The sequence below is a fragment of the Nuphar pumila genome, chromosome 15, assembly GCF_984573655.1.
Source record: "Nuphar pumila chromosome 15, dmNupPumi1.hap1.1, whole genome shotgun sequence".
NCBI lineage: Eukaryota > Viridiplantae > Streptophyta > Magnoliopsida > Nymphaeales > Nymphaeaceae > Nuphar > Nuphar pumila.
The window spans coordinates 11,232,838-11,294,294 of record NC_143263.1 but is presented as its reverse complement, the minus strand read 5'-3'; the positions used below and the strand labels follow the sequence as shown (position 1 = coordinate 11,294,294).

At 36.2% G+C, this 61,457-nt stretch overlaps 1 protein-coding gene across 3 annotated transcripts; it reads left to right on the top strand.

Moving 5' to 3' along the window:
• The first annotated feature begins 1,459 nt into the window (after positions 1-1,459).
• Positions 1,460-30,154, top strand: LOC149814480 (uncharacterized). 3 transcript variants are annotated; one of them, XM_089988668.1, is made up of 3 exons: positions 1,460-1,518; positions 18,383-18,515; positions 29,263-30,154. In XM_089988668.1, exons 2-3 carry the CDS (start codon positions 18,470-18,472, stop codon positions 29,964-29,966), a joined length of 750 nt encoding a protein of 249 aa, XP_089844794.1. In that variant the 5' UTR covers positions 1,460-1,518; positions 18,383-18,469; the 3' UTR covers positions 29,967-30,154. The 3 variants fall into 3 exon arrangements, with proteins under 3 accessions (XP_089844794.1, XP_089844792.1, XP_089844793.1); XM_089988666.1 differs by having other exon boundaries at positions 1,464-1,518; positions 29,260-30,154; XM_089988667.1 differs by lacking the exon at positions 1,460-1,518 and adding an exon at positions 1,832-1,845 and having other exon boundaries at positions 29,260-30,154.
• Positions 30,155-61,457: the final 31,303 nt, after the last annotated feature.

The following is a 61,457-nucleotide window of genomic DNA, read 5'->3' as shown; positions in this document are numbered from 1 at the left end:
GAATGCCGGGAGATTGCCTCGTTCCATGTATTAAAGAACTAGAAATTAGTCAAGCCAAAAAGAATGCTTCTCCTATACAATATGCGTATCATCCTTTAAACGTTTGCAAAAAGAGAAGACAAATCAGGTTTCAGTTGGAAACAAAACAACGTTGCAGAAATTGATGGAGCGACAAACTTTTTTTTTTTTTTAGGCAAGCTGGGGTTAGGCAGACCCTCACCAGTTACAAGAGGTACCATGGGGTTTGAACTTGCAACATCCCAACACAAGGTGACGTCCACTAACAGCTCCTACCAAGCAAGATTGTGATGTCTACAAAAATATGCTCTAGCTAAGAGATCCATTAGTGACTGTTAGAAAAACCAAAAACTTCAGAAGTATTCTTATCCAAAGCCCTACCAACCGGGGCTCCGTGTGGTTGGTAGGAGCTGTCAGTGCACGTCTCATTGTGGCATGTTGCAGCTTCAAAACCCAGTGGTAAGTTGAATAGTAACTGGTGGAGTCTGCCTAACCCCGTCTTGCCTTTTTAAGAAAAAAAGTGCTAAGGACATAGAGTCAACTGTCAAGCGACCTTGCTTTGGGAATAGGAGGTCCAAGGATGATAGTAGAACACCAACTAATATTACTTATCCAGCATTAGAACATAAACCATAAGCTAAGCACATCTTGCTGAGTGTTGAAAAAGAGGCGATCTGAATATCTTTTAAACAGGGTGGAGGTTATTAAGGTAGAGATCTAGATCCAACATATCTAGATGACAGACTTCAACCTCTAGATTATTCTAACGATAATGATATGGTGCCTTTCAAGATAACAAAAGAAATGTGGTGCCTTCCAAAGATAACAAAGGAAATGCTAAATTCATATTAAGAAAAAACTTATCAATCAACTGAAGATAAATCTAATAATCGCGCAATGCATCTGGTAACCTCCTTTATAATCAAATCTTATATATCAGAAACTAAAAGAAACTAGTTGTGTTATGTACAAGGAAGGAAGACTTGGTGAATGAAATAAGTTCATCGTCGATGTAGGCATGGTAGCCGAACCACAGTCTTCTATTTCTTCTCTCTTTCTCTACTGTTTTGATTTAAAGGCATGGATCATTTACTGCCATAAAATTGTGACTTAGGCTACTTTATTTTTTTAAAAAGAACAAAAGGGCCTCACAAGCCTGAACACTGACAACTGTCGTGTTAGGGCTGCTAACACAATCAGACGTACTTTGGAATCAGGCATCTCATTGGTACAGGTATTGGATGCCGTCCATCTTGAGATCAACGGCATCCAAAAGTGCTCTGACAGAATACCGTGAGCACACTCTGACCTGATCCCCTCTCGTCGGTGGGTCAGGGTTGGGCCGTTGGGTGGCATGGGCTCTAATGAAAATTGCGTCGGATCGGTTCGATTCGGGTCGTCCCCATGTCCCACAGTATATGCGTGTGAAGAGGCAACTCGAACGTGCCAAACACCTCAAACGAAAGAGCAAAAACGAGGAGCTGCGTTCCAGCCTTCCAGGTTCTCTCTCTCTCTCTCTCTTTGAGATTACCAATATTCTTGCAAACAAATTAACATGAGCCCGTAAACCCCACTTCTGCTTTTTATCCGCTTCAATTTTGGCTATTCGTTTAGTGAGAGAAAGCAGTAATCCGTGTGCTGGTGCTGCTCCACTTGGGTTCTGATTGTTAAAAACAATGAGAGGATGAGAAAATTAACAAGTGGGTTTTGAGATTCAGCAATTCTATCACTAATAGCACATGAGATATAGCGTTGCTGAAATGTTGGGCAGTTTAGGTTGTTGGTTTTCTCTTCTTCTCTGGATTCTAACAATGGAATGCGTTTTGGGTAATACCTCAAATTCTTGTTTTGCTAAGACGCTCCGATTCACAGTCTTGTACTCTGGTAAAGCTATTGTCAGTATCCCCGTTTTATTTGTCGGCACTATCTTAGTCAAGTTGGTACATAGTTGTGAATGAATGTTTGTGGAGAAGGGTACTTGGGCGTCTTGTATTCTTTGTTGGATATTCGTCTCTCTCTGTTTTTTCTTTTTGTTTCAGCAGCATTGAGGTTTCACTTGTTTTCAGTTGCGGTAGTATGGATTTGCATAATTTGCCCTAATAATGGAACGTGAACATGTGTGTGGGTGTGACTTTTCTTTTTTTACTGTGGTTAACATTATGTTGATGGCATTTGTATCAAATGGATGTTGGAGTTTACTGCGGCATGTTGGTTTTTTTAGATTAGATCTTTGGCTCAGGAAAGGCTTTGGTGACTGAAGGACACATCTTGTGTCTGGTTTCAGAGATTCAAACCACCAGTTAGTTGGTTTTTGGTTTTCTTGCTGTTTTGGCCAACCATGTTTTTCTGAGAATTAGTGTTGTCAGTATCGATGGGAATTAACCTGAACCCACCAATACACATCCAATCGGCCCAAAATCAATTCTATAAGGGGGCCGATTTGGACCCCTTATAGAACTGGCCAATTCAACCCTGATTCACCTCGAATCAGGCAGAATCGGCCCTTATTTTAATATATGTATTTTAAAATTTTAATGATTTTTCTAAATAAAAAAAGTAAAAGTCACAGATTCATCTCGATTTGGTTCAAGACTGAATTGGCCAATTCTCTGAATTCAATGGATTCAGGTCTGAAACGGACATTGACAGCATTGTCTGAGATACCAACTTGGAGTTATTTTGACATGGCAGACTTAGGGTATAATAAGCTGTGTTTGATTACCTTTGGTCTCAGGATCTCATGTCTGACCATAGATCTGAACTATCCCAAGTTGAATTAGCACAGACAAAGTGCTCAGACCTCAAAGGCTGGACTGTATATGCAGTGGGTGGGTTCTGGAGCTAAAAGCCTTAGAATGGTCTTTTTGAGTCTTGGAAATCTGAGTTTTGGGCCTCATTTAAAGTTTTTCATTTGGTTGAGCCCTTAGATTTTGGGTAGGATTTAAAATATGGTATTTTCTGGAACCTCGGATTTTTAGCTCAATGTATGGCCAGATTCTGCCCATCTAATTTCTGGGTCAGGCTGGTCTGGTCCAGCCCATTTCCCAACCCTGTGTGTGCATTTGTGTGTGTGTGTGTGTGTATGCGTCCGCGGTCGCATGTGTCAATATATATATCTATTTATCTACTCCCAATAAAATAGTTTTGCTGTAGAAGAAAGTTGGTAGTCTAATGTAGTGATTCTTGCTTTTGATGAAGAGATAAAAGTAATAAAAGATTCATGTCCTCTAAAATAACTTAAAAAAATATTCAAACAAAGCATGTGAGTCAATAAACACTAAGACCACAATAGGACTATGGTGGTCATCATTGATGAAGCTTCTTGTATTTTAAGTGGGCCAGGTATCTTGGGATATTCATATTATGTATATCTTAAGAATATTCTATTTTTTGAGAAAAGGATATTCATATTATATATGTCTTAAGATATTCTTCTATTTTTCGAAAGGAATGCAATAATTTTATTTTAAGGATTAAAATGTAACTAGAAGTCACCAGATTACATCAAACCAAAGCACAATTTAGGATAAATCTATGTAGTTCAATCCAAGAAAGGCCTGTATTTGGCTATCTACTCGAAGCAAAAGTAACATATGGATATTAGTTTGATGGCAAAGCCACTCTTGTATATCATCTAAGGTTTTATGGCATTCTCCTTTGTCTTGTCTGTGAAGACCTACAACAGTGTAGCCAATGTTACACCAGTGGGTATAGCAGAGCCTACAACTCATAGTCCATACATAAGCTACATGTGCTATGTCAAAAGCAAAGGTTGCTTTCAAGCAGAGTAAACAAGCAAAATACAAAGAGGCTGGTGCTTAAAGAAGGCACAATGAAAAGCTAACTTGGAATGCTGTAGAGCTCGTATGCAAAAAAAGGGAAATTTTCAAAAACACAACTAACTTATTGGTGATAATGAAAAGCACACCTAAGTTTTGCAAATTGTTAAAAACACACCTAATCTTTTTCATGGTTGATGAAAAAGATCCAGAGTTTAATACATGCCAGAATTACCATTTTACTCTTGGAGAAGAGATTTCAAAAAACCACCTAACCTTTTGGTAAAATAATCTGGTACCACAGGTTAAAACTGAAATCCAACGCCTATCCGACCAGATTTGACGTTGTGTTGAATATTTAGCATGATAATATTCCAACTTGGCTGGGTAGTCCTTTGTCCATATCTTAACTAAGTTGCCTCATAACCCTTTTAGACTGAAATTTGCTTTTTTTTTTTCTTTTTTTGAAAGAAAGGTCCAAGTTTACATCTAAAATAACGTATTATGTTTCAGTTTATTTGCAATATTCAAATTTCTGAGTTTTTTTTTTCTGGTTTGGTTTCATGAATACCAAAAATAATCAGATCTGTAAGGAGGTCACAAGAAGATCATCCACACCCATCCTTGCTATTGCTGAAATCCCTTCAATACAAACACAAGAAGAAGAAACTCTTCATTTGGCCAACCTTGAAATAAAAAAAAATAAAAAAAAGTTGTTTATTACAATGAAAACAAGATGCCAAAGGAGGAAGGGGCCGACCATAAAAAATGGCCCATTTGGGGTTTAAAAAGAAAGTGACACAGTTAGGGCTTTGGCCGATTTCACAAGCTGTTGAACAACCAAGTGTAGTATCTAAAAAATGATTTAGTTTTTTTTAGGTTTTATACAAACATAAAAAAATTTAGAAGAAAATGAGAGAGAGAGAGTCCTCTTTGTGGTAGGTAGGAAATAAATACTAATGAGAAATACTGTGCTGAAAAATAGTGGGTTTGTGAGAAATACTAATGAATGTGAGAAAGATATGAGAAGCTACAAATTAAAAAGAGAAGGTAAATTAGTAAATCACCAAAACACAACTTGGGTTAGTGGTAACTCAAGTTAAATGTACAGAAAAATGGTTTTGATTAACGGTGCATAAGTTTAGGTGTACTTTTAACCAATTTAAAACTTAGGTGTGTTTTTGATTAATGAGAATGACTCAGGTGTGTTTTTGAAAAATTTTCAAAGAAAAAGGTGTAAAGCCTCTGCCCTCAAAAGAAAAAAGACAAAGACACATCGTGAGAGTTTCCCTTTATACAACTTAAATCATTCTTAGATGCCCCGAGAGGCATCCTTTCCTTGTTTATTGGGTTAGTTCACGTGCATGCAAACAAGAACTGGTGTCAACAGTTCGAGAAAAGGGTTGACGAGTGGAATGAGGGAGAGTACTTCCAAAAAATGAATAAACTATGAAACCCATAAGTAGGTTCTTAATCTCTACCACCAGCATTGAGTTGTCGACCACACTCATTAGCCCCCACATCTTCATCCAGAGCATAATGAGTCAATAGGATCATATTATATCCATGGCAAAAGAGCCTAATTTGGATGTATAACTATGATGACTTCTACTTATTTGGCTACTCCTGTCGGTGAATCCGTCCCTCGCTACCATGATTGGGAATTTTGTGAGAATTTGGAATATTGACATTAGACTCTAAGTCTTAAAAGAAAAGACACTCAAGTTATTTGTCAATGAGAGAACAAAGAGCTGGAACAAGGAGTGGTAAAGGGACCAAAGGGTACAAATATGCTCTTTTGAAGCTTCCTAAAACAGAATTTAAGGGCAAAAGAAAGGAGTATGATCTTTCATCGGCTAAGGGTGGAGGTTACGAAGTCGTTCAAGGCAATGAAAAGAAGAAAATAAAGAAGAAGAAATGGGCATTTCTATAAAAGCCTCTCAATCTGCTTGTTGAAAAATAACAATTATTTATCATGTTGTGGATCAGGTCATGATGGACCTGAGATCCAGTCTTGTATTGTTACATGTGTTATATTTTTTTGTATTAAGGGTATTTGAGTAAATTACCATACCATAATGTAATCATATTAAAAGACAATGAAAACAAGAGGAGCCACACAACAAAAATCATGGGCTGCTCCTCTATTCCACACGCCATCTTCTTCTTTCTCTTTCTCACCTTCTATTGCAGGTATCACAAGTTGCTTTTCTTACATGGTATCAGAGCACATTTCATCCAAGTAACCCTAATCAGATCTGTCTTATTATGATATTCTCATCTTCGTATCTCCCCTCCCTATTCTTGACTCGTGTTCTTTGTTCCTCTTTCTTCCCTTCTCCTTTAAGTCTTTCTTGATCATCTATTTAAAAAAAAAGGTAAAACTATTATTTCCGATTTCCTGTTCACACTTTTTAAAAAAAAAGAGGAAAATGTGATTTCCTCTATTTCTGATCCACTGTTCACATTTGTTTAAAAAAAAACGTGATTCCCTTTTTGTGCCCCAAAATCCCCTATTTCCTTTTGCTATTTAATCCTGTGCCTGCCTTCTTATCATATTTGTTTCTCCCTGCTGCAGCCCTAATAAAAACAAAAACAAAAGGTAGCTGCAACATCCTTATTTTTCCTCCCTAACATATATATATATATTTATTTATTTATGTTTTCCTATATTCGTTCTTTTATCTGAATCATCTTCATATATTCTCTTTTGGGTGCATTGGTATTATTCTGCGTGTCACTGTAATTTGATTGACCTAGTTGAGAAAAAAAAAGTACCGTACCAGATTAACCTGTTTTTTCCCCTGCACCCTATTTGATTCTCATGGCTCAGCTTCCTACTCCTATTCGTACGACTCCTCTTCTTTCTCAACTTGTTCCTGAAAAATTAACTTCCTCCAAAACACTCCTTTCATAGAAAGTCTGGATTTAATGGGATTAACACAATGTTTTTTTTCCTGCACTCTATCTGATTCTCATGGCTCAGCTTCCTACTCCTATTTCGCCGAGTCTTTTTCTTCTTAACTCGTTTCTGAAAAAGTAACTTCCTCCAACTATCTCATATTGGAATATCAAATCACTCCTTTCATAGAAAGTTTGGATTTGATGGGACACCTAGATGACTCTGATCCAAAGCCTACTGAATACCTAATGGAGAAAAAGGATGGAGAAGGGAATACTGAAAGCGGTCTCACACACAATCCCGCCTATCGTTAGTGGGTTAGACAGGATAAGATGTTAGTTGCATACTTGTGTCCACTCTTTCGCAGGATGTTCTCATCAACATTGACGATGGTATTAGTGCGAAAGAACTTTGGAATAAGCTTCGTGAAGTTTACTCTCAGGTTTTTGAATCCAGGGCAATGCATTTGAAGGCTCAATTTTTGAACATAATACGCAACTCGGCCTCAATTATGGAGTACATGCATAAAATGAAGGCCGTCACCGATGAGCTGGCCTTGATCGGGCAACCAGTTTCAGATAAAGATAAGGTACAACAGATTCTTGCAGGGCTTGGACCAAAGTACTCCATGCTGGCTGTATCACTTGACTGCCAGGAACATCTTCCTCCATATGAAAAACTGCGACCCATTCTGCTGCAATTTGAGGCTTCACATGTTAATAAAGGAAGTGATGATCAATGAGATAAGCCCATTGAAGTCCTTAATGTTAATGTGGGACAAGGTATAGGTCAATGGCGATAAAATAATTTTAGATCAAGAGGTCAGGGAAGGAATTATGGAAAAGGCGAAAGAGGATTGCTTCCTTTACCGCAACAACAGCAAACTTTACCAGAATCAAAATCGTGGACCCCTTGTTTGTCAATTGTGCAGGAAACACTGCTGATTGCTGGGATTTATCCAGTTATGGAGTAGCAGTTGGGGCAAAGAAGGTGAAAAATAACGCAAATTACGCACAATTACAGCAGGGTAATGATCTGTGAAATCATGAAGTTTTGGCTACCTCGTTTCAGCAAATGCAGATGGATTCAACAATGAAAGGGTCACATGAAAAGGCATGGATCTTGGATTCACGGGCTAGCAACCATGTTACAGGTGATGAGGGTAAGATTTCTGAACCTAAGGTTTATACTGGCCATGGCAAAATCATCACAGGCGATGGAACTATTTCACCCCATTACTCACATAGGAAATCTTCATGTTTATAGTGTCCCAAAACCTTTGATTTTATCTAATACTTTTCTTGTTCCTGTTCTCAAGCGTAATCTTGTCTATGTTTCCCAACTTTGTCAACACAATAATTCTTCTGTTGTCTTTACTTTGTCTGATTGTGTGAAGGGTCTGGATTCGAAAGAAGGGAGAAAGCACCAAAAATTTATGTTATCAAAGAAGCTCCAAAATTCCAGCTACTTCTTTTTGAATCCAATTTCTCTTTGAGCTCATCGATTAACCTTTGGCATCGTCGGCTGGCTCATTGCAGTCATCCTTTTTTGCAGTCATTAATTAGTTCTGGTTTAGTGTCTGGTCCCTTTTGTAATAAAGAGTTGATGACTAATAGTCTATGTTTTAGTTAAGTTTGTAAAAGCCATCAACTCCCATTTTTAGTTATGAATAAAAGAGCTTCTTATCCTTTTGAAATTGTCTATTCCGATGTTTGGGGCCCAACTCCCGTTGCTTTTTATTCTTCAAGCAAATATTATGTGACATTTATAGATGGGTACAATCGTTACACATGGATCTTTTTCATGAAACAAAAATTTGAAGTCTTTGACCTGTTTTATCGTTTTCACAAGTTTGTCGAAAACCATTTTGGTCAATCCATCACTTGGGTGAATAAAGTTCCAATATTTTCAAGGAATATCTGCAAAAACCATGACATATTGCATCAAAATCATGCCCGCATACACCCAAACAAAATGGTATAGTTGAGAGGAAGCATCAACACATCGTTGAAAGTGTGATGACGGTGATTCATGCGAGCCATGCTTGTTTGGGCTTATGGAGTGAGACTTTCCATACTGCTGTTCACATTATAAATAGATTGCCAATAAAGATTTTGGATAATCAAACACCTTATTCAGTTCTTTTTAACAAAGATCCCTATATGGCTGAACTTAAAGTTTGGGGTTGTGTTTGTTATTTGCATGTTGATCATTCTTAACAAGTTCCTTCCTAAGGCCTCAATATGCAGTTTCGTTGGGTGTGATGATGAGCATAAAGGATATCGTTGTTGGAATTTGGTAAAGCGTTGTATTGTTGTGTCCAAACATGTTGTCTTTAATGAACAAAATTTTGCCTTCAGAGAAAAGAGCCATGGTATGGAAAAATACTCCCATAATTATGATGTGCTGGATTAATATGCCTATGATGCAGGATGCTGCAATGGAATGTCAGGACAATCATATTGATCATTAAGGAGATAACAGTTGGTGCACAAAAAATGATCATGAAGAGGTTGAACCTACTGGTGAAGACAAAAGGTTTGGACAGGTTTATCATAGAAGAGCTAAAGCACTGGTGATCACTATTCACTACCACTCAACATGATACGGGACAGCAATAAGAGGAATCAGAAACAGCGATTGAAATGTGTAGATCTACTAGAAAGAAGCATCCGATTGATAGATGGGTGAGTTATAATACTTTCAATCATAAGTATCAGAACCCAAACATTACTCAGAGGCGGCAAAGGATCGCCATTGGATTGAGGCTGTGAACGATGAAATGTGTGCGCTGCACACATGACAAACATGAAAAATAGTTGACTGACCTGCTGGAAAAAATGTCGTTGGCAACAAGTGGATGTATAAAATAAAACAAAAGGCAGATGACAACATAGAGAGATTTAAAGCTCGCCTTGTAACAAAAAGGTACACACAAGAATACATATTAGATTATGATGAAACATTCAGTCCTGTGATAAAAATGAGGACCATCGATTAGTCTTCATTCCTTACCATGACGCACGATTGGGAAATGCATCAGATGGATGTAAAAAATGCTTTCCTACACGGAGAACTCAAAGAAGAAGTTTACATGGAGCAACCAACCTCCGGGCTTTACGGAAGGAGACCTAGAGAGTAAGGTATGCCTTTTACAGAGATCATTATATGGATTAAAGCAAGCTTCCTGAGCTTGGTTCCAAAGATTTTCTAATGATATTCAGAGATATGGGTTTCAACGAAGTCAGGTAGACTATTTCCTTTTTACTTGTATTGGAAAGCATGGCATTACCATTTTGTTGATATATATGGATGACATTGTGATTATTCGGAGTTCCAAACAGCATCTAGCTGAGCTGAAATAATATCTAAAGGGATGTTTTCAGATGAAGGATTTGGGTGGGCTTAAGTTTTTCTTAGGAGTTGATGTTGATCGAACAACATACCAAATGTTTCTCGCACAACAAAAGTATGCCATTGATTTATTTAACAGAACTGGGATGAGAGATAGTAAACCGATTTTCACTCCCATGCTGTTAATGAGAAACTAAGTATTAATGAAGGCCAGCCCATCCAAGATGAAACAATTTACAAAAGCATAGTGGGGGCCTTGCAGTATTTGAGCTTTACTCATCCAGATATTGCATATGCAGTTGGTCAAGTGTCACAATTTATGCATGACACAAGAGAAGGGCACATGAAGGCTGTGAAATGTATCCTAAGGTATATTAAAGGTACCCTCAATGATGGTCTACAATATGTTTCAAATAAGTGGGATCCTTTAATCATTTTTGGGTTTACTGATGCTGACTAGGATGGAGATTGTGATATGCGGAGGTCCATTTTAGGATATTGTGTATTTCTCGACAACTTAGTATCTTGGAGCAACAAGAAGCAACATATTGTGGCCTGGTCAAGTGCGAAAGTGAAATATCGTTCCATGGCTGCTCTTGCTGTCAAAATTGCTTGGATTAGTCACATTTTATTTGCCTTCAATCAGAGGATTGATTGTTTTGCTATATACTGTGATAATCAAAATGCGATCAAGATATCGTTAAATCCCTTACATCATGGTAGAACCAAACATATTCAAATAGATGAACACTTTATTCGAGAGAAAATTGAGGACAAGGAGATTGAAGCGAAGTATGTTAATTTCAATAACCAAATTGCTGATATCTTTACCAAAGGGCTTACAAGTGCAAGGTTTTGGTTCTTAAAAAGCAAATTGTCCAATCCTTATGTAAAACTTGAAGGGGGCTGTTGAAAATTAATAATTATTTGTAGTCTAAGTGACACGGACTCGGCTATAAGGTCGACACACCCGCGTCGACACTTCCCGACACCGGTGCGGACACGACTGCGGTTTCGGACACGGTCAACCAAGTGTCAGACTCGATCAACGCACCGGGGTCGAGCCCATCCACATTTTGGACTCGGTCAACTTTGACCGAGTCTATTTTTATCCATTTTTATGGCAAAAAAAATAAAATAAAAATCAATCTTTTTATATATATATTTAAAATATATATATATATATATATATATATATATATATATATATATATATATATATATATATATATATATATATATATATATATATATATAGCCGAGTCTTATTATTGTTATATATATATAGCTGTGTCCCCTAATGGACCTAACTTTGACTGAGTCTTATTATTGTTATATATATATATTTAAAAAAATATATATACATATATATAGCCGTGTTCCCGTGTCCAAAATTTTTGAAATTGCTCCGCACTTGTGTCGCACCCGTACCCGTACCCGTACCCGTACTCGCACCCATGTGACATAGCTTGTAGTGTTGTGGATCGGGTCATGATGGACTCGAGATCCAGTCATGTATTGTTACATGTGATGTATTTTTCTGTATCAAGTATTTGAGTAAATTACAATACCCTAATGTAATCATATTAAAAGGCAATGAAAACAAGAGGAGCCACATAACAAAAATCGTGGGCTGCTCCTCTATTCCACACCATCTTCTTCCTCTTTCTCACCTTCTATTGTAGGTATCACAAGTTGCTTTTCTTACACTGCTGCCAAACCATACTTGAACTACTTGTACAAGAATCTCTAGAGACAAACGAAAAAAGTAATAATAAAAAAACATCATTGTTTGTATTAAAGAACTTGTATTATCATAAAAACCTCCATTGGAGTCATATGAATATGGAGTCCTGGGCTTAGGGGTAGGGCATCCATATCTAACTACAGATGGAAAAAGCTATCATGGCTTGGGCTATAGGGCACAGGTTCAAACATGTCGAACAATAAAACAACCCATTTTTGCTCTTCTTTGTAAAAACCCTCCGTCATTGCTGCGCGGGCATAAAGTGACAATTTGATCACATAAAAAAGAGATTCATGGCATGACGAGTTGTGGAAAAGTTGGGTTTGATTCCCAGCTCTGTGGTTTGGTCCAATGGACAGATCAAAATTCTAATCACAGTGGACATGTAGGCTCACTTCACAGTTGTATGCATCGTAGCAGTTGTAGGCTTGCCAGGGGCGAGGCTCCCAAGCCAAAGTGCACTAGCGTGTGTAATGAGATATTGCGGAAATATAAAGAGTGCTTATAAGCACTTACAACAATGAATAAAAGAGACAATATCACAAGTCCACTAAGGGACAATGCAAGCACAAGCCTTTAAGAAGGCAACAATATAAAAAGCCTCTTATTGAAAAGAGAAAGAGCTCTCAAGAATGAAAATATACAAGGGGTTCACCCCTATTTATACAAGAGGGAGTGGAAAGAAAAGGAGGGCCAAGGGCCTCAAAAGGAGAGCCCAAAAGGGGGCTCCCATGGAGTCGTTGGGAGCCCCCAACGGTCACATTTGTGACCGTTGGGGGCTCCAACGACTCTATGGTTGGAGCCTCTTTTGGTTCCTAAAAAATACAAAAAAGAAAATAAAAAAATAAAAAAGAAATTATATTTTAACAAAAAATAAAAAATAGTTGTTTTCTAAAACAACTATGTGAAATTACAAAAATAGCCCTATCGGGTATATATATATATATGAAGTACATTTTAACACCCCCCCTCAAACTTTACGGGGAAATGACGGAAAGTTTGCCAAGAAGAAACATGAAGCGGGGAGCCGAAAGAGTTTTAGTAAAGAAGTCTGCCAACTGATATTCTGAAGTGACATACGGTAGAGCAATTGTTCCTCGTAAGTATTCGTCACGAACATAGTGACAATCCATTTCGATATGTTTGGTACGCTCATGGAAGGTATGATTACTTGCAATATAGATGGCACTCTTGTTGTCACAACATAATTTTGAAGCTTCGGTAATATCAACCCCCATGTCTTTAAGCAGATTGCGAAGCCATACAAGTTCCATTGTTGTGGTTGCCATAGCCCGATACTCAGCTTTAGTAGATGATAGTGAAACTTTCTGCTGCTTCTTGCATCGCCAGACAATCAAAGAGTCCCCTAAAAAAACACAAAAACCAGTAGTTGAGACTTGATCATTAATATTACCTTCCCAATCTACATTAGTATAAGCAAAAAGATTCAAGGAAGAAGAAGATGATAAAAATAGCCCTTTATTGATGGTGTTCCAAATGTAACACATGATCCAGAGAACATCACTCATATGCACAGTTGTAGGAGCATGCTGAAATTGACTAACTGAGTGAACCGCATGGGTGATATCCGGTCTGGTGATGGTTAAATAGGTGAGAGACCCAATGAGTTGTCTGTAGGGTGTGGGATCTTCCAGAAGAACCCCATCCTCCAATCGTAATTTGACATTAATAACCTCGAGAGTCTCTACTTTTTTGTCATCAGAAATCCCAGACTTAGAACATATATCTGCAGCAAGCTTCATCTGTGACAAAATATATCCTCGAGAAGAGTATGCAACTTCAATTCCAAGAAAGTATCTAAGAAAACCTAAATCAGACATATCAAATTTATTTTTTAACATATTTTTAACATCAATAATAGTATTTTGATCATTCCTAGTGATAATCATATCATCAATTACGATACTAGTACCTGCATTTTTAACAGAAAGAGCAGTGTTAGTATAACAAGAGTGGAATCCTAATTTTATCATGATATCACTGAAACGATCATATCAAGCCTTAGGAGCTTGTTTAAGGCCATACAATGCTTTTAAAAGCCGAAGAGTTTGACCTTGCTTAATATTAATTCTGGGTGGTGGATCCATGTAAACTTCTTCACTTAAACTTTCATTTAAAAAGACATTTTTTACATCAAGTTGATAAATAGGCCATTTTTTGGTTGATGCGACAACTATTAAAGTCCTGACACTGGTCATTCGAGCTACGAGAGCGAATGTTTCTTCATAATCAATTCTATATTCTTGTGAGTATCCCTTAGCGATTAACCTAGCTTTATATCGTTCCAAAGAACCATCACTTTTAGTTTTGACTTTGAAGACCCAATGACACCCAATAGGTTTTTTGTGTTGGGGTAGATTAACTATTTCCCAAGTATTAGCCTTTTTCAGTGCATTTAGTTCAACTTGCATTGCTTCAACCCAATGTGGTATAGATTTAGCTTGATTATAGTGAGCAGGTTCAAAATAAGAATGTAGGGTTATTAAACATGCTCGATAGTTGGGCGTTAAGGAATCATAGGATACAAACCTATTTGGGGGTATTGATATTCTAGAAGAATGTCTAACTTGTGGTTCCTCAGTAGACTCAGAAATTTGAGAGTATTTTTCGAGGGCACTAATAGGGTTTTCTTGATTTCTTCTTGAGTAAACATTCATATTTGTATTATTATCATTTGAGGGTATTGTATTAAGATGGGATGCCTCACATGTATCTTCTATGCTTTCAAGGAAATCTTTTTGTATGTCATCAATAAGATCATATAAAAATATGTAATCAATTTCATTTGTTTTTTCTATTTTATCAAAACCATTCTCTTCTTCTAGAAATGTTACATCTTTTGAAACATATAGTTTATCTTTCTTAAAATCATAACATCTATACCCTTTTTGATTTTCACCATATCCTAGAAAAACACATTCATTTGCTTTTGTAGACAACTTATCTCTTTTATGCAATAGGACAAAGCATTTGCAAAAAAAAATACGAAGACGATTGAAATCGGGTGAAAGTTTAAAGAGCTTTTCATAGGGAGAAGCATTTTTTAATTTAGAAGAGGACATTCTATTGATTAGATAAGTTGCGGTTAGAACGACTTCGTCCCAAAACTTCTTTGGAATATTTCTAGAAATAAGTAATGTTCTAGCGGTTTCTACAATGTGCCTATGTTTCCTTTCTGCTAGGCCATTTTGTTGAGGGGTCCTAGGACATGATTTTTGATGACAAATTTCATTTTGGGTTAAATAGTTTTGAAATTCGTGAGATAAATATTCACCACCGGAATCGGTTCTCAAAATAGATATGTTACTTTGGAATTGATTTTGATTTTTTCTATGAAAATCTTTAAAGAAGGTAAATACTTCTGACTTATGACTAAGAAAATAAATCCAAACATACCGAGTAAAGTTATCAATAAAAGTAACATAATAAGAATAGCCCCCTTTAGACATAACCGGAGAAGGCCCCCAAACATCCGAATGCACCAATTCAAAAGGTCTTGATGAAAAAAAAGTTCTAGTTGGAAATGGAATAGACTTCATTTTTTCAAAAATACAATCTTTGCAACTAATTTCTTTTTCCTTACAAAATTTGTTTCCAAAGGAAAAAAGATACATTTTGGAATAACTTGGATGACCAAGTCTTTTATGCCAAGTTTTCATATTTTTTTCTTGGACATAAGAACAAAAATAATTTGTAGGAAGATCGAGATGATCTATATAGTAGAGGTCTCCCTTTCTATGGTCTTGCCCAATCCGCTTCCCGGACCGGAGATCCTGCACAAAGCAACCATTAGATGAGAAAAACATTTCACATCCATGGTCGACAATTTGGGAGACCGAAAAAAGGTTTAAATTTAGTTTGGGAACAACTCTTACTTTTGGAACACAAAAATTTTGAGAATCTTTAAAAGAGTCAATACTTGAAATTTTTAAAAAGGTTCCATCGGCCGTAGAGACACAAGAATCCTTTGAATTGGTGCAAACATCAACAAGTGCATTTTCATGGGGGGTCATATGAAAAGAGGCTCCGGAGTCAAGGATCCAAGAATACGTACCAGATGATGATGTAGAAGCAATAGCCGCACCCGATGTGGAGGAAGAAGCTTTTAAAATTTGTTGGAGAGCCATAGATATTTTCCCAAGAGTCTCTTTGAGGTCATTATTCTTGCTTTCATCTTCTTTGGTGGTAGTTTCTTAAAGAGAGACCACCTTAGGCTTGAAAGTTCCATTAAGCTTTGGGCAAGCGGGTTTGATGTGACTCGGCTCATAGCAATGATGACAAACAATCATTTTTCTTCCTCCATCATAGTTTCCTTGTTTCCCAAAATGAGGAGGTTTATAGGTTCTTACATTGTTACCGGGTTTCGATACGACAAGCACTTCATCAACATGTTTACTCATGCCAAGCCTTGTCTCCTCTTGAGTGATTTCGTCAATGGCATCCTCAATAGGAGGAAAAATAGATCTATGGAGAAGTGAGGATCTCACTTGCTCAGATTCGGGACGTAACCCAAAAAGAAATTGAAATAATCGTTCTTTTTCCATTTGTTTTTGTCTTAATTCAATATCTTCCATAGAAACCCATTTTGGCTCTAAAAGAGCCAATTCATCCCATAGTGGGTTTAAGGCACTATAATAGTCTTGAATGCTAGAATCACCTTGTTTGGTGGTTCTAATATTTTCTTGCAAAAAATATGCTCTTGCAAGATCCTTTTGGGTATACACACCCTTCATAAAGGACCAAGCCTCATTGGCCCGACGAAATTTAGCTATATTAGCACATACCTTAAGCTCAACATTGTTCATAAACCACGCAAGGATTTTCGTGTGATTGCTTTCCCAATCTTCCACTTTTTTTTGATGATTTTCAATGGCCTTGAGGCGAGCATCTCCTTCAAGAGCCTTTTCTTGACCTCCTTCGTTCTTCGTGAGCATAAAGCTTAGGTTTCGGAACGGTACCCATGACAAAACCCCAAAGTTTCTTTCTTTTGAGGTTGTTTTCCATTACCGATGCCCACATCATGTAATTCTTTCCATTGAGCTTGAAGGATAGGTCGATCTTTGCCTCCATGATGTTTCCAAGAAGTAAGAAGAGATACACAAAATATGAAAATACACGAACCACACTTTTCCTTCAAGAATCGAGTGGCTTTGATACCATGTAATGAGATATTGCGGAAATATAAAGAGTGCTTGTAAGCACTTACAACAATGAATAAAAGAGACAATATCACAAGTCCATTAAGGGACAATGCAAGCACAAGCCTTTAAGAAGGCAACAATATAAAAAGCCTCTTATTGAAAAGAGAGAGAGCTCTCAAGAATGAAAATATACAAGGGGTTCACCCCTATTTATACAAGAGGGAGTGAAAAGAAAAGGAGGGCCAAGGGCCTCAAAAGGAGAGCCCAAAAGGGGGCTCCTATGGAGTCGTTGGGAGCCTTCAATGGTCACATTTGTGACCGTTGGGGGCTCCAACGACTCTATGGTTGGAGCCCCTTTTGGTTCCTAAAAAATACAAAAAAGAAAATAAAAAATAAAAAAAGAAATTACATTTTAACAAAAAATAAAAAATAGTTGTTTTCTAAAACAACTATGTGAAATTACAAAATACCCCTATCGGGTATATATATATATATATATATATATATATATATATATATATATATATATATATATATATATATATATATATGAAGTACATTTTAACAGCGTGCACTTCCTCTTTACCCGAGATATCTATATGAGTACTCTAGAAAGTTCAAAAGCTCACTCAGCGTAGGCTGAATAGCCCCTCTGCATCCCAAAGCACGCTGCCCTTCTAGGCACGCAACACTAAGGTAATCCAAAATGAATGATATAGGGTTGACAGCTTTGAGGTTCTTTGTTTAAAGGTTCTGCTCTTCTGAAAAATTGACTGGCAGAAATGATATTTGGCCTGTTTATGTTGGTCAAGGATCATGGTACAAATATTTTGGTTTCTTGTGAAAGATATGATAGTTAAGTTGTGTTGGTAATGAAGGATAACCTCAGGAGGGCCTTCTAGAATTTTCTTGTACTTTTTTCCTTCTGACTTCACTGATGTGGAAAAAGAAATTATCTCAGGCAGCCAGTTGCAAGAAATTTGTATTATATGCATATGTAATACTATTTTATTTTGTTTATGTAAGATGAACAGTGTTAGATGCTAGTCATGATAAACTTGATCAAAACATGTAATGCATATTATTTGAATCAATTGGAAATTTTAGTTATATCTTATGCCTCTCACCTTGTTTTTTTTTTCTCTTTTTTGTTCTATTAATCAATTATACATGCTGTACAACACTGGTCGCTATTTGTTCCCAATGTTTTCATGTCATCGAATGTATCTTCATTTTGTTATCTATGTCCTAAAGGTGGTTATGGCTGTTACTCTTTATAAATTTTAATTTGGTTGCCAAAGAATCTAAATGGCAGCCTGCATCCTTTTCCCCCTTCCCTTCCCCTCTGTTTGCATATGTTATGTGATATTTCTTGCAGCAGCAGCTTGAAATTGTGGCTTTTTTATTATGCTAAATGAAGGTGATGTGAAGCAGACAGTGCTGGTGGATGGAAAAGTCTTTCACATATTATGTAAATAGATGTTGATGATCAAAACCTTGAAGTCTTATGGATCAGACTGAAGTTTCAGAGACCGAGAAAGTGATTAAAAATGGTATGGGGTTTCAACCAGTCACATCATTAGTTGAGGTTGAAATAGCTTCATTTGATCAGCTTGAGCTTTCATTAAACTTCTGTTGTTAATTTAGAACATCAGAAAATTGGTTGTGTCTTGAGTCTTGACAGCGGTACATATACATTATAAATTAATAGCATGTGCATGTCAAAGATTGTTGGTGGTTATTTATGTACATTTATCCTATGATTTGTATCATGTGTATTATATAATGCTTGTTAGCATGAACACTTTGTTTTATATCAGTACAAGCCTAGTTTTTTTCTAGAATTTGCAAAGCGCCTTCTTGTTTGCCATTAAAACATGCGTAAAATGATGTCAATAAGCCTTCTGCCCATTGTTAAGATTGTGTACTCAATATATATATATATATATATATATATTTGTATGTAAACCGAAATACCTATCAGGGGTATTTTGGTCATTTTCTTTTGTAATAGGGGTCAGCCCACTAGGGACTGGGTTTGTAATTTTCTTATTTGTTTTTTATGAAGAATGAACATGTGACTGATTGGGATAGCCCAGACCATTGGAGGCTAGCCCAACTGCTAGTTGGGCTGCCCCCTTTTCCCCTTGTGCTTATAAATAGGGATCTCCCTATTGTGCTTAGTTAATGCTTTTCTAAGCATTTGTTAATGAAAGATCTATAATTTTTACTTTGTGAGTTGGTGTGGATTTTCATTGTGCGAATTCTTTTGGTTCATAAATCATAAGTGACCACTATTGTATTGGTATCTCATTGTAGCCTTTGTGGCACTCTTTTAAGATTTTGTTGGTTTCATTTTATAGTATTAGAGACATCGGTTAAGGATTTTGTTTGTGGACGTGAGAACGTAGATCGTGGGCTTGTGGTGTCCAAAGCGTACTTTGCTTCAATTCTATCTTCATTCTTTCTTCACACACACTCTCTCCTTTGAAAAAATGGAAGATGAACGAGACCCAATGATACAAACTATGTGATGTGGTCATCCATGGTAAAACACAAAATATGAGAAAAGGGTCTAGGGTTTTGGTTGATGACATCGAAAGAGAACCTAAGCTTGTGCTTATCAAGATCAGAAATGGCAAGAAAGTAGCATTTCAAGGAGAAAAAATGTCTAAAGGCATTGCCGAATATGAAAAAGATGAAAAGAGTGGAGGATGGGTCATTCCAAGATCATTGGGTGACTCATCAATAGTGTCGACATCAAGAAGTGTTCAAGTTTGATAAAAATTGATTTTGCTAGTGATGTATGAAAGTATATATGTATTGTCTAAATGCCATAACTCATGTATGTAATGCGCAAAATAAAGTTAGAATTATGATCCACATAAAAAATAAATACATAAAAACCTTGCTACAAAATGCACTAAAGAACACTAAAAAATATCTAGAACTACCCATCACTCTCTCAAATTACAAAGGTACCCACCCACCCATATTTATAGAGAAAAGTAGAGGAGAGAAGAAGTGGAATGGAGAGGGAAAGTCCTCTCTCATTAAAGAATGAGAGAGAGCTCCCAACAACTAGAATTCTAGTCATTGGGAGCTAGTCAAAGTCAAACTAGTTTGACTAACTCCCAACGGCTAGAGTTCTAGCCGTTGAGAGTAAGTCAAACTGCTTTGACTTAACTCTCATATATATTATATATATTTACAATATATATAATCTATATTATTATATATATATATATATTATTATAAAATATACATAATATATACATTAAACAATATATATATATATATATATATTTATATATACACACTTATATTACATTAATCTTAACACCCTTCCTCAAACTTATAGTGTCTCATTGCAAGTTTGAAATTACAAAAGAAGAAACCCATTACACAAAATGTCCTCATCAAGTTCTTTCATTTGGTGCTTCTTCAAGGGTTGCTCAATCATATGCTCATTTATATAAAGGATCTTCAATGTCATCAATTCTTGATATTTTTGAAATGTCTTTAGAATCATCCATACCACAAAAAAAGCAATCTAACAAGAAATAACTAAAGGGGATCCCAATGAGGACCCACACAAATACAATAGGAGTTTCCAAGCACCAGTTTTACCAAAAAATAATACAAACTGAGATCAATCTCAAGTGTAATCAAATGCACACAATAGCCACTATGGGCATACACATAAGAGATTTCACTAATGAAATTCTTAGAAAAACATGTAATGAAACATACAAAATTAAAAAAAGGTGCAAAAACACATACAAGTCTAAGCATGGACAACACAACGACACGAAGGCACAATACAAGCACAAAAGTGTACAAGTACAAGTCTACTATGAGACAATACAAAGCGCCAACACAAAAAAAGGAATATATATTTGTTTATTGAATATATGCTTGGAAAACCATAACCTTATGCAGATTATGCAAAATAATTAATCATGAAATAACTCATGCAACTAAAGCATATACAATGCAAAATACGTGAAAATATTTCAACAACCATTTTTCATAAAAGATAAATGAGTTTAGAAAAATTACGAAGAGATGTTAAAAATCTCATACATCATAATGAATCAATTTTGCAAATTAAAACACTAGTTTGACTACCACAAGCAATCACCTAGGCTTTCAAACCTCAAATATCAAGTGTATCAACGACTAGAACAAGAGCATAAGCGTCGTGCCGCTAAAGGGCCATTGACACACACGAAGGTGTGTGTATAAACCTCTATTGTCTACACATAGTGACATTTAAAAATAAGTGGATCACGACTAGATAGAACAAGTGCATAATGCCAACAAAGGTCTAAAACCAAATACAAAGGTGTGAACAAACATCTCTTATCTACATATAATGACATTAAAAAATAAAGTGTATCAACGACTAGATCAAGAGTATAATGCTAACAATGGGCTAAAAACACACGCGAAAGTGTGAATAAACATCTCTTGTCTATATATAACACTTAAATAAGAGTCACAATAGGAAGAAACACAAAAATGTAACAAAGCTTGTAATGAAAACACACTAATGTTATAAATAAAATTATCAATTTTAACCATCTTTCGAAACACCATGGTTTCAAAAATAGATAGCCATCATTGATAAACAGAGTTACAATCATCCATAATAACAATGGTCATACAATAAATGATTGATACAACACATTCAGATCTATTGATCAAACAAGTGTTGATCAAACAAGTGTCAGTTATAGTCAAGCCATAAGTTGACAATCTAAACTGAAATAAAACGAGGTGCACACAACTCACCTCAACATCTCTGAATAAAAAATAACAAGGCCAAGAGAAATAATGCATCATATAAAATTATGTGATAAATAAATGCCATGAGAAGGCAATAAATACTCATGAAAATCATTTTCTAAATAGGTGAGTTCATAAAGAGAACCGATTTGAAAAGACAGTTTCAAATTAAAAATCCAATAAAGAAGATAAAATCTTAGAATGAATGTAGTATAATAGTATGCCCAACAATATGTCCCATGGCAATCAATCTTTAATAAGCAAACAAGAATCATGATTAATATAAGTAATTCTTAAAAAATGAATACCAATCAAGGAATAAGTGCACTAAGGCACATCATGTACAAAGGATCTAATAACTTTCAAAGAGAAGACAAAAACAATATATATGATCTAAAAAAAAGCCTTTTAGATTTAAATCATAAGTCTACTATGAGACAACAATAACATGCAACATTAAGGAAATAACACATATAGAGATTCTCGAGGAACTATTTATAAACCCAAAAGCATACATAATTATCGTTAATCATGAATACTCAAAGCAATAAGATGATTTAATAACTTATAGCCACATAGGCTATACAAAAGTTATGAATTTTAATACTACATAGTACATACTAAATATCACTCACAATGCATCAAATATGAACCTTGTAAGGGACACAAGCACAATTCAATGCAAGAGTCATTCATAATACGAATGACAAAGAGAAATGAACACGTCATATATAAAAATATCCAAGAGCATTCTCAAGCATAATCAATAGAGGATGTTCTTCAAAGAATTAATTTAGCACAATGAGAGCAATATCTTAAAGTCAATCATTGAAGCCACATAAAAATATGGGACATGAGTATGTCGATATGAGAGCATACAAAATATTCATGGTATTACCAAAGAATTAAAAACTATGATGACTCAAGATATACATTATACAAGAATCTAAATTTCTTAAGGAATACATTTTTAACATAAAATTCACATAATATGCCTAATAATCATGCTTTGATACATGCTTAAGGGAACTAATGATCATTACGATAAAACAAAATACATACAACAAAAAATTAGTATTTTGCAAACAACATGAAAAACATATAAGCATAGTATTTAAGTTTTTAAAGAAAACCACATATTCTTGTAAAATATAATTTTCATGATGACATTTTTCAAAGAATATACATATTCATAATCAAAACATATATTTCATGTAAACATGCTTACACAAAAACATGTATTAAAAGTCAATAATTTTTCACAAGTTCTAATTTTAATTAACTTGAAAACATATTCATTTTCAACATATTAATAAATATCTACTATATTTCAAACACATTTATTTTTAAATGTATACCATAAATATTTAATGTAGAGAATTCAAAGAAAATACATATCGGAATACGAGAGTCTCGATTCCAAGCCATTAATCAATTCAAATCTTTCTTTCGAAGCACAAACACAAACAAAATATCAAGACTAAGATACCTTGCTCTAATACCATGTCACAAAATGATGCGGAACTCAAGACATTCCAAATTTTAATCCAAATGCCAAATCAACATATATTTGAATACTAACAAGATACAAACTAATACAAGATTTGTGAATAAATGATTTCATTCATAATAAGCAATAAAATACATAAAAAATAAATACAGAAAAGCCTCACTACAAAATACACTCAAGAATACTAAAAAATATCTAGAACTACCCATCACTCTCTCAAATTACAAAGGCACCCACCCACCCACCCATATTTATAGACAAAAGTAGAGGAGAGAAGAAGAGAAGTGGAATGGAGAGGGGAAGTTCTCTCTCATTAAAGAATGAGAGAGAGCTCCCAACGGCTAAAATTCTAGCCGTTGGGAGCAAGTCAAACTAGGTTTTACTTGACTCTCATGTATATTATATATATTTACAATATATATAATATATATTATTACAATATATATATATATATATATATATATATACACATATACATATACACACATATATATACTTATATTACATTAATCTTAACAACCCACTCGACTTATGTCTAAAGGAGGTGTATCTTATTATGGTATATTTGTTGATGACTATAGTAGGCACACATAGATTTATTTTCTTAGACTCAAATCCGATGTATTTGATTGTTTTAAAAAATTTCATAGTTATGTCAAAAATCAATTTAAAACCCCTATCAAAATCTTTAGATCCGATTCTGGCGGTGAGTTTTTATCAAATGATTTCAAAAAATATCTTGATCAACAAGGGATAGTTCATCAAAGATCTTGTCCATATACACCGCAACAAAATGGGTTGACCGAAAGAAAACATTGGCACATCGTTGAAACTACTAAAACTCTTCTTATATCTAAAAATATTCCAAAAAAGGTTTTGGATCGAAGCATCTCTTATGACGGTCTATTTAATTAATAGAATGCCATCAACCATTCTTGAAAACATATCTCCTATTGTTTTTTTTTTTCAAAATGCCTCCGGATTATAAAAGATTAAGAATCTTTGGTTGTAAATGTGTTGTGCTTTCTAATAAAAGTGATAAGCTTTCCGCTAAAGCCATCCCTTGTGTTTTTTTAGGCAATGTCGAAAACCAAAAATGATATAGGTGTTATGATATTGAAAATGACAAACTTTATGTTTCAAGAAACGTGACCTTTCTTGATAAGAAAAATGGATTTAGAAAAATTGAGTCTAAGGAACCTTATGAATACTCCTTTTTACTTGATTTAGCTAGAATGAATGTTGATGATATGGATGAGAATGATTACAATATTGTTAATGATGTGAATGATAATGATGTTCAAGATGTGCATGTGTGACTATGATGACACTCATGGTGCACATGATACCTCTATTGATATAGTTGAATCTAACAATGAAGTGCAAATCTATTCTCAACGAACTCAAGATCATCCTCCATGTGCAATAAAGAGGTGTTCCCAAAGTCAAGACATAGATCAACCAAGTGTTAAGAGATGTATTAGATTGTCTAAAGCACCTAGTAGGTTCGTATCCTATAAATCATTTGAACCTAATTATAGAGCTTGTCTTATGGCCATTTACTATAGAACCCTCTTCATATAACGAGACGAAAAATTATCAAGAATGAATTAAAGCCATGAACAATGAATTAGAAGCTCTAAAAAAGGTAAAAACTTGTGAATTCAAACTTTACTCAAGGAAAAAAAGCTATAGAATGTAGGTGGATTTACAAAGTTAAAACCAAGAGTGATGAAACCTTAGAGAGATATAAAGTTAGACTTGTAGATAAAGGATATAGTCAAGAGTACTGTATAGACTATGAAGAGACCTTCACTCCCATTGCTTGTATGACTATTGTTAGAACCCTCATCTCTATAGATTAAATTAAAAAATAGTCTAATTTTTAGATAGATATTAAAAATATATATTTTAAATGGTAGCCTAAATGAGGAACTTTATATGAAATCACCTTTAAGTTTAGGATATGCACATGAAAAAGTTCTTCGTTTGAGGAAAGCCTTGTATAGTCTAAAGCAAGCTCCTAAGGCTTGATATGATCGATTCAACACCGTGATGATTCAACTAGGTTTTAAAATTTGTTATACTAACACTACAATGCTTGTTAAGTCTTCTAATGCAGGTATCACTATCTTGTTGCTTTATGTGGATGACTTGATTATCACAAGAGGTGATAAGCAGGGAGTGAGCCATATCAAAGATGTTCTTAAATCTAACTTTGATATGATAGATCTTGGTTTTTTACGTTATTGTCTCGGTATTGACGTTGCATATTCACCTCGTGGTTATTTTTTGTCTCAGACTAAGTACGCTATTGAGATAATAGAGCGATCCAGAGTCTCTGATGAGAAAAAAGTTGATACTCTAGAGATCATCAATGCAAGGATGAAAAAAGATGATGGAGAACCTCTGAAGGACCCAACTCCATATAGACAAATGATTGAAGTTCTATCTTATCTCTCTATTACTCTTGATATTTCTGAATTTCATGCCATTCATTTTGTTAGCCAATTTTAGCATGCTCGTTCTACAATACATATGAGTGTTGTAATAAGAATTATTAGATATATTAGAAACTATATAAATTATGGTTCATTTCTTTATCTTTTTCTCCGTTAGAAGTTATTGCATATTTTGATTTTGATTTGGGGGGAGATGTGAATGTTAAACGCATAACCACCAGTTCTTATGTTTTTTTAGGTGATTCTCTAATTTTGTGGAGATGCAAGAAATAACAGAAGGTGTTTCTTTTTTTCACGGAAGCAGAGTACCGTGCCATGACAACAACCACTTTCAAATTAGTATGGTTGAGACAACTGCTAGAAGACTTGGGAGTTCACATTGCAGAACCCTCAAGACTGTGTTGTTGTGACAACAAGAGCGCATTATATATAGCAAGCAATCATAAATTTTATGGAATGACCAAACCATGGTTGCCAGTCGAGGAAGCGGGAGCGGGAAGTGAGGCACTTTCAAAATTTTAGGAAACGGGAAACGTGGGACGACTTAGAAGCGAATCACGAGCCGTCTCAGAAGCGAACCGGAAGCGACCTAGGAAGCGAACCGGAAGCGAGGGGGAAGCGAAAAAAGAAGGAAAAAAATAAAAAATAAAAATAATGAAAAAAGAGAGAAGCGTGAGGGAAGCATGGACACACTTCCCATAAAAGAGAAACACACTTCCCCAAAAAAAGATGCTTTCCCATGCATTTCGGAAGCGCGACGTTTCACGCTTCCAAAACACGTATCGGGGAAGCGTGCTTCCTCTATGGTATAGGCGCTTTCGGTAACTCTGGACCAAACACAATGAAATGGATTGCCACTATGTTCGTGAGGAATTTCTAAAGAAAACCATCATGTTGCCATATGTACTGTCTGAGTATCAACTGACGGACTTCTTCACCAAAGTTCTCCCATCACCTAGATTTTACTTTCTCCTTGACAAACTCTCGGTTGTTGCACAGTGAGTTTGAGGGGGTGTTAAGATTGTGTACTCAATATATATATATATATATATATATATATATATATATATATAAACCAAAATACCCATTAAGGGTATTTTGGTCATTTCCTTTTGTAATAGGGGTCAGCCCACTAGGGGCTGAGTTTGTAATTTTCTTATTTTATTTTATTGTTTGTTTTTTATGAAGAATGTAACATGTGACTGATTGGGACAGCCCAACTAGTTATTGGGCTAGTCCCAGGGGGCTAGCCCAACTCCTAGTTGGGCTGCCCCCTTTGCCCCTTTTGTGCTTATAAATAGGGATGCCCCTATTGTGTTTAGTTAATGCTTTTCTAAGCATTTGTTAATGAAAGATTTATTATTTTTACTTTGTGAGTTGTTGGTGTATATTTTCATTGTGCGAATTCTTTTGGTCCATAAGTGATAAGTGACCACTAATGTATTGGTATCTCATTGTAGCCTTTGTGGCACTCTTTTGAGATTTTGTTGGTTTCATCTCACCTATGATTTTTGGTTGTATTCATAAACTGTCTTATAGTTACTGAAAAGTAGCATTAGAGCATGATTAAGGAAATAATTAGAAAAACAACATACATACACGAAATTAAGAATCCTTGTGAGGTATATTCCCATATGAAGACCTATTAAAGAAATAAAATGGAGGCCTGAGTGTCATCTAATTTCATGGAACTTGTATTTGAGTTATGACATAAACTATGTCATCTAATTTCATGGAACTTATATTTGAGTTGAGCATAAAAATATGGGGCTTTGACTTGTCTTGGTCACTTCATGCTTCAATCAGTTCTTAGCTGTGTGATGTTGAGTATGGTTCAGTTCCTCACTGTGTATGGCTCATAGTGACGTAAGCCTATTATGGCTGTGGATGGAATATTCATCTTATTGTTGGTTTCCTGAACTGGCTCCATGCATTGGATTTTGTCCTTTCTCTGCTTTGCTGGTCATTGTACTTGGGTGCATTCTTTTTTGCTTGCAATGGGCAACCTGATCTTCAGCATGATTTATATTTATACTCCTACATACATGTGTTTGTTCTCCTTTCTAAGTATTTTCAGACACTATGCAGATTTGTCAACCTGGAGCTTCTGGTGCTGCTTGATGCCTGATTATTGCCAGTATAAGGCATATAGTAATGAGCTATTTTTATGAATCTGGAGATTTGATATTCTCATGTTTTACAACCTTGCGTTCTGTATGCTCACATTCATTGCTTTTGCTGCATTCACCACAAAATAAACAAAGAGAAACATATGCAGATCAAAACTATTAGCTGGAGTCAAAATGTCCTGTTCTAGACGCCCAATCCATGACAAATCACCTTCAGTCCTTCTAGCCTTAGTGCAAGCCTGAAACTTTTATATTACGGTGGATGGTGATGGGAATAGATGATCATCCTTCAAAAGCCATAAAATCCACCAGGAAAATAGCAACTTACTGCACTACTAAAAGGTGTTTGGTCTTGCATATACATGCTGCTATACTGATGAGCTCATCAAGTTCTAATATGGGTTTGCAAATCATGATCACGGTTTTACGATGTATGCATGTGAGCAGAATTGCATGGCACAGTTTTTAAGAACTTAAAACCATGGCTTTATTTCTTTTGAAGCAAAGGTTTATGCTGCACATATTTTATACTTAACAAGGAATCTCCAAAGTTGAAATGGAACCATCAACATCAAGTAGTTTGCTTAAGGGTTGAATGAGATAGCTGGATTGGTAGTCACAACCATTAAAAGAAAAAAAAAGTGAGAAGCTTACTCTATTGGCAGTTAACTTGTTGAACAGATCTTGCACACAATATATGGTCTTGTAATTGTATTTTTCAATCTTCACCTTCAAGGTGTTTATGTAATCCCTAAGGCGTCAACTTTCGAGTTTACTTGTGATGAAAGAAACATTTCCATTTGAAGCTTGGTGAAAATAGTATGTCTTTGTGTCATGTGGTGGTGAATCTTACATGTACTCTTGATCTTGAAGACAATTGACAAACATGTGAAGGTGCGTGTTCATGGTATGTGAAGTGCTTGTTTGTGATTTGTTAATGAGTTTATCCGTTCAGTTCTAGTCACTGATGTCTCTTTATTTTGTGGTTTCTTAGGCATTGCAATGAGCCGTTCATGTTTTGTTTTCAGCTTGTGCTTATGAACTTTTGTGATTTTGCAAAATCTGCTTTTCGTTAATGAAACCAATTTCTAGTTATCAAAGGAGTGGCTTGGGCAAATCACTGGGAGGTTGGATTGCCAGTTGTGCATATGTTCTTGTTTAACAACATAATCTATTTCCAGTGGAGCAACTTGTTTTTGTGCTGTACTAGATCTTGTTTATTAAACATAATGTTTTTTGTTGACTTGGAATCCAATGGGAGTTTTTAATCTTAGGCATCATATACAATGTTCTTTTTTCCATCATGCACCAGTGAATTTCTCTTGCTTGAACGTGAGATTTTGACATTAGAGAGGCATGTTTGTCCTTGTTATATTGCTTCCTTCATAGAGTTTTGGTTTTTCAGTAGACGAGGAAAGTGGTGGTGTCCCTGGAGATGAATCAATCAGGTTGTCCTCAGTTGCTGTGGAAGCTGGTGCGGGCTTGAATAAAAATGCTTGCAAAGGGGGAGATATCAACATGGAAGCACCGATACTGATGGATGATCTCATCCTAGCTGGAGGTTTAGGTGCAACAGATGATATCGGTAGTGCATTTCCAGGTGCTGTTGATTTTACAGATTTTGAGGAATCTCTGTGCTATGCGAGGGGTTATGAAGACTATGAAGTAGACAATGCTGGTGCAGGCTTGGGTTCAAATGCTTGCAAAGGTGGAGATATCAACATGGAAGCTCCCATCGCGTTGGATGATGTTGTCCGAGCTGGAGGTTTAGGTGCAACAGATAATATGGGGAGTGCTCTTCCTGGTTCTGTTGATTATACAGATTTTGAGACTGCAATTGGCTATACTGAAGACTATGAAAATACACAACAAGAAGAATATGTTTGTACCGGAGATGAACCATGCACAGAACCCACCATAAGTTCCAATGACATTATTCGTTCTGGTGGTTTTGGAGCCACAGATGACATGAGTAGCTTCCTTCCAGTTGCAATTGATTTTACTGATTTTGAAGCGTCTCTTCGGGATGCTAGGGACTATGAGGAGCAACAGGGGGAAGTGTCCAGGCCAGGCCTCGGATGGTCGGTAACTGATGTATCAGGCAGCCATTGACCTTACCATCTCAACGATGTAGGAAACTTGAACTTTCACAAATTTCTTGGCTTCTCTTGATTGTCTTTTGATTGTTGTGATCTCCATGTTAGAAGGGTGTGCAGAAAATGCTTCAGCATACTTTTGATAGTTGATATGCATGGTTAACATTGACATGGTACACTTTAATACTATGATCCATTGAAGATTATGATGTTTAAACAGGGGAGGGCGAGACTGTTCTCGAAGATGATCAGTCCTGGACTTGGAGGGCTTAACCTTTGTGTGGGTCCTTGCAGATATAGATGCACACAAGCCAAGTTGAAATTGAGCCTGGGCTGTTTCAACTTAACCTGTGTTTGAGCATGAGATCTCAGTCTTGACTTTCAACTCGAGTTTGAGCATGAGAGCTCGAGCATGACATACCCGAGCTCAACTGGACTCAAGCTTGGTTTGGCTAAGCTGGGGGGAAAGTGTTAAATCAGAAGTGCTAATCTCATTCTTCAAAACTTTTCGAGATTTGAGCCAGTTACCTTTTGTATGGTTCAGTTATCCTGTTACAGGCCAAGAGGTGCTGCGTTGTCAGTGGTCCTATTTTAGTGTTAGCATTATAAAACTTCATGAATACTCCCTTCTCCCCTTCCACCGGTGATAGTTTTCCGTTGGTTTCAACCTTGTGACAAGGGATGCATATCCTGTCTATTGAACTGGCGATCATATCCACCTAGCCAGGTGTGTGGAGCCCTTGTGGGTGGTTGATCTGCATGCTCATGTTTATGCTAGAATTTTATGGTCTCACTTGCGTTCAATTCCTTTGAAATAGGACAGGGTAGTTCGATCGTCATGCTAGCGAGGTGATGCCAAGTTGGCTGATTAAATTAGGTGCGGCCATGCTGAATGTCGTGGAGATGACCACAGCCAGCTAAAACCTTCTTGATCAGCATGCTTTTTCATAGGTACCTGCATTCATAGTCTCTCTTGAGTTTGCAGTACAGCAACCAATATAACCCATCCTAGCCTGATTTGATCTGCTGGACATGTCTCAAACTGGCTGCCAATTTGTACAACTAAGCATGATTGCGCAACACTAAACCTCATTCTAGTTTGAACAAATGTGGGGTGCAATTTATTGGTTCCATGACGGAATTTTATGTAGAAAAGTTAAAAAAGAAATTGTTCTTCCATTAGAGAAAGTGTTTTTTTGTTGAAAATCCATCAAGTTTGGAAATTTAAAACTAAACGAGACATCACATGGCTTCTAGCATCCTTAAGAAAGTCTTGGTTCTAGTCTAAACATAACTATGAAGCATTGTTAATGGGAACAGTTGCCCAAATAGAGAAATAGGTTCTATGAAGGCCATGTATGCCTACCGTACATGAATATGTCCTAAACCATTTGTGGAGCAGTGACAATAATTTTGAGGCTCACCTTATAAAACATGGTTACTAATATGGAATTAGTAAAAACTTTACAGTTAAAAGAGAAAGCCTTAGAAATAAGTATAAAGAAAGAAAAGAAAGGATGAAGCAATAATAGTTCACATTGCAAAAGTTGAATCACATTAAAATATTCCAATTTGGTCCTACCTATCTATATTTTCAGATGCTTGCTATGAGAAATTGCAGACAGTACGTCACTTAAATCCCTTCAACGTGCACAGACTTAATTTGTGTTGCCCATTCTTGAACCAGCATGGCCCCAACAAAACCATTGTCCCACCTAACACTAAGAACAAACAAGAGCAAACCAACTCTCATATGTTTTGGCTTTCCCTTGCAGCCCAAAGAGGTCCCAGGGTACTAAGGCTTGGTTAGCTAAGAACTAGCATATTACATGTAGTACTTCATGCCTACTAATATCACACTTTGTGCACAGTCAATATAGCAATTGCCAACTTGCACCATTCTAGCCTTTCCTTTTTCCCTTTCCACATTTTGGGTAATCTCTTAAGGTATCTGCTGTATATGATTCTATTAGAGATGTGATATGGTGATCGCCAATGGAATTAAATAACACAAGCCAGCTGTGTTGTTATTTCCATGTCTAGATTCCATTTGTTTAGCTTCTCTCCCTCTCTCCACTTGTTAATTGGTCTTTCTTGCCGTACAAAATCCTGAAAATTGCAAGTGGCCCACTGTTTGGTACCATACGACCTTGAAGAAGACTCAATGTATGTTGATCTAAGAGATTTTGGTGACAAAAAAGGTGGTGGACATACCACCGAGGTGGTATCCCATGTGGTAATTAAGCAGGATCCTGTGTCAAGCTGAAGGCCCAGGATCGAATCACTGTGCCACATGGGGGCGGCTGTTGTTCTGGTAGGGGTCCGCCTAACCCCAGCTTGCCTTTCAAAAATAAATAAATAAAAGAAAGGAGGTGGACAATGTTGGAGAATTGAATAGAAGGCAACAAAACTCAAAAATAAGTTGGCTTAAAGGCATGCATTGTACGTGCTCTTTTTAAAGCAAAAGTTGCTCTACTTAACCAACTGGGGCTCGGCTTGTCTGGTACGAGCAGGTAGTGTACGTCACCTTGTGTTAGGGCATTGCAGGTTCAAAATCCAACCGTATAGTTGTATAACTGGTAGGAGTCTGCCTAACCCCAGCTTGCCTTTGAAAAAAAAAAGTTGCTTCACTTACGGTGCATCCTTGGTGCATTGGGAATCCAGCAACTCTACTTCTTTGATATACCCAAGTTTGGACTACTGCAAGATTTGGTCTCTGGCTTTTGCTAGCTGAGACCAAACGACTTGATATAAATGCCCTCAATATCCTCTTATTTCCTAAATTAGAACAATTCTCGCAAGAGAGGAGAGAATGAAAGAAAGGGGAGAGAGAGCTTGAGATTCAATGCTTTTTTTAAATACAAGAAAGTGTTTTTCCTTTTTATTTATAATCCAAAGAAACCACACCTGGCTCGAAGACCTGGTCACTTTGACTCAGCTTGCCATACCTCATGCCGGCCGCATAAAACTTCAAAGCTAGGACCCTGCCCTCGGGGCTTATGTTGGGCGTTGACTTGTGCAGAGGGGAGACACCCATGAGAATCAAACCTTGACCACCCATCTAGCAGCCAAGGGTTCACCCCACTACGCCAATCCGCCTTGGGGCAACACAAGAAAGGATCGAGTTTATAACTTTATATAGACCCAATCCAATGGTTAGCAATTAGTGTACAATTGGCTAAGAACAAATGGCTAAGGGTCATATTACGCCGGTTAGCTAACCTTTAGCTTCAAATTATCAGAGAAAATGTTAGTTTTTAACAGTTAATTTTCAACAATCAAATAATGGCTGGCTTCAATGATCAACAATAAACATCTCTAATGGCTAATTCAGAACAATACATGTGTATCAAGTCAAATTCATACATGGTTTCGTCAAAAATCAAAGGTAGCCATATCAACCTGTGGCTTTCTCACAGTTAAGTCTAGGCTAGGTGCTTAATTTTGAGACAAAATTGCAAAAAAAAAAACTTTTAAATGATATTGAACCATGGCCATTAATTACAAATCAGTTGCATTTAATTTGTTTCGGTTACAATGAACTGCAACGAGAAATAAATGAAGTTTTATTCAAGTTCTCATATTTAGGGTTTTGTATGCGGCTACTTATCCGAAAAATAGCGATGGGTTGGGATATTGATATGTGCTTCATATATTCATAACGCACTATTCAAACTCTTGGTTTTCTGGGTAAGTGGGTGCATAAGGCCTTATTAATCAAACTAAAGTTCAGCCCAAGGGGTATCATTAAAATGGTATTTTTTTACACCTTTTTCCATTACCAATTGGCTTTCACATCAATTAGTAAGCAAGATTACCAAAGTCTCTCTCTCTCTCTCTCTCTCTCTCTCTCTCGGGTGTGGATGAGACTAGTAAGGCCCATTAGTCCTGCTGGTCCCAAGTTTATGCCCTTAAAATAATCTAACACAAATCAGCTGCCCAACTAAAGGGAAAAAATCATCTTGGCTTGAGTATAGCTCCATTATGTACCCTCCCCTTGCCTAGGCTTAAGCCTGACTTCACAAATATTTGCCACTTGAATTTATTCAGACTTTATCATGATTTGATGGGATTGCTTTTGTAGAAGCTACTCCCCCTCGAATGTGCTATTCCTAGAATAGAAGGCTACCCAAACTTTGGCTTCATGAACTATGAACCCTACTGGAAGGATAAACCTCCCAACTGGTCCGCCTCTACCATATAAACCTGTAACTGATGTTAGTACATGATGAATCAACGAAAGGGAAATCCCTAGAATGTTAATATTTGGTGATATTGAAGGCATGAAACCATTGAGCTGGAAAAAATATGTTCAAGCTTTATCAACTAAATCTGACCACATGCATGGATGTGTTTAGCATGAATTGTTCACTAGGGATTAAACCTTAATTGGTTCGTATTATTTTGATCTAAAAATATCATTTTTTGAGTCATGAAATTTTAGTACATTGTGAGCCATTGATTTTTTAAACCCTTAAAAAACCTGCGTACATATCACAATCACATGATTCAAAACTCGTTTTTTACTAAACAAACCTTGTAAAAATTTGAAAACAAGTGATTTGTACTTAATAGTTCCATGCCTACAATAACACCAAATAATATATATATATATATATATATATATATATATATATATATATATATATAGAGAGAGAGAGAGAGAGAGAGAGAGAGAGAGAGAGAGAGAGAGAGAGAGAGAGAGAGAGAGAGAGAGAGAGAGAGGTAACTGCTAACCAGGCTTTCAAAAGTTTTTTTTTCATGTTTTTCTTAAATCTGACCATACATATGTGTTGTACATGCTCTATTTCATAGGAATAGACTCTTGGCTCATCCTATTCTGATATGCTGGTGGGTTTTTATAATGTTTAAAAAAAAATGATGGTTTAACATTTTTCTAAATATTCAAATCTTAAAAAATCATGTTTTTCATCAAGAAAACATGATCTGAATGTTGTTTCCTAGTAAATCGATCGAACACATCTGTAGGTCAGATTTAAGTAATACATGAGAAAACCCCTAAAAAAGCCTGGTTAGCAGGCAATTAGCTAAAAAAGTGGTTGGCAGCTACCACATTCTCTCTCTTTATATATATATATCATAAATTTAACCATGATAGCGTGACAAGAAGCAAAAGATCATGATAAAATCACTACAAATTTAGCTTATTGTTAATATTCACATGTTTAACATGGCCTTATTTGGATTATTATTTTATTTATTTCGATGGTTATCGTTTTTTTAGTCCATATGATAGATCCAGCATGACAACTGGATCTGATTGCATTATTTGGTTAGAATAATTCCTTATAAAGTTGCCTACAGAGTGAAAATAATCAAGTTGTAAGGAACCAAATTCTAATTGCACATCCTTCTTGCTTTTTTTATGTCTCATAAATCTGGATGGCTTTAGGCAGCCATGCTAGGATTAAGGAATGCCATGTGACATGACCCTATGAAAGTTAGCAGCTTACCTAAAAAGTGGGGATTAGCAGTTATTGAAAAGCAGGCTCAAAGTGTCGGCAGTTGCTAAGAATTCATGATGACTCACATCCTGTAGGTAGACTCATAATTAGGGCTGTTAATAGATGTGGCTAGGCCGAAGCTTTACCTAGCTGTGAACGCACCCAGTTAGGTCTAGTGGTCTTTGTCTCTACGTATGCGATGATGATGGATGGGATATTGACTAAATTTAATAGTACTGTAATCTCCAGCACAAACTGCAGCACAAACTGATGGATGGGAACTTTATAAGATGATGAATCTATGCATTTACCATGACTGTTTCTGTTTTTCTCTTTTTCTCATCACACTTTGAATCAAGAGATTCAACTTAAAAAACAAGAAATTGTGAAAATTTTGGTGCATGGCTTTGATCCACGAAAAAGTAGAAAACACTATGCACTACTGTACGGACGACTGCCATTTATATTTATATTTTCTTCCCTCTCTCTCTCTCTCTATATATATATATATATATATACATATACCTACAAATTGAAATATGCAAAATGAGTTATTTATTTAGCTATTTTTTAAATTCTGACTATGCAGATGTGAGCTATAGGGATTATCCGATTCCTACACAGGTAGGTTTTTTTAAAGGGTTTGAAAAATCAACGGTCCAAAATCTTCATAAAAAATTTTAAGGTTAAAAAAATGGTTGTTTTTTTTTAATTAAAAACATGATTTGGCTCAAGTCCTGGCAAATGGACCATGTTGAACACATCTATGAGATTATTATTGTGACAAAAGTGCTAAAAAGCTCATTTCAACCTATATATATAGCACAAGTTTTCTTTCATTGTAATAATTTCTAAATGACAGAGTTGTTAGTAGTGAGTTTTATGTTTTTTTCTAATTTGTTGAAAGTTTTATTTTGAGCCAAACACCCCTATTACGCAAGAAATTAATGAATAGGTTGATTATCATGGGTGTTATGTCCTTTCTAAAATTGTTCTCAAAATTTCTTTTAGTAAAACGTCCTTATGATTGATCGGGGTTGTTTCACTCTTGGTTTTTAATTAAGGGTTTCCATTTTGAAAAGGAGAGCTGACCAGATATGTGAATCTCCTAAGTGGAGGGCCTCAACTGGTAGAAGCGATTCTAGTAGTTGAGGTGGTTCCCAACAAGCGACATCTCTCTCTCTCTCTCTCTCTCTCTCTAAGTGATCTGCCTGATTCAATCTATATTTGACCCATTTTACAACCCTATTCATGGTTGATTTATGTTTGAGTTTGAAGATAATAAATCTAAATTAACCTTAAAAAAGATAATAAATCTAAATCAAATCCAAATGTGAACTAGATTTTCATGTGACAACAGCAAATAAATTAGATTAATGTGAATAGAAATTTGATAAGGTTATTGATCTAATTTCAATCTATTAAGGTCAAGTAATACAATTAACTCAATATTAACTTACAAATAATTTTTAAGGGGGAGAGAGAGCACGTGGATATGTAACCTGTTCATAAAGATGGGCCGTTTGTGATATATATATATATATATATATATATATATATAACAGAACAAATTAGGTCCCATTTCTCGTTCTTCCCGGTTCCGCCTCATAGATTTTAAGTGTTTTATGATAGATCTGAATTGTTAGATGTGTTTAGCATGCTCCACTTAGTGTGAATCTACTCTTAGATCATATTTTTTTGACAATTTTTTTTTGTATGAGCCGAAAAAAATTGATACCTTCATACATTGATTTTGGATCATAGAGGAGATAAACTATTTATAGGTTTTTGAGTTGATCCGGATACATTTTCCACGTATTCGAGATCCAAAGAGAGATCTACGATTGAATTTCAAAGTAATTCAAATTAAGGATTGAGAGTTGATCTTGGGGAGGAGATTAGAGGACAAAATCTCAATTTATTAGTGTTTAATAAGTAAATTTAAGTAAAAAATAAGTTTTGTAAGGCCAAATCACTCATTTATGACCCAAAACATATTATTTTCGTAACTGCTGACAAAAAATGGTTGCTGACAAAAAAAATGCTAATGACACATTTTTTCAGAGCTAAATGACACTTCTTTATATCGTTAAAGGTCCAATAACAACACATAAGAAAGATATAATGACAATCCCAATATCAAGAAGATTTAAGAACAATTATTTATGTCATTATTGCTCCTTTAACAATAATCCTTGGTCCAATAACGACAATCATGATTGTCGTTATTGAACTGGCCAAAAAAGGCCTGACAAGTTAGCTGGTTTTGGTCATAACTTCTTGCTCTAATATCGATTTGAGATGATTTTTTATGAGTTTGAAAGTTAACATCATCAACTTTCATTTGTAGTTTGAGTAAAAAATTAAATTCAAACATTTTATAGGTTAAAAAAATTCACTAAGTAGGTCTTATTTGGAAAACAGGTATTTAAATAAACATGTCACCTTGTTTTAGTCATAATTTTTTACTCCAATGTCATATTGAATTGATTTTTAGCATGTTGAAAAGCTAAAATCCTCTAGTTTAATTAGTCTCTTGGATAAAAATCATGAGGATGCCATTTTAGGTGCCAAAAATAGAGTTGAATTTATAATAACTTTGAAATGGGTCAAAAAAATGGTAGATTTTGGTACGTAAAAATATCTTGGTCTAAAATTCAGTATCTACAAAATGCCCATCTTTGTAGTCGTGCATGCGAAGCTTGATCTATAACAAAGAAGTAGACACTTGAGCATTGAAAAGAGCAAAAAATTGGATTTGGCAAAGTATTTTTGAAAAGAGAGCTTTTTGGCAAAGACAAAGACAAAGACATAGACGGCTTGTCAATACAAGATGATGGCTAAAGGCACACACATAGTTTAACACAAGGGATTCTATGATGCTTATCTATATAGGCAGGGAGGTTTGGCCAAACGAGGTTGAACTATGGACCAAGCTATATGAAGGCTTTTCCTTTGAACTCGGTGTTGTGAATGAAAAGTCTTTTTGAACGTGGTCAGACAAAGATGAAACAAATACCTTTTAAGAAATCAGACCAAAATACGATTGTTGATTTTGGCAAAGTTGAAGTGTTTTTTTTGAAAAGACAAAGACATAAACAAGCTTTTTTAGAGCAAAAAACATAGAAAAGACGAAGATATTTTTTTTTGACCTTTTAAAAATGGAGTGAATGGCGCTAATTTCAGAAATATGACTTTGAGAAAAGATTGAGTTTAAGATGGTTTATGCACTTGTCAAATGGGTTTCGAATTGCTCCATCAATCCATGGGACAACCTAAGGATCTAATGTCTACCTATCTATAAGGTGATCATAAAATATGATTGGGTAGACTTTTATTAATGGAACATGAGACAATTGGGTTAACAATAAGTATGTCAACTACAAGAAAACTTGTTAGTAATATGCAAAAAAATGCATATGACATAACATGATGATGCATAATAAAATGATTTGATTTGACCTATTTTGATGAAGATGATTACAAAGCAAGAACTTAGGATAAATTTTATGATGCATAAAAGATCAACTTTTTGAGAAAAGAATACAGAAGATACATGACATTAGCTTGCTTGAAGTTGGCATTTTCATTTTTGACAAAAAGTGATTATGCTATCAAAAGGCATTTTTAGATGTTCCTCATTCTATGGCTAAATGTTCAACCATTTAAGGTTGAAGGGCCTTACTGATGACTGATCATTAGTCTCAAGACAAAAAAAGAATTTTGTTTCACACGAGGGTCTCCCCAACGTAATGAATAACCATGCAAAGTGGGAGGTCTTGCCGATGACCAACCATCGGTCTCAAGATGAAACAAACAAATAAAAATAAATTTTTTTGAAAAGATTGACTCAAAATGACATTTCTTGCAAAAGATATGACAATGATTTGTGTATTATGAAAACCCCAATTTGGATAAAATTGATAAAGATTGCAAATTTTTTTTGTCAAAGCAAATGTTGTTGTAGAATTAACTTGTAGACCTTTGTGGGTCAAATGAGATAACATGAATAATTGGACGTAATATGAATGTTAGTGAAGAGACAATAAAAAATAAATGACAAGACAAAGATAGCATTTATGAATAACAAAGATGCATGATATAATGCTTAGTGCCATGGGGGACTTATGAAATGCAATGTGAATGATGACTTAAGTTTAAGAATGATGTTTCATTTTTTTTCAAAAGAAAAAGGAACTGCCACTTGCTAAAAATATTGAGAACAATTTATGAAAATAAATTTTTTTATATGACTGAATGCTTGCCATGAAAACTATTGCAGATATAAAAAGAGTCAATGCATAAGTGGGTGTGTGCAACTTGTATTATTCAATATCTATTTGATTCTTTGTCAATGTTGATTTGATTTCACTTTTTATTTTTTTTCCCTAATTGAAGTTATCATAAAATAAACAAGCTTACTTTTCTTCACTAAAATAAATCTTTTGTTTGATTAAATTTTAAAGTCACTAGTTATATAAGTGTATGTATAAGCTCATATTTTAATAGTTGCCAATCTAAATTTATAGATATTGAGACTCTAAAAACTTTCAAATGAGTAGGACTCATTGGTCATCTTGGCCTAAAAATAAGAGCTCCAAGTGCATAAAAGCCTATGACTTTTCATTCTGATGCACTTTAATCTTTTTACTCCAAGGCTTGCATTAAAGTGATTCATATTGAATATTTTCAAATGGCCAAACATTTTTCAAAGACTTTGAAGAAGACAAATAGGACATGCATTATTGAACTTGGAATAATGAGCATAAATGGTGATGACAATGGTAAGAGATGAAATTGTGAATTTTATTTTTAATTATAAGTATCACGAGGCTAAAAAAGGGGTACCAAAAAAAGTTGGATATGACCTTTTTTAATATGAAGCTCAAAGAAAAACAAGTGGGTTAAGGACTCTTGGGCATCTCTTACCTGAGATCTTTGATTGCAAAGGAAGCATTGCGATTTTTGAAAGTTTCTCATATTTTTTTTTTCTGTTTTTAATATTTTTTTTTGCATTTAAAAATGGCAACCTAATCTGTTTTGCTTTATGATAAATAACACAATGATCATTAGAAACACGATCATGTACTTTATTAGAATCAATTGGAATTTGCAATCGAGAATTTGATAAGTGTCCAAGTATAAGATGCCAAGTAGAGGAACATGAATAAGAGAATGAAACATTTAAGACATGGTTACCATCATTCTCAAGGATATATAGATTTTCTTGCAGCCTACCCGTTCCAATATTCCTCTTCGAGTGCAGGTCCTGAAACAAACAATAATGTTTTTTTAATATAACCTCACATTTTAAATCATGAATCAACTTTCTTATTGAAAGAAGGTTAAACCAGAGTTGAGGAACATATAAGACATTCATCAATTCTATTTCTTAGGACAAAGTGACATTGCCTATGTTTGTCATGGATATGGATGAGCCATTTGGGAGGCCAACAGGAAGATGAGAGACATTAACATGGGTTGTGATATTGGACAATGAGTTTGTGATATGGTTAGTGGCACCCAAATCAATAATCCAATAACATGAGACAGATAAACAAGCTGAAACATTAGGAATATTACCGATGAGGTTGACTATAAGAAGTGGTGATTGATTACCTAAGTTGACAATAGCCATGATTTTCACATATTATTCTTGGGTAAACTGAAGAGCACTGGTATTTGCATTTGTATTTTTGGATTTGACTGACACAACACACGCATTAGCACTAGTTTGGCCGTTGGAACGAACATTGGGAGAATTCCTTGGTCGATTAAGAAACCCGTGAAGGTGATAACATTTCGCCTTTATGCGACCCAATAGGCCACAATGATCACACTTAGACCACACACGTTCATTGGACATCTTTGATGAATCGACCTTCATGGGATGGCCATTCCCACTTATCGTGGCAACAACTGTCTTGTGGGGTGGTGACACTTGAAGGTCACATTGTTTTTATTCTTGAGCGATTAGGGCATATGCTTTAGACCCTTGAATTATGTTGCCTTTAGTAAGTTGTTAAGCAATAGTGGCATAAACACGACCTCTTGCTCTTTGTTTTGGTGATTGTTGTTGTTATTGATATTAGGGTTGTTGTTGGGGCCGAAGTCTATTAATACCCTTCATATGTTCACCAGCCTCCCTTTTGTGGCAGTCTTTGATAAAATGATGGGTCTTGCCACAATATAAGCAGCCACTAGTTATCGAGGGATAAGGTTGTCTTGCATGAAATCGGTAGCACCCCAGCTAGTTAGTTCTTATATTTTCAAAATTTACGTCCTTGTGTGTGTGTATACACAATTGTCCCACAGAGTTAGGTGTAGGTTTGGGAAGAAAGTGGCCTGGTGTTTACCATAATTGAATTTGAACATCAACCCATATCCACCACTTTAGGCTCATATAGGTACCCTTGTTTAAAGGTTAGACCTGAACTTAAAACCACCTGGGCCAGGCCGAAGTCCTGGTCATTGAAGGCCCTATCAACAAGCACCGACAGCTAGTTGGAACATTACTATTTTTTGAATGAAAGAAAAGTTTCATGACAAATATAATACGAACACGATGAATACACTGACCAGGGTGCTAGCAATGACTCCAATAACCTAAAATGCATGTGAGTGGACACCGAACTTCACTACTTCAATCCAAGATACGAATCTTGACCAGTTCATTAACCCCATACTCGCAATTGGAACTGATGTCTAGCAAGTAGGAGGCAAGGAAAGAAGTGTATCAACATATTATAGAGAAGGATAATGGTTAAAATTGCAGCAACTATGAGACAAGGTGTCGGTTGTCCACGATGCATTTCCTCTCAAAAACTCAATAGTGGACATGGGTGTCTGCTTGCATGACAGCATTATTGGAGACACATTCTCACCTACACTTTCTACTCAACGTAGAGAAAATCTTAGTCTAGTCCAAGGCCAAAGATTAATCCAAGGTTGCAATCAAGTCAAGGGAAAGGCAAAATGGAAGTGACAATAGAATAGACAATTATGATGTGTATAAATTATACATCATTCATGAAAACTTACGCTTCTTTTCAGACCCAAAGAACAAAAGGTTTTCCCATTAGCACAAGATTGGCATCTCTTGGGCAAAAAAGATCCAAGGATAGAACAATTGCACCATTTTTACACCAGTTCATATATGGGCACGACCCAACTTGAGTTTGAAAATATTTTTGAAAAATAAGATATTACGATGCCGTTATTTTTAAAATTTTAATCAATAAATTTTTGGATATTTTAATATAAAATATATATTTGATTGAAATATTAGTTATACTTATTAAAAATGACTAAAAATATTAAAATAATGTCTATATGTGTTACGGCAGTGTCAGCAGGTCATAGTGTGTCCAACTCATGTCACCCTTAATTAAAAAGATTATACACGAACTAAGGTAATTATAAGCAAATCACAACCCATTTTGAATACTTTAGAAGGCAACTTGCTCTTCAATAAAGACTTCACTCAAGAAAATATCATAGCTCTCAGCAATTAACCTAGTGTGCTAGAAGAAGATGACATCGAAGCAAGGAAGTTTAGAGGCTTGTAAACTCTAAATGAAGTTTTTACATTAGACCCAAGGGGTTTGGCATAATGGGATGGGGGTCTAAACCGTTTGACGGGAAGTCTAGGTTCAAATCCCATGAGCATCACCCCCTTGCATAAGCCAAAGCTTGGCAACTCCCTAGGGTTGAGGGGTACTCCCTCAGAGTTTTATGCTGACATGGACAAAGACCGTAAGTATGGCAGGCTGAGCCAGCACGGCCGGTCTCTGCACCTGGAGCGGTTTCTTCGATGAAAAATAAAAAAAATGTTTTTACATTGGTTTTGGTAGTGGTTACTTGTATGCATTGCTTCCTCCTCTAAGAGGCAGGTTCTTTCCTTGTGCTTCTTGTCTTTAATTCTTAATATTTTCTATTCTCTTCTTAAAGAAAAAAACATACAACAAATGTTTAAAATAGTAAATGCTCAGCTATTAAAATTTCGTAAGATTTTGAATTGTTTGATTATAACATTTATGTGAAAAATCTTGGCAGAAATAAAACAATTAAAAAAATAAAATAAAATTTTAATATATGAAAGCAAACTAAGCACTTCTAGTGTTCTGCCTATAAAAATATCATATTACGCTAAAATCATGACATTTATTTGAACATGGATCTTACAATTAATATTTTGAAAACAACACACTTGAAAATATTTAGAACAACTCTTAAAGCTTTATAAGTTCAAGTAAAAACAAAATTTGCATCGTTAAACTGGAAATTCTCAAAAAACCAAAAAATGTTACTAAACCTAAACAACTGATCAGGTTAACTTCACTGCAAACAAGGACTATTATTTTAGAATTCAACACTGAATCTAAATCTATGGGGAATCAAGATATGGTAAAACTAGGTAAAGACTGAAATGATGATTGTAATGGTGCTACTTTTTTGGGTCAGGTGGCCTGGTTAGGGTAGGTCGGGGTCCATCCCTATATCTGATCCAACTAAACCTACTTGTCTTGAATGTCATGTATATACTTTCAAAGTAACACAAACCAAGTGTTCTTGATGGGACATACAGGGTCATAAGTGGACCTAGGTTGTGAGGTGAAATAAAAAAAATCAATTCGGGTATCGAATCAGTATAGCACCTGGGTCCAACCTATCTCCACCTCCAGAAATTACTATTCGTGTTCTAGATGGGTGACAAACTTTTTTGAAAAAACCATTGGCGGATGTGGACTTGCACACAGATATGCATGCATACGTAATTCATACATGTGCATGAGCACATGCACAGTTACTCATGCATTGTAGGACTCTACCCTACAAAAAGAATTGGGTCCAAGGGACAATATGTGATATGATGGGAATGGAATGTAGCATGATATAAGACATATAATATTGGTCGGACTTATAAGCATCAAGAGTCATGGCCATCATTACAATTATCATAATTATTATATAATGCATGATGATATGGTATAGCGGAAATGGTTAGGTGGTAATGAATAATACAGTGCCAAATGTGATGTTGGATGATGCTATCGATGAGGACGTGCATGGCCAAATATTTCAAAAAGCCTAAGCTTAAAGAAGGTGGCAAGATTTGTGGTTTGTTTCATATCTTTTGAATTTTCAAGAAAGGGGCACCTGATTTGAAAGAAAGGGAGAATGGGCACATGGTTTTGGTGGAACCACAAAACATATTAAATCAGTAAAATTCAAATTCTATAAAGGGACCAAACTATGGAAGCTGCAATTATTTGGTAGGGGTCGCTCAATTATACAAATTTTATGGCCACATGTTGATTCAAAAATAAAAAATTAACGCACCAAAATTTCACGACTATAAAGGATATTTTTTTTATCTAAAAAAGACGATCCAAGGGTTGATCTCTAACAAATTAACTATGCTGAGTACATCTAAAAAGGTCAGATCGAGTCGATACAACTCGCACCTGAGTTTCAACTCATTGATACCAAATGCACATCCGCACCAAAGACTTATTCGTCTCATATAGTTGAATTCTGCAATCCTTTTCCCGTTGAACCGCATGATTTTTCTAATGGAATATAATTTTATAGTGAATAGATCTCTCTCTCTCTCTCTCTTGGCCTACTTGTCAGTTTAAGGGAGAGACAATAAGACAGGACGTAGCTTTCATGATTATAATGGAAATGCTAAGCCAGAGTTTCCTTTTATTTTATATTTTCTCAATGAACTGTGTTTCCTTTTTTACCAATATCTAGTATTCTCCATCTGTCTATGAAAAACTGTATTAAGAGGATTAAATCTAGATGAGAGAAAAGCAGCATATTTTTGTCTGTACAAAAACATGACCAAGTCACCAAGGGAGGCTCCGCATGTCTGGTAGGAGCAGTGAGTGCACGTCACATTGTATTGAGACATTGCAGGTTCAAATCCCAATGGTATGGTTGTACATCTGGTGGGGGTCTGCATAACCACAGCTAGCCTATCTAAAAAAAATCCATGACCAAATTCATTAAAACTGTCCCTACCATGTGGTGTGCCAGGAGGGAACTCGTAAAGTATTCAGAGAGATCACACGCACAATCAAGCGATCACATGATTTACATGGTTCGGCTACACTCTAGCCTACGTCCACGATAAGGCAGGTCTCTCTCTCTCTCTCTCTCTCACGTTACCTATTGTGAGAGAGATATCTTCATTATATAACTTTCTAAAATACAAGAGTAAGTTGCCAAATACAAAAAAAAAAAGTCAATTACAACAAGTTTCCAATAGTAAATTAACTTTTCCTCAAGATGTATCTTTTATCTTTCCAATTTAATAAGTTTTTTTGAACTTCAAGTCTTCTGTTGTTGAAAACCTTGAGCTCTTGCTGAATTCTTGGTTTCTTCTAGAGATCACTCACAATAAAAAAACTTGAGATGAATCCGGACTCGGCTTTAGACCCAAGGTGTGTGTGCTAGCATCTTCAACAAGCGCCCTCAAGCTAATATCCAAATCAATGAGATTAAGTTTGTCTCTCAACTTCAATATTTGGGACCAAACAAAAAGGTTTTGTAAAAATATCTGTCAACTGATCTTCTATTCCAACATGTTCTCCTTGAGACACCTCTCTCACAAAGTGAAAATCAATTTATCCGTGTTTTGTCCTGACATGAAATGCAAGATTGGATGCTAAGTATGTAGCACCCAAATTATGGCACTATAAGATAGGAGGATAATAATAAGCAACTCCTAGTTATTTTAATAAGTATTTTAACCATACAAGTTTTGACATTGCTCATGCAAGAGCTTTATACTCACTTTACTAGAATGAGACACTGTATGTTGTTTCTTAGAGCACCATGAAATAACTTGTATCCCAAAAAATAATGTAACCATTTGTAGACCTATCATCCGGGCAACCAGCCCAGCAGGGTATGCAGAAAGTCTGAATGAACTGAATTTGGATATATATTTTTAACTCACAATTGATGGTGCCTTTGGTATATCTAAGTATCCTCTTGACATGATTCCAATGATCATGTAAGTGCATAAACTAGCAAACCTTGTTAACAACATATGCTATGTCCGGTCCAGTGAGAGTTACATATTGTAATGCCCCCACTATACTATGATATAAAATGGAATTTTCAAAATCATCACCACTCAATTTGGACAAAGATACATTGGTGGCAGCAGGGATCACCATATGCTTGCACTCAAGCATTTGTACTTTTTCCAACAAACCATGGATATACTTTGAGATAAAATAACAATCGGGTTCCTGAATCACTTTGATACCACATGATGATGTTTTCTCTCCACTATCTCATTTTGTTGGGAAATATGTGGACAAGAAACCCATTGTTTTATACCATGTCTATCCAAAAAGTAAAAAAAAAAAATAGCATTAATGAATTCTCCCCCTTCATTACTATAAAATATTTTGATCTTATGCTCAAGTTGTTTTTCAACAATATTCTTGAAACTTTCAAGACACTTTTGAGTATCGATTTCTTAAACGAAGAAAATATCCATGAGAATCAAGAAAAATCATCTACAAACAATAAATAATACTTCTATCCTTCTCTTTAGAGATATGATGTCAATCCCCATAAATCAACATATATAAGCTCAAGAGGTTTAGAAGCAACATATTCTGAAATTTCAAAAGGCAACCTATGCATTTGTTCAATCAAACAACTTGAACATAAAGATGAACTATCATTTTCAAAACATAAATAATTGTTTTTCTTTAATTCTGTATCCCGAATGACCGAGACGATAATGTCAAACACTACTTGTCTTTACCTTATTCTTTTCGACAAAATTGGCTACGACTCCACTAGCTCTGCCCTCTTGATGTTTTGGCCATTGATAAAGACCACCTCTATTCAGTCATCTTATTAGCACTTTTTGGTTCTGCAAATTCTTAACCACAAAACCATGAGAATAAACCTCAAACATGTATCAATTATCTTGGGCAAACTTGGCAACTGACATCAAATTCTTTTGATATTCAAAACAAATTTATTATTGTTAGAGTAAAGAGATATGTTACCCATACCGGTTATCAGGATGCTAGTACCAATTTCAATAATAATGGAGTCCACTCTAGAATAATCCTTTCTTGTCATACCTTTATCACTAGTATAGTTACATGATGTGTAGCACCTGTGTCAGGGTATCATGCATTTTCTTGGGATGAATTCAAAGACATGACAACAACAACTTTATGTATGTCATAACATTGGCTAACAATATGATTTTTTTGTCCACAAAACTAACATATGATAAGATTATCTTGAGACCCACTACCAGAAGACTAACCAAAATTATTTTTCTGATTTGAGAAATTATTTTAAAAAACCTATCTTATATTTATGCCCCCGCCTCTTTGAGAAAAGAAAGCAGTAGCACTTGACTCAAGTTGCTAGGATGGCTTAGGATATAACATGCCAGTTCTCTTTTCTTGCTTTAACAACAACAACAACAACAACAACAACAACAACAACAACGCCTTCATCCCAAAACAATTGGGGTCGGCGATATAAACCAAAAAAGAAAATCATTCTGAGTCTTCCACATGAATCCTTCTCTAATCATTTCTATCCAATGCCATGTCCTCGGTGAGGTTCAAAGCATTCATATCCTTTTCTATCATCTCCATCCAAGTCTTCCTAGGCCTACCTCGACCTCTTTTAACTAATATATTTTCCCATTTCTCCATCCTTCTAACTGGAGCATCATTAGGCCTTCGCCGAATATGTCCAAACCACCGTAAACAATTCTCTCTCATCTTATTTTCAATGGGTGCAATGCCTACCTTCTTTACGTATCTCCTCGTTTTGAATCTTATCTTTTATTGTATTTCTACACATCCATCTAAGCATACGCATCTCAACTACACTCATTTTTTGAATATGATGTCTCTTGGCAGCCCAACATTCCGTACCATATAGTAAAACAGGCCTAATAGTCATCCTATAAAACTTTCCTTTCAACCGCAATGGCATTCTACGATCGCACAACACTCCAGTTGCACTTTTCCATTTCATCCACCTAACCTTTATCCTATGATTTACATCTCCATCAATTTCTCCATACTTTTGAATGATAGATCCCAAATATTTGAAACAGTCGGTATCTCTTTTCTGGCTTTAACAACATATCAAAAAATTTGGCAAAAATAGGCAACTTCTTTGTAGTAGTGGTCACGACAATAACAAAACTCTCATACTCAGGAGACAAACTATTTAAAATGTACAAAACAAGATCATTGTGTTTCATTGACATCACACAAGAAGTCGGTTATAAACATTACTTGGTTCAAATATTCAATCATTGACTTATCTTGTTTCTTGATTTGCAGATCTTTTTTCATTTGAATTATACACAAATTTGAGGCTTCACCATAGGCCTTCTCCAATGCCAACCATGCCTCACGGGCTGAAGAGTGATGAACAATCTGGCCCACGACAAATTCTGTCTTCATGGCCTTGATCCAACATGCCAATTGATCGACACAATAGTTTTATCTCCTTGAACCACAATTTTGCTTGAAGGAGCGATTGTCCCATCAACGCATTTGATGAGATCTTGACTAATCATCATAGATTCTATCTATAGTTTTCACAAGAGGTAGTTGGTACGATCCAGCTTAATCGAGACAAGACTCAAGAAAGTGTTCCATTGGATATATGGCAGGAATCGACGACATGGATGAAGAACTTGATGAAGCCATAATTCAAACTCAACCAAAGATCATGTAAGAATGGAAAAACACGATTATGGTGATGGCTCCAATACCATGTAAGTATTCAGAGATCACACACACACACACACATAGGGAAGCAATCACACAATTTACGTGTTTCGGCTGCGCTCTAGGATAAGGTATGTCTCTCTATCTCTCATGTTACCTATTGGGAGAGATCTCTTCATTATATAACTTTCCAAAATACAAGAGGATACACATAAGTTGCCAAATACAAAAAAAGCCAATTACAACAAGTTTCCAATAACAAATTAACTTCTCTTCCAAGATGTATCTTCCATCTTTTCAATTTGATAATCTTGATTTTCAAGTCTTCGGTTATTGAAAACCTTTAGCTCTTGCTGAACTCTTGGCTTCTTCTAAAGATCACATCACAATAGAAAACTTGAGATGAATCCGGACTCGGCCTTGCACCCTAGGTGTGTATGCTATAGCATCCTCAACAAAACTGACATGCCCCAAGGTCGACACTTTTCATAAAAAACAATTAGCAAAATGCAACCAAAGATTGAGTCATAGTTATTTATAGCATATATTATAGTGGTAATGCTTGTAGCCACCATCATTATTGTTAGTATTAGGTTTACTGGCTAAACCGAAGCTAATGGTCTAAGACAAACAGCTAGAGGACGATTTTTGGGTGACTAATTCCCATCTTAACTCATTGTTTGTCACTAAAGTGTTTCTGTACGGCATGTGACACTAGCATCCATATTTATAGATGGTTGGTGTCAAAAATTTGGGGACCATGGCACATTACCAACCTTATGTTGACACCTCAAATTCTTCTTCCTTTTTTTTTTTAAATAGTGGTTGCCTTAAGTTATTGACGCAAGGTACTATGTCATTAATTTTATGACAAAAAATATCGAGATTTTTATTGCTATACTTGGGAAGACAGATATAATTCAGACAAAAGCGAGACATTTCAAATTAGTACTTAATAATTAATATGACAATTTTATATTGATATTAGCGCTAAGGCAGATGTAATACAGAAAAAATGAGATATTTCAAAACAGCACATAATATGACAATTTTTTTTTTGATAGGAAAGCTGGGGGTTAGGCAGAACCCCAACCAGTTATACAACCGTGCCATTGGGTTTTGAACTTGCAACGTCTCAAACACAAGGTGACTTCAACTAACTGATCCTACCAGACACTGGGAGCCCTCATTGGTCATAATATGACAATTTTACCACGAAATTAATGTGATAAAAATCATTTTCCTTGCAAGAATTTCCCAAGAACGAGATTTTGTGAAATGGATTCTAATACATCGAATGACCTTAAGATTTGTCTCTTTTTACCTTGGTTAGGCCAAGGGAAAACAACAATTCCCCTAGACCCAAGGGGTTTGGGGTAGAGGGATGGGCAGCCTAGGTTCAAATCCTATGGGCGTCCCCCGGGCGTAAGCAAGTCGAAGCTTGACGACTCCCTAGGGTCGAGGGGTAAGCCCTCAGAGTTTTACGCTGGCAGGACAGCAACCGTAAGTACGGCTAGGTCTCTGCACCTGGGGCAGTTTTTCAAGTAAAAAAAACAACAACCCTTCTCCTTCCCCTTCCCCCACCTCAATTACTGACCACCCCATGGTAGACCTTAGGTTGGTAATACCCTCTAAGTCTTCCCTCTCACCCAAGCCTTGTCCTTAGCTAGATGGATAGATGTATTGAAGTAGGATTTGAAAAGGCAGGCTCAATAAATATTTTACATATTTTTTTTAGATTTACTGGGAAAAACCGCCTCAGGCGCAGAGACCTAGCTGCGCTGGCTCAGCCTTCCGAACTACGACATCTGTCTACGTCGACGTAAAACTCTGAGAGCTTACCCCTCGACCGCAGGGAGTCACCAAGCTTCGGCTTAGGCAGGGGGTGATGCCCATGGGATTTGAACCTAGACGTCTAACAGTCTAGGCCCCATCCCACTACTTAAAACCCCTTAATGTTACCATTTAATGGCATTTCTCCTCTGAAATAACAAGAGCAAAAACATTAAGTAAAAAAGCTGCATTTTAATTTACAGCCTTATCAACATCAAACAGTCAAAAGCCACCATCATTTTGATTTTGGCTTTTGGCCTTCTTTATAGACAACATAAGCATATTTATGTACAAGAATGCTTATGAAAAAAAAATATTTAAATACACAAAGTGACAACTAATCTCTAAAATATTAGATAGTGAATCAATTTCACAGCTTCATTAAAAAAATAAAGAAATTTCATACGCACTATTTTGAGTCAATGAAGCAACTGGCTTTTGCTTTACTGCTTAAGCGTCATCAAACATTGATCTGATGGCATTATAAAACTTTTAAAATTGAGTGAGGTAGTTGGTATGTTTTTGATATTAAATATTTCATGCCAATAAAACCATAAATTTACCCTGTTTCCCACTACCCATTTAAGATTTCGAATTGAAGAAACGATCCATGACCAAGGTAAGATCCATAATCCTATGGATTTTCGGTTTTGTGGCTGAGGATTTGATTTGGATCCAGATGGTTAGGGTTATCCGATTCTCAAAGTAGATCCAGTTATGGATCTGTAGCCATACTGGTGAATCCAACCAAATACTAAAATGAACAAGGCAAGCTAATTAAAGAACAAAAGGAAGCACACACGTACACTATCTCCCTGCTTCTGATCTATCCAGATTAACGTTCACATGAGTTTGATGTATTTATGGGTCTATATTCATAGATCCAAAGTTCAGTATAATAATCAAGTTTGAGTTGGAACTAAATTAGGAGTTTTTTGAGCCTTAAAAGAGTGCAGCATGAAAGAACTAGTTCTGGTTACTTAAACACTAGTTTTTATTTTTCAGCTTTATCATTTTCTAATGAATTTGATATATATATATATCCAATAGTTTGGTTCTAGTATTAAATCTGCATTTTTGAAGCTTAAATGTCCTTTTGTTAAATTTTGCTACGAAGAGCTACAAACCAAGTGTGTCAAAGTTCTAGCAGTGTTCAGACTTAGAGATTTGCATTAGGCCTTGCGTGTAGGGTGGTGGATCAAGCCGACCTAGGTCACCTTGGGCTGGGTTTGGTTCAGGGTTTTAGGCCATGGGCCATCAGGCTTTGGACCAAAAGTGAGGCCATTTTCTCCAACTCTAGAACCAACAGAATAGTAAAAATAGGATGTAGGATTGAATTAGAATAATCATGCTAAAAGATTATATCTTCCTACATACAAAAACAATGGGGCAAAACAGTGGTGCACTCAGGAACTCAGCCATCATCTCTGCTAACTGGGCGAAGTCAATCGAAGGCATGTGGGCGTGGGCTGGTTTTGGAATTCACCGCAAGCTAATCAGAAAAAGAAACTCATCAAGAAATGGATGGAGTCTAACAAAGGATCAAAATTTGATCTAGGATGGGAAGCAAATCTGCAGGAGTTGGGACAACGAATAGGACCACTCTTGATTGAGTCCGATCCGATCGGGTGAGAATGGAGCATTTATCAACTCTAGTGCAGGAGTGGAGGGTGCGAGAATAGATGAAATGGAGGCAGCGTTGGAGAATACTTTGATTGTGGGATGGTGATTCAAATACCTGATTTTTTCGTATATGAAAGCATGCTAAGCAAATGGACCATCATGGGGATGTGAGGGTTGAGGGCAGTACGAATCTTGGGGATGAGCTAGGGGGGAGAGGGGTAGAGTTTTTCAAAACATCATGGTCACCTGGCAGAGGATGGTCGAAGTCTGAGGACGCCATGGCCCTTGTCTCAGCGAGGAATCGGGATGCTCTCGAGCTCGCCGTGCACCGACCGGGTCTGGTAACAGCGTCACCAACATCGAGGAGCGACTCATCAGAGTCCCCGTCTACCCTCCTCCTCCCACCAAACTTCTCCATATTAACCCTCCAGATCTCCATCCTCAATGTCACCGGCAGTTGTCCGCACATCGTCATCAAACAACGGACATTCAAAACATAGCATCTGAGTACTGTTCAAACAAATGTTGGACTTAGAACAATTGTTACAGAATAAACTGTTGGGAAAAAGAAGCGCAAACCGAATGCAACCACTTTTCAAACGGAGACGATGGCAACAAAGTACCTAGAAGAAGAACACTTCTATGTCTTGCACATAACACATATAATAACTCCTTCCACCCAAGCTCCAAAATAAAACCCTTATCATCCAAGGGATACCACAAAAATATATATATACTTTGATTCACAAGAGCAAGAGATAATAAAGAATACAATAAGAGAGAGGCACACACTAATTTTAATGTGGAAAACCCTCTCAAAATGAGAGGTAAAAACCACGGGGTTGAGAGTAACCCAACAACAATTCCACTATATATGTGATATAAAGAATGTTTACAAAGGGACATACACAATGTCTACCCATAATAAGCCCACAAATCACCATAATAGAGAAACATCAAAGCAAATAAAGAGGTGAAAGTGAAAGAATATCACTTAATCAATAGTGATGACCTTTCCACAACAAAAGCTTTCTTTCTTTTGCCCTAATCTTTACAAAACAAGAAGAAAACAAAAAGAAGATAAGAACACCAACCAAAGTTTTTTTTCTTACTTTCTCCTTCTCTCCCATTCTTTTTCTCACAATCTTGTGGAAGCCCATTACAAAATAAAAAGGAAGAAACCCTCTTCCCTCTCTTTCTCTCTCTTTTTTCTTTAAAGAGCAAAAACCCAAAGGGACTCCCCAAACATACCATTGTGCCCTCTTTTCATATTTTTCTTTCTTTTTTCACTTTTTTAATTTTAGTCCCTCACTTCTTGCTATTTTTTTCTTTTTCAAGCCTTAAAAAAACATGCATGGTGAAGTGTCTCTTCACCTTCCTTGAACCGGGTCCTCCACATGGAGGGAACCGAAATCCAACATATCTCCTCCTCACCGACTATGTGGAGGACTTCGCCAAACCGGCGATAGAGCAACATACTTCAAGCTTACCACAAGGCAACTCCTTGGTCATCATATCTGCACCATTATCATCTGTATGAATATTCTCAAGCTCAAGTAGCTTTGTATCTAACACATTACGTACCCAACCTGCATCTGAGGTTCTGGTCCATCTCTCAAGTCCAGGTGCTTTGCCTGGTTGGTTTCCATCAATAGGGACCTTACTCAGGTCAATCCACAAAAGAGAGGTCGACATTTAGCGTGCTTTTGTTATCTATGTGCATCTTGATCGTAAAACTGTCTCCCACCTGCTATTAAGGGATTTCAACGGGTTGGGTTTAACCTAGACCCGACCTGTACCAAACCCTATAAGGTCAAGGTTTAGTGATAAATAAAAAGGTTCGATCAAAATCTGGATCGGACCTGAAGGGTCCGATTAATATATGAAGTCGGGTATGGTTTGTAAAATTTCATACCAGACTCAGGCCCGACCCTAGTGTCAACTAAGATATATAAATTTTCAATGTAAAAAGATAAAAAATATTATTTTACCGAGTATGATCTAGGTTTGGTTCCTGTAATCCTTATAGGATTCGGGTATGGTTTCTCTTATGGTGGATTGAGTCTGGACCCAATACCAATATCTCAAATCAGGTCTTGGTCAGATTTCATTTGGGTCCAAACCAAACCCGACCCGTTGATGCCCTTAGTTTGGAAGTAGTAGGGGTGTCAACGGCTTGGGTTTGGCTCGGACCCACATGGAACTAGACTTGGACCTGATTTTCAAGTATAGTATCGGGTCTGAACCCAGGTCTAATCGGGTCTACTATAAGAAAAACCATACCCAGACCAATCATTTTTACATTGAAAAATTGCAAGTCTTAATCGAAACTTGGGTCGGGTCCGGGTATGGTATATATACATTTTCACAAACTATACCCGGGCCCGGGCCCATGTATTAATTGAACATTTGGGTTTGGACCCGAGTCAATTATTTATCACCATACTGGGACCCTAACGGGTTTTGTTCGGGTCGGGTACCGGTAAACCAACCCGTTGACACCCATATGAAGGAAAGCAATGATCGCATATTTCGAGCCGCCTCCACCTCCTGCAACGCAATTGCAGGAAGGGTGTTGGTGCACGTCGTCCGCATGGCGACTTTAAAATGGCCCAAATCTGATCTAAACTGTCCGAGGCCTATCTTTTTCTATTTTTCTGAACTCTTGGCCGATTTCTCATTGGCCCAATCGCGAGGAGTGTACCAACTTTATTTTCATTGATAATAATAATTTTTATTTTCTAAAAAAAGATATATATTTTTTAATGCACAACTTTAAATCTCTCTCTTCTGAATCTACTTCTTGTTGGGCACAGTCAATCCACTTTTGCCCTTGTGTGTGCAAATTGCAAGCAGTACAGTTATATTAAAAAATAATTAAAAAATTATAAGAACATAGACCTAGTAGATAAATTGGCTACGGAATAAAGTGTGAAGTAGCAGTGGATCCCAGTCTGGCGCGGAAACGGGCCCGCCCTGCCTCTCACTGTTTGGACCACGGATGGAAGACATGAAATTGGTTTTGAAGGTTAACATCAAAACCCATGCGGGGATGAAGGTGGGGATAGACTTACACTTTCCCCTCTGCACCGCCCCCTTCCCATTTAGTCATATTGTATATAATCGATCAACAGTTATATTCAATACTCACTGCACATCTCTCACTTGCAAGCCATGAGATATGTGAGAGTGGGCCCCCATGTATACCTCCATCAAGTGAGATTACAGTGGAATATAATGTCTTATACCCAAGAACTTTTTGGTACATCATGCTAATTGCTCTAGGTTTGCATACAACTTAGTTGGCCTTAGTCAAAGGTACTTTAGAGGCATGTGGTTCCTTTTTTTTAACAAATAAAAAAGATTCCGGGTATACTTAAACTTGCGATGATCTAGGGTGAGTAGGACTTGTGAGATTTTGGCTTGAGACTTTCTTTGGGAGTTTGATGGATGTTAAATACCGTTGGATGGGTTACCTTCAATTAGCATTAGAAGTATATCAGCTTATGGCAGGGTAATATTTCGCAATTTAATGAATCTTGGGAGAACAAGTATTCTTAGGGGCTTGGACCTATCAATTACATGTTGCTATCCAAAGGAAAGCTCACGTTTTATTGCTCTTGGGGCATGTTTGTTTCATGCAACCTTCATGAGAAGGAAACAAACATCAAATGATCATGGCGGGAAAGTGCCATGCTGGCACAAATGGACCCCAATTTTCCCACCACCTATCACTTTTCATGTGGGAATCCTTCCATACCTCCCCCAATAAGCTTTCTCATGAGAAGGCTGAGCTGGTAGGATTTTCCAGAAATCCGTTATCCTTTCCATGAAAGGCCTTTCCCTATCATGGGAATGAAACAAACGAGCCCTTAAGGTAGCCATATGAAAACTAGCACCCTGTGTGACGCCCTACAAAGTATAGTGCTGAGGACTTGTGTCCCTGTCCATGTACGCACTGCACAGAACGTTTCTCCATATGGTTGACATGTGCCATCCTTTAAGATGCATGTCAAATAGGCAATGACATGAACCGTATACTTGCACGATATTGAAAGCGTCTCCATTAAGCAACACCCTCCCCAATTGCACTTAGCTAATAGTTACTTGTTCCTTGGGGTCCTTGTCAATTATTGGCATCACATGATTACATAGCTCACCAGCATTCAGGCTGATGTCTGCAAACATAAAGCAGTGCACAAAAGCATGAGCCCCACAAAATTGACTATTGCTTGAATGATTTGAGGAAGGAGAAAACTGCAGCCCTCAAAAACCATTGACAGCCATGGAGTCTATTTCAAGACTTTTGTACTCTCAAGATAGTGACAGGGCATTGAAAACATAGTTCCCATTGGACATCACAATGCACATACAGTCGTATACTTGAAGATAACTTGTACCCTTCTCCTTTACAATCTTTTTTTTTAAATCTTTCAAGTGGTAATAAACTACCCCCCATGAGTTAGATACGTGGGGGAAAAGGAAAAAGTTGGACATTTCTCTAACTTAAAAGTTCCACGCCAACTTAGAAATTTCATTAATTTGGACTTAGCAATTTAGTTTCCAAATAAAAGAAAGTTAGAACGGCAGCTCCTTCCAATGAAAATGCAGTGAGAGTTTCCTCGTGTGAACTGCATATTAAAGTGTCCTACAAAATGGTGCTTGTATAACCTTGTTAGACCAGTAAATTGGTTCTTATAAGTTAGTGGCATTGGGTAAGGTGGGAAATACTTAATGCACAAAATAGACATGACCTAGATCTAACCATTTTTTTGCATCCAGAACTTGAAAGAGGAGTAATGGAGTTTGCCTAATTTGCTCTTCTTCATTGGACCAGGATGAGCATAGGGTACTACTACTACTACAGCCTCTAGAATGGCCATGTTCAACTTTTCAAAGTTTCTCGACTCATAAAAAATCATTTTTGGTCAAAAAACACTATTCAAAGTTCAATTCCTAACAAATTGATCATGTTGAACACATCTATGATGTAAGATTGAGTCAAAATGACTTGCATCATGTGATCCCAACTAGATTTCACATACAAACGATTGCAGCAAATATATTCCATACTTGGATTGAGGCTTATTGAAAAATGATTATAATGAGCTAACATTTGACAATTTTAATTATAATAATTGCATGTATGGCTTAGTTGTGTTAGCAAACATTAGACCATGCAACACCCACATATTGATACCAATTGTTTCGCAGCTCCTTGCTACTTAATTTAATTGAATCCCTTTTTGAAAACATCCAAGAAAGCATTAGTCCCTCACAATTAAGTATTCGAATTGCTGGCCTCCTTTGCAGACCTGTTTGGTCCTTGTCAACATACCAACCGGAAGGTATCTCATTTTCTAATGACAAGAGCCAAAAGAACTCTTGTTTATTCTTGCTTGTAGCAAGGGACAAGGGAACGAAATGTGATTCCAGTGAAACAAATGGAACACTAGCAAGATGGTAATTCATAGACTGGGGGCTAAGCTCTTGTGCTGCACACCCCTTGCTGAGTAGCAGGTCATGCTATGGCACTGCAAATAACATGGATGATCACATGGGCAGCCAAGAAAGCCATGGTGAATCTTCTTAGTGGTGCACAGTTCAGATCTAGAGTCGTGACCGGTCAAATTGTTGTGATCATTTTTTGTTGATAGCTACATGTCTTTCCATTCTAGCATGATCCATCATAACCTTTTCCTTGGGTACTTGGCTTTTATGTGTTTGGTTTGGTTTGACATTTTTCTTTTGGGTGAGAGAGGTTTGGCTTGGCCTTAATATGAATGTTCAGAATGATCGATCCAGTATGTTGCTAGTCCTAGATTTGGTAAAGCAAGCCCAGCTTGACTAGGGTATGCTAAAATCTGAATCAACTCAATTCACCTTTCCAAGTTTTTTGAGTCATTTGAGAGCAACTTACCTGTTAAATGTACTTGTAATGTCATAGAAAGATACACAATAGGATATTTGCTGAAATGAAATCTGTGTATGGACGACTAACTGGCCCAATCAACTTTATGTACTATTTTTTTTTCGAAGTAAAAAAAAACTTTACTCCTTAAATAGTAGTAAATCATGTCAAATGCAAATGTGGAAGACTCATGCATGGTCCCATTCCATACCCCAATTGATATGAAGAAATAAGTTCACTTTGAGCAAAACCTTTTCCAGACAGCACACCGATACACACTCCACACAAGTTCCATTTTGGTTGAGGAGTTAATCAAAATGACAACAGAACCCTTCTGTCATCAAACCAATCAATGTAGCAGTGAAATCTTAGTGCTCTCTGATCAATCCCCTGACCAATCGTCAACTTGCCTCTTCTTTAGGTTCATGACTCCTAGAGATTAGGGGGCAATAAAATTATAGTGTTGTTGACAAAAGTTGTATAGTTCAGACGCTTCAAATATGTGGGGGACCGCCAAATTTGGCCCCTACACCTCTTGTGTCTGCAGGCAGTGGTGGGGGGCACACCTTGGAGGGTTTTGGGAGCTTGGGCTGCTTCCTACTTTAACTTTTATGGTTAAGAATAAAAAAAATCTGCTACTGTTCTTTAAAATATTAATCAATCACTCAAACATGTTTAACGAGTTAAGGAGTGACAAGGCTTACACATACTTTGGATAGAAACTGGAAATAATGTACCATTATCTTATTTATCTTTTGGAAAGAAAGTAAGAACTAAAGAATCAGCGAATAATATAGAGAGGAATTTATTATTATCTGTATAAATCATACACATTCGTGGTGTCCTTGAAATGCAATAACCTCAAGGAAAAATAAGAGTGTGAAACTCAATGAATTGAAATTCTGACATCCTAGAACTGTCCTTAGTAAGAATAAAAGAAACAGAGAAAGGATATTATTTTTAAAACAGAAAATAAAATGTCCATATGCTTTAAGAAAACTGATTATTTGACTGGTTAGTTTTTCAAAAACCATGATCAAGAGAAGTGTTGTGTGACAATTTCAACAAAATCTAGATTTCCTATGACGTACATGGCTTAATTTGTTTATCTTTGTAGCAAGAGTATGTTCCCATAATTTTTAGTTTCTATACGCAGTCATCCTTTGACTCCAATATTCAATGGACCATTGATGTGTAAAAGATGTTAAAGAGGAACAATTCTGTCACAGAAAAGTGATTGTTAACTGTCAATGGTGTTATAGAAACCGAATCAGGAATGACCTTGAGCAGAGCAATTACTCCTAGAATACGGAAATAGCACATGAAAAGCTAATCTCATATATATGTGATGAAGTTGATAAGCACCATGGGTTATTGATGCGTACAAGATGTTAAAAGGAACAATTCTCAGACAGAAAATTGGCTGGTAACTGCTAAGTGTTGTTACAGAAACTGAATTAAGAATGGAAATTTCTTCCACACAAAAGTGACAGTAACTGATAAGTGTTGTTATAGAAACTGAATCAGAATGAACTTTAGCTCACAAGTTACCCTTAGAATACAGAAATAGCACATGAAATGTGTCAGTGTCTGCGCGCGCGCGCACGCATGTGTGATGTTGATGACCAACGTATGCAAATAATGTCTTTTAAAGTGACCTATGCTTCCCATTGTTTCTTCTGGGCACAATTAACTAATCTTATCTATAAGTTCAACAGGTAGTTCCCATTATCTCAGGATTTCAATATTTTTCCTTGAACTGTTGTTTTCAAAGACAGCTAGTACTATTGTTTGACTTACTAATAAACTAATGTTGGTTACTCTGAAGAATCGTTCCGTGATTCAAAAAATTATTGGAAGCACAAGAATTATACAAAATCTGGAGATTGCCGGGAACACAAGGAATTGTAGCCAAGTAAAGATATTTAAATTGGCTGAGACTTGAATACATTACTTGTAGGGTAACAGCCTATGTCACAAGGACTCTTCTAACAGGGCACTGCACCCGCACCCAGGCGGGTGCGACACTTGAACACAGCTTCCTTTATGTTAGGTGAAGTCAACTACACCGAGATCCATTTCTATTCAAAGAGTAGATTCAGTTAACCCTAATCAACTCCATTTTTATCTCTCTCTCTCTCTCTCTCTCTATATATATATATATATATATATATATATATATATATATATATATAAATGCACACAAATACACGTAGTGTTAACTTAAAACTGTTAAAAATTACATATATCCTTTCCGCACCCCTTATCCAGGTTTTTTAAAGTGTCCCACCCCTGCATCCGCACCGGCACCTATGTGACATAGGTAACAACTCAATACCAACTCTATAACGTGTTGTTCAACACCCTGTATGTCTCTTGGTGAACTAAGACAGAGCGCACTTCTCTCTATAGTCTGACATAAGAGAGACCTTTCTTGCTTATATGCCCTAAACCCTAAATGAGCAATAAGCAAAATTACAAAATCCTGTCTAAACTCAAGGTCAAGGCAGGCCCCAAGTTTTTATCCTCTTAAAAAGCAGTTGTACCTTGAGGTTCATTTTCAAAAACAGAAAAAAAGGGAGGAAGAGATGAGAGTTCAGTTGGGGTTACTTCCCTTTTTGAAATGGATTACCGGCCTTAATTTGCTCTTATAACAGACAAACTAACATGACATCAACGTGTCTCCCAACTTATCTCCACTTTCATATACATGGTCTCTCTCTCTCTCTTTCTCTCTCTCTATATATATAGAATAAAAAACAATAATATAGAAATAAAACATTTGATTCAAATTGTAATAGAGTTCAAGCATGTCATATATAGTTTTAAACCAAAATCCAGACAAGATCAACAAATCAAACATATGTATTGAATAGAATAAAAACAACAAAGAATGCATGCTATTATTCTGCAAAAGGCTAAGGCGT

Bases quoted from the DNA above. Each gene is read 5' to 3' on its own strand.
- LOC149814480 (XM_089988666.1), top strand. From the start codon at position 18,470: ATGGATCAGACTGAAGTTTCAGAGACCGAGAAAGTGATTAAAAATG. The intron at 18,516-29,259 runs GTATGGGGTTTC...TTGGTTTTTCAG, and splicing joins CGAGAAAGTGATTAAAAATG to TAGACGAGGAAAGTGGTGGT.